Source organism: Ammospiza caudacuta, chromosome 2, assembly GCF_027887145.1.
Source record: "Ammospiza caudacuta isolate bAmmCau1 chromosome 2, bAmmCau1.pri, whole genome shotgun sequence".
Taxonomy (NCBI): Eukaryota; Metazoa; Chordata; class Aves; order Passeriformes; family Passerellidae; genus Ammospiza; species Ammospiza caudacuta.
Genome location: NC_080594.1, coordinates 2,014,151 through 2,085,851, shown reverse-complemented (window position 1 = coordinate 2,085,851; position 71,701 = coordinate 2,014,151). Strand labels below are relative to the sequence as shown.

General features: G+C 43.5%; 1 protein-coding gene across 1 annotated transcript; it reads left to right on the top strand.

Annotated features, from left to right (window-relative positions):
• Window positions 1-20,620: 20,620 nt before the first annotated feature.
• Window positions 20,621-55,402, top strand: ADAMTS5 (ADAM metallopeptidase with thrombospondin type 1 motif 5). The gene is made up of 9 exons (XM_058823269.1): window positions 20,621-20,857; window positions 21,839-22,696; window positions 31,853-31,985; window positions 43,478-43,645; window positions 47,305-47,588; window positions 48,715-48,898; window positions 49,323-49,498; window positions 50,155-50,330; window positions 53,644-55,402. Exons 1-9 carry the CDS (start codon window positions 20,621-20,623, stop codon window positions 54,206-54,208), a joined length of 2,781 nt encoding a protein of 926 aa, XP_058679252.1. The 3' UTR covers window positions 54,209-55,402.
• Window positions 55,403-71,701: the final 16,299 nt, after the last annotated feature.

Genomic DNA, 71,701 nt, shown 5'->3' with positions numbered 1-71,701 from the left:
ACCTATGTAAATGTTATCTTATACAGCGTGGTGCCTACATTAGATGATTTGGTGACATTTTTTCTCCCAAAAAAAGCTCAGGGAGGTAATTTCCAAGTCAGATTAAGTGTCAGGACTTATTCTTTGGTCTTGAACAATCTCCGGCAAGGACAACAGATTTGTTTGCAAGCAACTGGAAATTTGAAAGGTAAAGCTGAGCATGATAAACACCATGTCTGCTTCCATTTAAATGTGAAGATTTCTTCTTTCTGTGCTTGTATTACCTCTAGTTTGTATTTCTGTGCTTGCTCCTGCCCAGAGCTGCAACACCAAGGGGTTCTCCTGTCTGCAGATGTCAGGAGTGCCTTGAACTATCGGGATATTTGTGATGTTCATCTGGAAAGGGCTGGATTCCAGCACTCTCCCAGCACCTCAAGCAGTGTCATGGCTGTGCAGGTTCTGGAAATCACGTGCTTGGCAGGGACCATGCGCAGAATCCCAGAAGGGGCCGAGCACTCTCCTTTATTGCCTTCCGGGAGTTTCGGGTCACCGAGGACCAGGCAGAGCTGAACCCTTTAGCAGATGTAACAATGATTTTTTTATTTTTTTTTTTTAATTATGGAGTCAAAAGAAGTAGCAACACATGTGCTGGCTCCAATATTTCCATTTCAATCCAGCTGAGCTTCTGAGGGTGTTGAGAGCGTGGCCTCTTTTGGACCTTGGAATTAAAAAGAGTATCCGAATAAAACTTCCTTTTATTAGAGAAGAGAAGCATTCTTTTGAAAGGGTCTCAAATATCATCCTTGGCTGCCAGCACATTTTGGGAAAGACAGGTGAGAAGTGAAACACATTCCTTCCATTATGCCTTTTGCTGCAGCGTCCAGCTTTATCATCTGGGCAATTACAAGTCTTTGAAAAAAGAGCTCAAATGCCATTACACTTCTGACTTAAACCAAGAGAGGAGGGGGAAAAAAAAAATAGAAAAGGTATTTTAAGCTGCACTTTGATAGGACCAGAATAGTATTAAAGGAAAGCAGCAGATATTTTATCACTATTTGTGGCCTGAGTTTCTTTTAGATGATCCTTAACACGCCACAATTTCAGTACAAGAGGGTGAGAGAGGGGAGGAATTCCTGGGGTCTGTTTCAAGTGCAAATAGTTACTTTCAACTGGGTTTTGCACATCAAAGATGTGCAATTATTTTCTCTAATTATTAAAAGCATGAGATGGGTACATGTGAAAAAAACATGGCATTGGAACATGCTTTGGGAGGAGTCTTAGGGACACAAAATTCCAGTGCTGGAGATAGAGGGAACCTTGAAGAGCATTAGGATCACTCCTGCTATTCTAATCCACATTTTTGAGTGGTTTTTTTTACTGTTTGCAAGGTTTCACTGTCCCACCGTCCCATGGGTATTTGCACAGCCCAGTGCATGTTTCAGTGGTGTTTTTTATGGTTCTCATGCTGTTCCTGGTGCTCAGTGCCCCAGCAGGGATTACCAGGCTCTTCAGGAGGGAGTTCCTGTAAGGGGAGAAGACCTAGGACTGTTCCATGCTGGATGAACAATGCTTACATTGCATACCAGCTGTTCCTCAGGCTTTGCAAGGAGCTTAGACCCATCTTAAACCCCACTTTAGCCCTACGATGATTTTTTTGCCTGAAAACTGACAGTGACATCTCTGTGCAGGAGCTGGTCACTTTATCTGAGAAATGCTAATATCTGTGTATTAGGGACCTGCTTTTTTAAAGGTTTGTGGTAGAAATGTAATAACCTCAGGACTCTTAAAATGCTCTCCTTTACTGTTACTTAAACCAGTCCTCCCTCCACTTAATTTTGCTGTTCTCCTGCTTATGTTACATAGATAACAAGTTCCTGTCTGCATTCTTCTTAATTACCACCTCATAGCACCACCAGTCTTGTCTCCTGTGGGGAAAGTTTCTTCTCAGATGAAAAATGAGTCTGTGGCATGGAGTATCTGCTACTTTTATAGCCTGCCCTTGAGAGCTGTCCCTGCATTGCTTGCAAAACCAAAGCCTTGAACTGGGGAACCACCTGGCAGTGAAGCCAACAGAAGAAAAGTAGGATGAGTGATTATAGTTTTCCTAGCAAAATCCAGCTACTGAGTGGCAGTAGCCTATACTTTTCATTTTCAAGACAAATATCAAGAGTTTTTAAAGCTGTGGCTGTGCCAAGCCCATGCTGTCTTTTCACAATCTCTCCTCTCTCATCCCCAGGAGATGGAGATGAAAGCAAAGGGGATGAGAGGCTTATGGCAGGTTGAGGCTGTTGGCCTTTTTTCATTTTAGTAGATTGGAGTTTTATAGTTTTATCTACATTTACACTTATTCAGAAAAGCAATTACATTTAGGACTGTTTCTCAATTTAGAACTTAAAAAATGTAATATCCTTTCAGTTCATAAATAGCTGTGTCTTCTTTAACCAAACTTTACCAAAGTTTCTGTGAAGTTTCTGTGGATCATTTTCGAGGCGCATACCTTTGGTCTGTAGGATTTCTCCTGATTGTTGACAGATATTCCTGGTACAGTGTAACAATATCTGCAAGAATTTTCAAACCTCCACCTCCTTATGTCTGTCAACAAACAGCTTGTGCACCAAAGCCCTTTGGCACATGCAGCCCAGGAACGAGGCAGGGAGCTTGGATGCCTGACTTTCAGTCATGCCTGCATGTGCAGCTGTGTTCATTCTGTCCATAAACAACACAGGGAAAACCTGGGGGAAAATTGCCATAAAAGGGGAAAAAGATTCCCTGACAGATTCAATTGAAGTTGAGAAGGAATAAGAACAGAAGTCTGTGTTAGCTGTGCAGGAGTTATTCTTGCCATTGGAATAAAGAGTGACAAAAAGATAGGGGAGAGATAAGAATGACTGCTGGGTCAAGTATGATGTTGATATTTCTCATTAATTCACTGTGTGAATTCCTGTCATGGAATCCCAGCATGGTTTGGGTTGGAAGGGACTTAAAGATTCTCCAGTTCCAGCCCTGTGCCATGGGCAGGAACACCTTCCACTATCCCAGGGTGCTCAGAGCTCTCTCCAAGCTGCCTTTAAACAATTCCAGAGATGGGGAATCCAAGAACTCCGGGCACCCTGTGCCAGGGCCTCCCCACCCTCACAGGGAGGAATTTCTTCCCAACATCCCATCTAAACCCACTCTCTTTCAGTTTGGAGCCATTCCCCCTCATCCTGTCACTCCTTTCCTTGTAAATTGTCTCTCTCCATTCTTCTTGTAGCTCCTGTAGGCACTGGAAGGCCACAATTAAGTCACTGCAAAGCTTCTCTTCTCCAGGCTGACCAGTCCCAAAGTGAAGCACACAGGTGTGTATACCTTGGATATAGAATAACTTGTGAGATGTGGCTATAAAAAGAAAACTAGCATGACATTTTCTGCAGGACATTCCCAGTTAACATTCCTTTAATTTTATTTTTTCTTGGTAGTCATATGGTTTAGTTTTAGGCAGTCCTGTGTTGGACTCTGCGATGGGTCCCTTCCAGCTTGAGATATTCTATGAATTTATGGTTCCGTGCCAGGCTGGATACAAAGAGAGAGAGGTTTTTTCTCCAAAGCACAGCCACAGAGCTGCAGCAGATAAGTAGTAGGCAGATAACAGAGCAGAGGGGAAGTGCAGGTTCCCAATTACTTCTAGTACAATTAACTGGAAGGAGAAAATTCTCCTGTGCATGCCTAAGGTTTTTTTACACAGAAGGAGAATTCTCTTGAAGAGGCTTTGCTGGGAGGAGTTGATGTGGGCTCCCAGTGGAGCTGAAAGCTGTTCCACCTGCTCCCTGGCAGAAAGGCAACGTGCATAATTAAAAGCAGACATTTCAAAGGCTAGGAATATCCAGCAGGGTTTGGAATACTGAGAGTAGTGAGGGGTTCTACCTCATCTACACACTGTTTCCACCATTTAAGGACTCTGGAGAAATTAACTAGCCATGTTTGGTTATTATTAATCCTTTTTACAATGGAAAGAGCATCTCAAGAAAGGTCTGGTGCCAAGAATCTGTTGTTTCAAGCAGCCTCAGACACTGCAAGCCCTCCCCAGTTAAAATTTTGAGGGTTTAATTTATTCCAGAGTCTGGATCAGCACGGGTGGGAAGGTGAAAATCCTGTGTTTCAGTATTCACTTGAGTGGAGTGAGACTCTGTTTTTCTTTCCAGGCTCAGAAGAGAAGCTGATTGCCACAGAATTAGCTCTTCCTTGGGAACAGGGTTTTATTGGTATCAGAGACAAATTTGTGCTTAAGGTTACTAATTCCAAATTACTTCTTCTTCAACAAAGCCATATTATTAGATTTATGGTTATTTCATCCCAAATGTAATCTGTGCTGGCTCATAAATTACCTGCTTAGAAGAGCTGATAACATTTCTGTGTGAGGGAGTCTAACTTTTTTAATAAAATAAGGGGAAGCAATCAAAAATAAATGAATATACAATTGCCCACCCACTCTAAGTTTTCTGTACTGGGATTACCAGTCGACAGGAATTATCCTTATTCAGAAATGGAAAGATATTTTAAAAGAAATATATTTAAAGAAATCATATGCTGATGACATCCTTTATCAAACACCTAGTGACAGACCTGTCCTTTTCTCCTAAAAATGTGAGAACTAATCACCAACTAGTAAAGTGTGGTTTATGTTAATTTAATTAATTAACACCAGACAAAGTTCTTCTCTCATTGTTTCTCCTCTCAAGCCAGTCCTCTACAGAGACATGGAACAGATGAGAACTCCACATCTCTCCAAGGCTCTGTTTTATGCATCTAAATTAAAGTGAGCATTTTTTGGACATTTTTCCTCTCCATGTAGAAAAATTATACAAAATATGCTTTCCCCATGTGAGAGAAATTAATATTGAACTTCCCATTAGGTCATTTGAGCATAAGGAACACTTTGCTTGTTTGTCTGCAAACAATACCATCTTTTCCTCAGAAGGTCTCATTCTGAAACGTGTATAACATGGAGTAAAAGATACTGATTTGAAACAGTTATTAATGTGAATATCTGTATTTCCCTGTGAATAGGGCTGTAGGATCAGGCCAGAACCATGCAAGTCACCACGGAAGGCTGGATTATAGGATTGGAGAGGGATAACTGCAGGAACTTGCAAACCCCATTGTATTCTTGATTGCATTTTGAATCACCTTTTGTATTAAAGGTTTACAAGTTATAGACACCCTATGAGAATTGCCAGACCGTGCTTTAATAAACAGATATCCTGCTTGAGCAGCCCTTCTACCCAGGCATAAACCCAACTCATTTCCTCTGGGGTCTGATTTCAGCTGAAGTTGGAACCTGTTAGGACAAGGAACAAGACAACCAGGACAGGAGCAATGAAGCAGAGCTGAGAGCTGAGATACTCATGAATAAATGAAGTATACAGGTAATGGATTAAGTGGGTGGCATTCCAGAATGGGGCTTCCCTACTTGCTCCTTTTTCTCTCCACCATCCTGAGTGACTGCTAAAGGCATGTTTGTCTCCATAGTGCCAAACTGAAAATCACACATGTCTGGATACTGCCCAAAGGGCAGCACAGCTTTAGAGCTTGCAGTGATTCACAGAGTGCTGGAGCTCACCCCGTCCAGCTCCCCTGCTAAAGCAGCTTCACCCAGAGCAGCTCACACAGATCCAGGCAGGTTTGGAAATTCTCCAGAGGAGCAGACTCCGGTTTCTCTGGGCAGCCTGTTCCAAGTGCTCTGTCACCCTCACAGTAAAGATTTTCCCCATAATCAGGTGAAACCTTCTGCGTTTCAGTTTGTGCCTTCTGGATAAATTCTCCTCTCTCCATCACTCTTATCTAGGTCCAAAGCAGAGAGGAGTTTTCTGTAGCTGCACAAGTGGGGAGAGCACTGATGTTTCTTTCATGGAGCGCTCTAAATGCTGGGACTTATTGCAAAAGTGTTCTTTGGATTTAAATACATCAATAGCAGGGTTCATTTTTTTGTAAATAGCAGGCAAAAATAGGTGGCTGGCTAAGGGGAGTCTTCCTGAGTTTTATGGGATCAATAAAAGTTGTTGTGCAGAGCACTTGGCTTTGTCCAGTGCTCTCTTACAACAGGTTTCATCAGGTTTCTCCCTGCACCAGGATGCACTATGAGTTTGCTTGGCAGCTGTTCCACAAAATCCACTCAATATCCAGGCTTCCCACTGGAGTGAACAGAGCTTATGGATGCACTTGAGTGCTTTGCTGAAGCAGGGCCAGCCTGGTTGAAAACATCTCACCCAGGAGCCAGTCTCACCTTCTCTGGAGATATTTTCAAGGTATGAGATTTGTATTTTCCTATCAAATGTTGTTTGGTTTGTTTATTTTTTGAGGTTGGGTTGGTTTGGGTTGGGTTTTGCTTGTTGCTTTTTTGGGGGATTTGGGGGTTTTTTTTGGTTTTTTTTTTCAATCAAGAATGATCGCCCCAGAATGAAAATATATTATATACTCTTGTATATGAAAAATTATATAAATAAGAACAGATGCTTCCAGTGCAGAGGCCTGAGAAAGGCATTTCTTTTGAAAAGAGCAGTCAGAGGCTCTTCATAACTCTCCCCTTTTTGGCTGGAGATACGGTTGAGCATGGAGACCTGGGCTGGGAAGCCCCACTAGGCAGTTCCTTCCTCTATAAAACAGACACAGAAGAGGAATTTGATCCAGATCCCTCCTGCACATTCCACCACACACCTTGGGTCTGAGCTCCAAACCACTGAGGGCAGCTGGATGACTCCACTGCAGTTCAGGTAATTTCCTACCTGGGGTAGGCTTGGAAAATGTCAGAGCAGCATTCCTGGCTTTGCTAAGGATGTGGGCTGCTCCCATTTGTCAAGGCCTTAGAAACAGACAATCAGGGCTGCATTTACACTAAAAATGTAGAGGAAAAATAGGAAAGAAGATGAGGATAAATAATGGGCCCATGTGTATTTAGGTCCCATTCTTCACATCACCAAAATAGAAAGCAGAGCCTAGAAGGAAACAAGATTTATTGCTGGCTTCCTTCTAACAAAGCTAGGACTAATGGCATCCTACCTTTTGATCCTATTTCTTTAAACCAAGACTGAAATGAGGGAAAAGGAGGAAAGAATCCTTCCAAAGAGAGGTCCCTTGTGCTGATGGGCTCTTAGGCAGCGAGCACACTGAATGCCTCCCTCACTCCTGTGCCTCCAGTTCCCTGCTGCTCCCGGTTCACGCAAAGACTGCTGCACCCTCTGGCATCTTTGGACTGAGGGGATTGCATTTTTCCACTCTTTGGGAACCTGGATACAACTCCACACCTCCTGCAAAACACAGAAAACCCTCATAAACCTGATCATACAACCCTGCTCATACAGCATTTGAATTGGTTGGAGTTGATGGGTAGCAACATTTACTGCATTATAAAATAAAGCCTAGCTCAAGGCTGATTGTAGCAAATTACCCTCCCTTCCACCAAAACTAAAACTTACATTTTGATGTATGTAGAATTCTTTTAAATTGTAATTGACCTTTTCAATTACCTCATTCAGCTGGGTAAAAACTGTTTGAGTGGAAACCCTGGTTTAGGTGAGTCAGTAAATATTTGTCCAACTAACAGCAGTAAAGGAAAAACTAGGCAAGTTTGCTTTTGTTTAGGCAAACAGAATGATAAAAATAAAATTGTGTCATGTAGGATTAATGGTTGGTGAAATCTTACTTCAAGGTGAGGCAGCAGATCTGTCAGCACTGTCCTAATATCAAATGCATGAAAGAGAACATTTCAGTATCAGAGCAATAATATTAATAGGTTCAAGATGCTTTCAGACTTTTCGTTTGATCTGCAAGAAAACTCTTCTTGAATGGCTCAGGCACGAAAGTGTTCTTTTGTTCCAAGATTTGGAACAAATTGAGGCAGAGATGCGGGAGAAGATAAAATGTGATAGCTGAGATCTTCCAGGACAACAAAACAGACTCTCCTTTTCACAGGTTTGCCATAGTTGTCTCTAATTTGTAATGATAAATCCCCATTGCTGGGATTTTCCAAAGCATGCCATTTCAAGGGATTACCAAACCTGTTCCTAAATTATTTAGGAGTTATACAAAACTCCACAGCCATTTGTCAGTGACTTCCAAGGGCATTTAGGATTTAGGAATGGCCTCAGGCACTTCTCTGGAATGCAAGTGTGGAACCTGTGGGGATGGTTTTGCTGCCATTTCACAATTCCTGGAGGTCATTTGTAGGTGCTCCAGCTCCCTGCAAGTTTGGATGCTAATGGCATTTGGATGAGGATCTGCCATATCCAGCTCATCCAGAATAAGCCCAAACCCCAAATTTTTCTGTACATACAAGAGACACTGGACATTTCATGACCACTTTGCTGTGTGACTTCAGCTTGGAGACTTGGCTGGTTTTCCAGAAAATCATCAAGAGTTTCACTCTTTTAAATTTATGTAAGCAGCAGTGAATCTTTTCAGGTACCAAATCTGTATTTATTTTTAACTGACAAACTTTTATTGCTGTCGTGCTAAAAAGCAAGAAAAAGAACCAGCCCTTAAAAAACCCGAACCAAACAACCAACCCACCAAACAAACAAAAAGCCTAGAAATCACAACGGTAGACATTAAGCTGAAGGCAATTTATTTATTTTTGTGAAATTATTGTTCAGTAATTGGTCTCCTGCTTTCCAACAATCAGCAATTCTTGCTCCTGGAGGTAGAAAAGCTGGAAAGGGCAGAGCACAACAAATTCACTCAGCCCATTAGCAAAAACTTTGCAAAACTATCTCCCAGCTTTTCAGGAGCTTTTCAGCCTTTAGTGAAGGGAGTCAGAGACAAAACAGAAAGCAAAGCAAATACAGGTTGAACATTCACAGTCACTAAATAGTGTTAACAATCATTAAGCATTGCTGTCTGAGTCAGTAAAATACCAGTTGTCTCAGATTAAAACTCTGCTTAACAGCCTTTTGGAGGACATCCTTTAACAGAATAGGGGCTTCATTCCTTATGGTTTCATTTTTGAATGGTTTCTTTTGACAGTATCAACATGATGAGAAAGACACGGTCAACCGTGGGCCTTAATTTTCAGAGAAAAAAAAAAACAAGCAGAGAGGTTGTCCTGCACAGGGCTTTAAATCCAACATTTTCATAACTATTCAGCAAACCTCCCATGGAAAGACTTCCCACCACCACCTTCCTCCTACTCCCATCAAAGTGTTGTGAAAAAAGCTGGTAAATGATGACTTTAAATCATATCCCAGCAAAGAAAGTAGGCTGCCAACAACAAGGAGTTTTACATAAAGTTATCTTTCTGAGCCTCAAACAAAACAAAGCCTATCTTATCTCCACATCCATTTACATGCTGTAATCTGGAGTGGTTTCACGTTGTATTTTGTTTGAAGAAGCAGGAAGAAAAAAAAACAAAACCAAAAACGTTTTGCAGGAATTTCCCTTATTTGAAAACGACCTGATTAGTCCCCAAGTTTGCATAGATTTCAGCCCAAAACTCAGGTGCAGCGAGGCAGGGCCGTCCTTTGCTTTGTTTGCCCATCTGTTTCTGTGCACGGGGGAATCGTGGCAGAACTGTTTAAATGCAAATGGTGCCGAGAATATGGAACAAGTTACCCGAGCCGGGAGCCAGCGCTCAGCGGACATGTGTTCAAATTACCGGAGATTTGTTCCTCTGCTAGGCAGGATTGAGGGATGAAAATGCAAAACCATGGGATTCAGCTAAGCTAAACAAAGGAATCCATGCTACGTTTTGGGCCAGATGCCTTTTTCCTGAAAAGATTTTTGCTTCCAAAGGGTTCAGGTGCAAACTTGTTGTCTGCTGGGATGGAGAGCCAAGAACCCTTGGTTTTGGTTTGGGTGTGACACGTCACTGCAGGCAGGGGGGTTCTGCCTGGGTTTCTTCTGATTCAAGTTATTTTATTTATTTTTTTTTAATCTGCAAAGCATGTGCACTAAGCAAGGAGTCCTATAGGCTGTGGCTGAGGCCTGAGTGGGTGCAAAGCAAGGCAGAGAGAGCTGGTGGAGGTTGTTAAAAACCTGCTTCGTGTTCAGCTGTAGCCTCTGTAGAAAAATGTGCTGGGCCTAATCAATGGGTATGGCATAGCAGAAAGCAGAAAAAAACCCTCTCCCCTGTGTGCTTTTATTCTGAGACAAAATTCCTCTGACATCCACCTAGGAACAAAACCTTGGATCACCTGAGGACTGAGCTTTACCTACCAGGCATCATCTCAAGGCAGATGATTGCAAGAGCTTTGATACTTTAGCTGAAGCACAGAACTGAGCTAACATGTCTGCAGGACTTCTAAATTAGAGCTGGCTGGTTTCCAGGCACTTGCAAGCAGGAGCAGAGGAGCCTCAGGTCTGTCTGAAATGTCCTCTAGATGGATTCTCAGATAGGATGCTCTGAAGTGTTGCCTCTTGTGGTTGCAGTTGTCTGTGTGGGTGGCTGAGCTCTCTGAATCACATCTTGTGCAAACAGCGCCTTGACAGTCCCATTAACAATACAGAGAGTTCTGGGTTCAGTATGAAAACCCCTCTTTTCACATCTGAGGGATGGTTTGGAGGGGGAAAAAATAATCTGATTCAGACCTTGAAAGGAATTCATGTCTTTGCCACAACATTTATTACTGGGAAACATTACTAACTTTTACTCTAAGAGGTATTGACCAATAACTCTCCCAGTGTTTTCCTGGTAGCACAGCAAGTAAAGGAGAAGGAGAGTGTTTTGCTTTCCAACATTAAAAAATGAAATAAAATCCCCCCCCTTACTTGCTCACAGAGTGCCCTCAAATCTGCAGAAAGAGCCTGAAACTCAAACTAAGGGCAGAGCTTGCTAGAATCCATAAAGCCATGTGAATTCAGGGCACTCACACCACAACATAATGAAAACCATCAGAAAACCAACTTCATGTGGCTTTCAGGGACCCACAGCATCTGCTGGCTTTGTTTTGGAATTCTGCCTGTGCCCCATTGGAGTCACTGTGTCAAGAGAAGAATGTGAGGGAGTCCTGTGGGCCTGCAGTGCAGGAACAGCAGGAACATCCCAGCTGAAGCATTCCAGGTGCTTGTTAAAGCAGGGTGAGGCAAACGAGGGAGGAGAGAGGGCCACAGGGGTTACACTGCAGGCAGCAGACAGTCTGATGGGCCTTGCATTTGCTGCAGCCATTCATTTCCATATGTGCATGAGTGCTGCATTCTTGCAGCATTCCTTGGCAGCTTGGAATGGGGACTACTCCTTATCTCTGTAAATGAGTACACAGATCAAAAAAACACCAAAAGCAATCAAATATTGCACCTCACTCAGCATTTGCTTCCAAGGACAAGTACAGCTTGTGCACAGTGATGAGCAGTGAGGTTTTTGTCAAGGACTTGCAGATTTTCCTCACCCACTAAATGTTTTCTCCTTGTGCTGGTTTCAGCTGGGGTAGAGGTAATTTTTCCCCAGTGGCTGAAGTGGGGCTGTGTTTTGGGTCCGATCATACAGAAATGGATTTGTTGTTGCTGAGCAGGGCTCACACAGAGCCAAGGCCTTTCCTGCTTTTCGTGCTCCTGGGAGGAGGTTGGGGGTGCAGGGGACACAGCCAGGACAGGTGACCCCAGCTGACCAAAGGGACATCCCAGTGACATCCTGCTAAGGATATAAAGGGTAGGGAAGAAGGAGGAAGAGGGGACATTTGGAGTGATGGGGTTTGTGTTCTCAAATCACTGTTAGGTGTGATGGGGATCCCTGCTCTCCTGGGGATGCTGAGCACCTGCCCATGGGAAAAAGGGAATTAATTCCTTGTTTTGCTCTGCTTGTGTGCAGCCTTTGCTTTCCCCATTGAAGTGACCCATGAGTTTTCCAGCTTTTATTCTTCCAATTCTCTCCTTGATCCTGCTGACTGGGGAGTGAGGATGTGAGACTGCTACAATGCTCTTGACTACAAAATTGCTCTGACCTCATCTACACAAAACTGCAGACAGGCTGCTCTAAGTAAGACAAAAAACCCTGCAATTAGAATTTACCAAAATGAGCTCTTCAGAAGATGCAAACAGGAAAGGACAGAAGGATAGGGGCTTTTTATGTCTCTGTGAAGTGCAGGAGGGAGCCCTATAAGTGGAAACGTGTCCAAGCAGCCAAAACAGGGCTGCAGTGAGGTCATGTCTTTGTCAGTGGCACTCAGGAAGGCTGACTTCACTCTGAGGGACCCCTAATCCACGTCCTACACAGCAGCCCTGGGCCCGGGAGGCAAAGGCTGCAGCTCACAGGGGATGGGGAGGAAGTGACTGTACAACCAAAAACTCTTATTCACCCTCATTACGCTGTGGTTGCTCAGGGTTGTCCATGTGGATTGCCTGAGGAGCAGAAAATATGCAGCAAATGTTGAGTGGATTGGAAACTGGGAGACCTCAATGTGTGATTGTGAAGAGACAGCATCAAGCAGGGCTTTCCTTCTCTATAGCAAAATACACAATTCTCAGCACAACACAGTTTAATCATTTTATCAGTAGCCTGCAAATAGACAGAGAATCATGGAGTCATAAAAAGACCTTGGTTGGAAGGGACCTTAGAAATCATCTAGATCGAGCCTCACTGTGGTGGATAGGGACATCTTGCACTATCCCAGGTTTCTCAGAGTTTCATCCAAGCTGGCCTTGGACACTTCTTCCATGTGCCAGGGCCTCCCCACCTTCTCAGGGCAGAATTCCTTCCTTTTATCTATTCTGTCCCAATACAGGGCCCTGAGGGACACCACTGGTGACTGAAGAATAAAATCAGAGTCACATAAATTATAAAATCAGCTTTGGAGGCAATCTAAGCTTTACAATGGGCTGGACACTGGCATGAAGAATTTAGGATCCTGATGATGAAGTCTGGAGCAGAGCAGTGCCTCTGGAAACAAAGGCTGTAAACCACGACCTTAGAAGAGGAACATTCTCTCCAGAGAAGCAGGGGCTGTGCAAAAGCAAAGGGAGGAGCTGCTGCTGTTGCTCAGGTAATGAGTTCCTGGTGTGGTCTCTGCCCAACAGAGTTATGGAAGCCAAGCTGCAGCAATAAAAAAATAGCTTTGTCCAGCAGCAATATCCACAGCTTAGAGATATTTTTGATTAGCTGAAGCAGGCCAAAACATGGATTGAAATATTAAAAAACTGTTCTTTGCATAAGCACAGGGTCCTTACTTAAGGATTCCTTACCTTGTGCTTAAGCCTTGCAAAGAAAGGGTCAGAGTGTGAGCTCTTATCTATAATTTGACTAACTAGGAAAAAAGAAGTAGCAGACTCTTCAGCTTGGCAGGAAAATGTTTAATAAGGTGTGATGTCTGGGCCCTGCAGCTGAAAGGATTTCAGATGGATGCCATTTTTTACCAGTTAAGGTTAATAAGCATTGGAACACCTTTCCAAAAGCTCTCATTTCTTCCCTGAAAATACCAAGTTTTAATGAGTCAAGTGGCTCAGTCTGAGTGTTTTGGGTGTGAACACATGGCACAAACATAGTGGCAACACTCATCTTCCTCTCACCACAGCAGCTGGCACCTTGTGGGACACCAGGTGCCTTACTGGATGGAGTTCCAGCATGGGGAGGGGAGGTTTCTGTTGGGAAAGGTCATGGGTGGGACATTGCTTGGTTATGTTTTCTCTTAAAACATGTCACCATATGGTTTCCATGTTTGGAAGTGGTTGAACTCCTGCTCTGAGCAGAGGAGAATGGTTCTGCTGCACTGGGGATGGGTGAGTTTTTATGAACCATGGAAAGTCGTGCTGTTCACTGGCAAGGGCTTGAGTACACACATTTTTCAGTTCATATTGGAGCACATAAACCCCAGTAAACATCAGGAAGGAAATAAGGTTGCTGGTGTGGTTATGATCTAGACCATGACATGAACGTTGCAAAATGTTCCCCTGGGACAAAAAAAATCTGAAAATATTGCAGGCAAGAGAGCAGAGAAGAGAGAGAATAGGTGATTTGGGAAACAGCCTTGAGGCTATGATGAAATCCCTGCAGTTCAGACTATGAAGGAGAGCAAAAGTTTGGTTTGGGTGGAAAGTTTCTTGCCTTGTTTGAACGCCCTGAAAGGTGGGCTGGCTGTTTTTATATTCCTTTGTAAATCCATTTCAGGCCACAAGAGGTTTTGTAGCATGATGTAGAGTGGAAGAGTGTTTTAGTTCAATGGACCTCAATTTTTTCTCCTGCTGAAGGTCAGGATAGATGGATTTTGAAAGGACCAGCTGTTCACATCCACTCAAGATCAATCTGTTCTGTGCTCTGCCCACATACCATATCTGTTAAACACTGCATTTATTTATTTCTTTTTTCATTTCTTTGCATCATAGCTGCTGCAGATTTCCAGGACTCATACCTGATGATATTCTGGGTGTCCAGTAAGGAAGGAAATAATTTCCTGTAGCAGGAATGCTTCCACTGCAGTATCAGGTAAAAGAGCTCCCCCATCCCTTTCAAACACACACCCTCCCGGAACAATGGTGAAAAAGGAGTCGTGATATTTATCAATTTCCACCTTTTAACTTCCTGAAATGGAAACCCTAATGACAGCCCATGCAGGCTGTATGGTCAGGAAAACCAGACAAAGTCTCCCATTGTACCGCTCTGGTTGTTACGGGAGAGGATCTGCCTGCTTTGGTGTAACAGGATGTACTGCATATTTTGTATTTTTGCCCAGTGCTCCAATCCCTGTGGGCTAAACCTTCTCAACAGCAGCAATAAAAGAAGAAAAAGACTGAGGCCCTTCTCTTATACCACTTTTCTTTTCGGGGGATATTAAATACAAAGAGTTTCACTCTCGGTGGAAGTTGTCCAACTGACTCCAGGATACTGTGTAATCATTAGGAACTGGAAAAACTCAAACTGCCTGTCTGTAGTGGCTTGGATAAGACCTGCTGGGAGCCTTCCAGAAATGAATATTGCAGCTGTGATGGGACTTGTGTTTGGGCTTTTCTTTCGGGGTGAATCGCGCCCTTACGCCCAGGGCCAGCCTGAGCCTAATGCATCATTTGAGACCCATTAAAGCCCTTAAAATAAGACTAAAATAGCATTTAAATGTCACAAGGACCTCCCAGCCCTTCTGAGGGAAGTGAGTGTGCTGCAGGGTCCTGTGCTAATCATTAAATGGATGCTCTCCACTGCTAGAGACAGGAAAATATATCCCAAAACCTGCATCCCTCTCTTACAGATGGAACATGTCTAAAACCTTTGAAAAGGAACCTTGTGCAGGGCTCAGCTGACACTGTTCCTCTGAAGTAGCAGGACTGAGTGCTCCAGGAAGGAGATCTGGACATGGAAGAGCTGGCTCAGGACGTGGCACCCACTCAGTACCCCTTTGGGAGGATTTATTTGGTCCAGCTCTCTCTGTTCCCTGTGTGCTCTGGGCCAGGCAGTGGTGCCACCTGAGAGCATTCCCCCCTTCCTCACAGGACCTGCAAAGCCCTTCCTTCCTTCCCCCAGCTTCAGGCAACCAGGACTGAGATGGAAAAATCTGTGCACAAAGCAACCAGAACTCGATCTCTGAAGTGGTGCAGCGTGTGTGTTAATGCCAGGTGAGATCAGGCAAGGGAATGTTTGTTTTAAATTTCCCTTTAATCACTCTTACAGTTTCAACTTTGAAGTCTAGGCAAGTACATTTTCTGGTTTATGCCTCAGATGACATGGAAAAAGATATTCCACCTCCACTCCTGGAATATCATTTATAGATGTGCAAATTCATAAAGCTATGCCTCTAACAATTTGCCCACATGGAACCATCCCAATTTGCAGCAACTGAGAACTTGACTGAAAAAGAAAATAATTTAAAAAAATAAAATATTTGAGGCATTTATTTTATTATAATTGCCCCAGAATTTCAGATCTGGCTAGTTCAGAATATAGGATCTATATCCAGGCTATGTGCGAAAGAAGGGCTGGGAGGACAGGGAGAAGCTGAACATACACATATTTGGAAAAATATTTAAAGAAATAATGACAACAAGTGCTAAGGTTTGGAGGGGTGCAGGAGAATGCAGGTTTTTTTAAGCTCTGTTTTTCTACTACAGATGTTCTGCTAACTAGAGCAGAGATGTTCAGAGACCACATATTGGCTGTAAAATTCTAAGACTGAGATTAATTAAATGTCTGCTGCTCCTCATATAAATGACACTCGAGAGTGTTTCAGGCCTTCTACTCCTCTGAAGGAACAGCTGTAGAATACATCACATGCATTTCTTGCACCCTTAAAATGTATTTTTATAACAAGTGTCATTTTTTTTACAAGCAAAGTTTAACATTTTACCCTTCCTCTGATTATCTTGCTGCTGTTCAGAAAATAAAAAAGGAGAAGGGTATGAAGCTTACTCTGCTAACATGTGATACTTCCTGCAGAGCACCGCCTCCACCCAGCACGTGTTTTTAAACAAAATTCATGGTAGGTTCAATGGTCACAATTATTCACTTGTGTTATGGCTTGTGTGAGTCCATTTCTTGCAGCAGTTCTTGGAAGGTGAGGACCTCATTCCAGCCTATTTTCCAGGTTAGTGCCTGAAAATGTAAGGAATACAATTTGTCATTTGCACCTCCTTCTCCTGCTGACTGGACAGTCCCACTGCTTCTTTTGAGCCATCAGCTCACCCCTCCCCTGGATACCTGTAAGATATGTACTTTTATTACATGGTATATTTTAATTCGTGTCTAATCTTGCAGAAATCTCTTTTTCTCCTTCATGATACCTCAACAATTTGATTTCTAGCCAGGCCTCAGACAATTTCCTATTTTAATTTGATACTGTACCCACAAATACAGCAGTTTAAAAGTGCCCAACCCATTTTAACTCTAAACTCCACTTGGAAATGGCAGCTGTGGAAATGGGAGAGGGCAAGGATGCAGAAGTTACCTCAGTCTCCAGGAAGCACCTGGATCCCAACCCATTTGGCAGCAAGGATGCACCAATAATGGTGGTGTTTTCCTATTTATCGACCACAAATCCATTTCAGTATCAACAAGCAAGCTGAAGTCCCTCAAAGCAGCTGCCAGGAGGTTTCCATCTGAGTGGGCTTTCACAGCATCCAAGCCACAGAAAGATACATGGTCCAAAAAAGGGGCAGTGTTGCATATGTTGCTATCCTAGGGTGAGGGTTAAAGGCTGTATAACTTATTCCAAATGCTGGAATATCTAGTTCTTTCCAGAAGACTAGCCTAAAATATTAATCTTTAGGAATTCTTTGCAAAATTACTTATAATGAGTATTTTATTTACTAGTGAGCCATTTAGAAATAGCTTTCTTCGGTGGTTGTGATGCATCACTGAAGGGAAGCTTTAAGATGAGCAGACTTGAGCACTGTAATTATTAAAACTTCTGACAAGATCAACAAACCATGGCCCTGGGCAATTCCAGGGATGAAGCAACCACAGTTTCTCTGGCAACCTGCTCAAGTGCCCTGCCACTCTCAGAATATTTTTTCCCCCCTAATATCTAATCTAAACATCCTCACTTCTGATTTGAAGTTGTTCACTGTTGTCCTGTAGTTACAGGCTCTTACAGATAATCTTACTCCATCTTTCCTCTAAGTTCCCTTCAGGGACTGGAAGGCTGCACTAGGGCACTCCAAAGTCTTTTCTCTCCAGGCTGCACAATCCCAGCTTTCTCAGCCTTTCCTTGTTAGCACAGCTGCTCCATCCCTCTGATCATCATCATCATCTTAAAATTTTCTATAAGTTAACAGAAGAGACAATATCAGGAAGGACAAAGCTGTCCTATGTTAAGAATTATGTTCCTACAGGTAGATTTTCGAATAGGGCCTTACCCAAACCTGGGTCCATTCCCAGCTATAGCCCTATGTTGATCACAAGTCTATCAAATGCTGATTTTTTGGTATTTAGAACGTGTTGGGCAGGCCAATTTCTTGGGTTTGATTCGGCCTTCTTGTAATTTTACAGAACAAATGTTACTTCCCACAGTAATTGCCATCTTCCCTGTGCAGTGACTTAGAAATGCCAGACAGTCCTAACACCAGAACAAGGAGAACTGAACAGAATTATTTTAATTTCCAAGAAGGAGTAGTTACAATTAATGGTGAAGGACAGGTGCTGCTGGGTGGGACATCCCTGCTAGGCCTTGACTGACTGCTTGTCAGGGGGCTGTAGGCAGATCTTGGATTCATGGTTTTCTAACCCCTTCTAATGTGCCTGAGCACTGGAAATGAGGTGATGTAAAACAGATCCTTTATATATATAAATAACTGCATGGACACCTGGATAAAATAATTAACAAATTTTCCAGTATCTCCACATCTCTCAAGTTGCTCCTTCATGTGAGTGTTTGTAATGCTTAGAACAAAGTTTCTTTATGTGACTAAAACACTCTAGGATCAGGAATCCCCTGCTACCCAGGCTGTTATCTGCAGGATCCTGAAGGGTTTCACAGACAAACCCAGGGGGTGGAACACAACTTTAATGACAGCAGCTTGTAGCTCCCAGAGACTCCAGAGGATTGCATCTTCTTTCATCAGGATTGAATTTGATCCAAAGTGTACAAGAGTTGTGTTGTGCCTCAAAGCTAATTGAGGATTTGTGGCTCTCTATCTCTCAGTTGGGAAAGGTCAGCCTTGAAATTTCCAGGTCAGAGCTGCTTGACAAGGATTTAGTGTCATCCACAACTTGGGACATGCTAACAGGATTTCTTGTTTAAAGGCAGTGCTCTAACTGTAAGAAGAGGCTAAGAGGGCAAATCTGCAAGGAAAGAGATGATTCATTCCAGTGATTTATCCTTGCACTTCCAGGCTCTCAGACTCAAAGATGTTCCCTCTCCTTGCACGAGGCATGACTGACCCATCTTTCCATTACTGCACTGCTGTGCTGACTTATTGCAGTTCAGGGATGTAAACAGGACAGATTTCCTAATCTGTGGGGTTATTTGCACAAAATAATTTGTACCTTCCTGGAAAGCCTGGATCCTTGCTTGGTGTAACAGGGCAGCCCAGCCAACTGCTTTGGTCACTTGGGAAATCAAAGACAACTGCAGAGATGAGCAGTGGGACACACCATTTAATTATCACCAGCCTTTCTAAGCATTCCTGTTTTTCCAAGGTTATATGGCCGGACAGTTGGAATTGGGCTGCAGCCTGGGAGAACATTACACTGGCCTCTTGTGCACCATATCCCTTTTCATTGACAAACTAACACTTCTTTAATGAGATGTGCTGAGGTTGTTATCCAAAATACATTCCTTATCCCAGATGTCATCTCTAGCACCTCTCCCAGGGGTATCTGGGTGTTTGGACCCAGACATGTTTGCAAATCCAGGGCTTGATCAGGTCCCAGTGAAGTCAATAAAAATATTGTTGGTGCTGAGCAGACATGCATTAGGCTCAAAGGAAAAGTAAAACCCATCCAAGAAAATTACAGGTTCTTTTTTCAATCAAAATATGTCTTCTCTCTCTCTCTTTAATTTTTTTCTGCTGTTTTAACTTCATAATGAGTTTGAGTAACTGAGAAAATGTTTAAATTTTAGAATGTTGAATAGTCCTGGCCCAGTGCCCAAAAAGTTAATGTGACCTTCCTAATACATATCTCTTATTAATTTTGAACCTTACTGACTCCAGTGAAGAATTTTTGGGGATGACAGAGCACTGAAATGTGGAAAAAGAAATACCAGGAGGCTGAGAAGTGAACTGTGGTTCACAGGCATCACCATTTCCGGGAAAATGGAAAAAGAAGAATGAACACTTGCAAAACTTTGGTGAGTTAAACATTTCATAAGCACAACCTCAGGGTCATGTTAATGCAGTCATTTACACGGGAATATTAATTCTTCAGGCTTTTGTGGCTTCAGTTAAGCTGTTCCTTAGAAAAATGGTGGAGTTGCAAAGCAGTCCCTGGAAGCCACAGGGGCGTCTGTCTGTGCATCCCACCACCCATCCTGACCCTGCCAAGCATTACAGGTGTGCACATCATTTTCTTCCGGAGGGGTCAGAGGTTTATTTGCTGCTTGCAGGTGAGCATGAGGCTGGAAATCTGCATCCCTGCAGAGTCCTGCAGGCAGAGAGCACCTGTTCGTGGCACTGTCCTGGGACGTGCAGAGGAAACACGGGGTAAATAGGCACTTTTGTTTGTCGCTGTGGGGTCTGGACCTCAGCAGGGGGAAATCAGTCAGAATCCTCAGGGGACTCCTTGCTGTCACCTTCCCAGAGCCGTTCCAGCCCAGGGAACGGGGCATTTGCCGTCTCCACCTATTCCATTGGCAGGGCTGAGGCGCAAAGGTGACTGCGGTCCCCTGTCCCTGCCGGAGCCCCGAGCAGGGGGCGAGGGTGGCACACGAGGGGACGGGGTCGGCGGCTCTGTGCGGCAGCGGGGGATGACCCAAGGGTCCGAAGTGATCCCGAAGGTCAGAGCCAGCATGGCCCCCTCCCCGCCCACTGTGCCGCCGGCTCGGGGGAGCCCAGCCCGCCCCGGAGGGTGACAGCTTGCGGCACTGATGACAGCCGGGGCGCACACAAAGACGGGAGGGAAGTTCGGCGCTGCCCGGGGCCGAGCGGGGACACGGCGGGACCCGGGGGCTCCACCAGCCCGGCAGAGCTCCCCCGCTGGCTCCGGAGCCAGGCACAGACCTCTCCTCCTCCTCCTCCTCTTCTTCCTCCTCCTGGTGCTCCCCGAGCCCTGCGAGCCGCAGCCCCGGCAGGACGCGAGGTAAGCGCGGCTCCGGCCGGGCACATGCCGAGCCCCTTGCTGCGGCTGCCGGCGGTGCGGGGCAGCTCGCGTTTCTCACACACACAACTCATACACACACAAACGTCTCTCTCCCGCCGGTCTGTCTCCGTGCCGCGGCCCCGCTCCCTCCGGCTCCTCTCCTCTCCCGCTTCCCTCTCTCCCGCTCACTCTCGCTGGTTTCTCCTCCCCCCGAAGCCGCCCCCCCTCCCCCTTTCCGCCTCCCCTCAAGTTTCTCCTTCTGTCTGATTAAATGAGAAGGAAGTGTGGGAGTGGTGGTTTTGAAGCTCTCCCTTTAAGAGGCAGCCTGCAGTGACGAATTGTTGAAATTGCCATTGCAGGATGGCATTCCGCTATAAATTCATTGTTCCACCTCCTCTCATCTTCACATTTCTCTCCCTTCTCCTCTTGTTCACATCGACAGACTGGGGATAACAACAACAACAACAGGAAAGATACAGGGAGGGGGCTTTTACAGAAGTCCAGGACGTTTTACGCTTCTTGGGCTTTTTTTTTTCTCCCTTTTTTTTTTTTTTTTTTTTCTTTTTAACCATCTCACCGGAGACCATCGAGGCGGTTTTGGGTGTCTGAATTTCTTCTCTCCCCTTCTCCTCCTCCTCTTCAAAACAAAAGAGGGCAAAAGAAGGAAAGGAGCCCACCGGAGCCCGAGAAAGTGCCGAGTCGCAGTAGACCTGCTGCTGCTACTGGTGATGATTCGGTGACTACAGCAGAGAAGTGGAAGGGGAGTGGGAAGTGCTCAAACTTCTCTACTTGCCGGCTCCGAGCCGTCTCTCCTCCTTTTCCTCTCTCCTCACTTTGCCTCCCCGGCAGCAGTGATTTGGGATTTTTTTTTTTTTTTTTTTTGCCTCTCTCTCTCTCCCTCCCTCTCTCTCTCTCTCTCTCTCTCCCTCTCTCTCCCTTTCCATGTGCTCCCGGCTCTTCCCTGCAGAGAAACACAAAGTTCACACGCGAGCGGCTTTTGTTGACATTTTTTTCTCTCCCACTCACACTTCGGGAGGGAGAACTTGAGAACTTTTTTTATTTCCTTTTTTTTTTCTCGTCCTTCCTTTTTTTTTTTTTTTTTTTTTTTTTCCCTTTCCCGCACCTCTCCTTTTCTCCCCATCCCTTAACCCCGCTGCCGCGCTCCGCCGGCGGGCTCCCGTTATTCCCATCACCATCGCCACCACAATCACCACTCCCGCCGCCGCGCTGCCCCGCGCCGAGGCGAGGATGCTGCCGGCGCTGCTGTGGTTGCTGCTGGCCGCCCGTGCCGGCCGCGCCGCGCCGCCGCCGCCCGCACCTGCCGAGCCCGGCGCGCCGCCCGCCCGGCCCCCCGCCCCCGGGCCGCCCCGCGGGGCCGTGCGGCGCCTCGACCCGACCTACGCGGGGGGCGGCAGGGCGGGCTACGTGCTCTACGCCGGGGGACAGCGCTTCCTGCTCGACCTGGAGCGCGACGGGCCGCGCTGCCACTACCGCGGCACGGTGGACGGCAGCCCGCGCTCGCTCGCCGTCTTCAACCTCTGCGGCGGCCTCGACGGCTTCTTCGCCGTGGGCAGCTCCCGCTACACCGTGCGCCCGGCGCGCCGCGCTCCGCACGCAGAGGCCGCGGCGCGGATCTACGGCGAGGGCCCGGCCCGCGCCCCCCACGTCTTCCGCAGGGAGAGCTTCAGCTTCGAGACGGTGCCGGCCCGCACCAGCTGCGAGACCCGGGACCCCGCCAGCCCGGCGGGCGGGGACGGGCGGCGGCGGCGGCGGCGGCGCTCCGTGTCCCGGGCCCGGCAGGTGGAGCTGCTGCTGGTGGCCGACGCCTCCATGGTGCGCAAGTACGGCAAGGGGCTGCAGCACTACCTGCTCACGCTGGCCTCCATCGCCTCCCGGCTCTACGCGCACGCCAGCCTGGAGAACCACGTGCGGCTGGCCGTGGTGAAGGTGGTGGCGCTGGGCGACAAGGAGAAGGGGCTGGAGGTCACCAGGAACGCCGCCACCACGCTCAAGAACTTCTGCAAGTGGCAGCACCAGCACAACCGCCTCGACGACGACCACGAGGACCACTACGACGCCGCCATCCTCTTCACCCGCGAGGTAGGCACGGCCCCGGCCGTGGGCATGGCCATGGCAGCGAAAGGTGTCCCTCGGGCCTGGGGTGGCCGGGCTGCCGGGCCTCCGGCCACCCTGCTCGGCTTTGCCCAGTGGTTGCCTCCCCACTCGTGGATCCGGCTTGTCCATCGGGCAGTGCAGCATCTCAGGGACTGGCACCCACTACTGGGCATGGCAGGGGGATTGAGATCTGTGTGTGTCCCTTGCCCTGTGCTGTCACCCCGCCGTGGGTTCACCAGTGCAGTGCTGGGACCCCAGCCCGGTGGAGAGGTGGGAGCTTTGGTCGTGGGACTCAGCCTGACGTCCTTTTGCTTCAGACTTTGTCCTGTCTGTCCATGTGAGATATTTAACACTCTCTGCAGAGGTGGTCCAGTCGGGAAGGGCTGATAGCGCTTCCTAGCCTAAATTAGTCCCCAAACAAACCTGCTAGGGAAGGTGGTGGAGAGCACCTTAAGAACACAGACGTCGTGCTTGTGGAGCACATCGGGACGCTCTTTGCAGCAGGGATAGCTGCACCGCGCTGGAAGCCAGCAGCGCTTGTGGTTCAGGTGTAGGACGTAAGTGCAGCCCGCAGGTAAACAGGGCTGCACAGGCTGGCTGACTTGGGCTGCGTGGTGGCAGGGGCTGCGGTCCCTGTCCTGCCCCCCAAGCGGGTGCCCCCATCAGCTGTGGCTTGGATCTGCTCGTGTTGCCCATGCAGAGCCGTGCCTTGCTGCTCCACGCTGGGTTGTTGATTAATTACATTGCCAGAGGTCGTTAAGGGACATTGCTCTGGTAGACATGTGGCCGAGTTTATGCAATGAAGTTCTGTAAGAATATCCCTTCAGCGGTTTGGGTTTGGTGTTTTCTTTTTTTCCCTTTCCCCAAGTACGAAAAAAATAACTGCATGACTTTCCGTTCATTTGAGTTCTCCGGCTTTGCTACATGGTAGGAGCCTGCCAAAAAGGATGCTTTGGATGGTTTGTGGAAGGAGTTGCTCCAGAAGGGAGAAAAAAAGCGCCTGGCTTGCTTTTATAGCTGTAAATAGTTGAAACATTAGGTTCTGTGTCAGGCATCACTTGTACAACAGGAGCCCTTTTTAGCAGGTTAAAGCCCATCAGTGCAATTTGCAAGCTTTCAATTTTTTATCGCTATAACATGAATGAAAGCAGGCTACCTAGACTGGGTCAGAGTGTCTTTGGGTTTGCTGTAAACATCTTTTCCAATGGCTTATTAAGCCTGGGCCAGAATCCATCACTTCTCTCTGAAGAGTGTTTCTCTCTGCCACTATTCCCACTTATTTCCCTGGGCTATATGACAATTCTGAAACACTTAGGGTGGCGACTGTGAACCTTCAAGTCGATTATTAAGAGATAGGATGTGACTTTAAAGTGCAGTTGCTTTACAGCTGCTTAGCTGTAATTCTTTGCATGGACACCCTCCTGCCAGAATAAGAGGGTGCTGCTAATCAGTAATCCGCTTTCAAAGACTCGCGAGCAATGCATAGAATCACCTCTCTGGGCTGTAAGTAGTGCATAGAATAAACAAATCACCACGGTTCCTGTGCTCTCCTTGCACTCTTGAGATGCAAATGTTGCTTGCACTGCTGCTCAGGGCTGCTTCATGAGAAGAAAAGCACAGGCTTGTGTGTTCTTGGTTTACATTTTAACAGCTTTAACTCTGGGATTAGCTGCTCGATGCAGTTCAGGACAACTTAATCTGCTTTAATGCTTTGCTCTGTGCACACGGACATTGTTTGGCAGTGTTTGACTGAATTAAGAACCAGACTGGAGTTTCTTGCTACATGTGTTCATGATGTTCTTTGCAGAGAGTGTGTGTGAGCCCACACGATTTTTATATGCTTACCCTTGAAATGTCAACATGAATCTATTTGCTCCCCGCGGAATGTAAACACGAAAAGGGTTAAAGGATGAAAAAGCAGTAGAGATGTTTCCTGGAGAAAACAGCCCCGCTTTGAACTACAGGAGAGATTTTTTCCAGTTTAGCTTTTCAATGAGAGTGGCAGCAGTTGGCAGGAGAGCGCCACTTTTACAACTCTGTTTTGGATGGATGAAGTTGGTTGCTAAGCTACAAGACGCCGAGCCGTAGCTGCGTGTTTTGATGGGCTCTGAATATCGTCATGCTGATTTTTGAGCATCCAGATGTCTCTTTCTAAGTGCCTTGGCTTTCAGGCACTGGGCAAACGTGTGAGGTACATTTTCCATCCTTGTTTACTGACTGAGGCCACCTTGAGCTTCGTGTTGTCAACAGAATAATATTTGCAGATCGTTTGTCAGCTGAATGCGTGGCCTCAGCTGTATGGAATTGGCTTTGTGTAGATAGAATCTGCATTGTGCATGGCTGATGCCATACAACTCCCTCAATAATAATTATCTTTGTTCTGGAGTGACATTTGATTGGATGGTATTTTTTTACACCAAAACAGGGCTTTATTTGAGTTCCTATATGAAGGAAGAATCCCGACAGAATTCAACAGTGTTACTTCATTCTCTTTGCTTGTTTTTACTTCTTTAAAGATAAATTAGTAACCATTGGTAGCCTGAGAGTGCATTGGCAGCTCTCCTTTTTTATTAAATTAGCAGTGGTTCACATTATAGAAGTTAAAATTATGGTTGTTGTCATCATCATCATCATCATTCATACTAGGAAGTACTTCCTATGTAAAAAAATTTAGAAGGAAATTCACTGATTCTGAGTTAAAGCCGGCACTTCTTCTGGTCATAGTCTGTATTTAATTGGATAAGGGCCTTAAAGTAATTATTCTGCAGATCACAGTAAATCAATATAAGCATGAATTCAGTTTGGGGTGATATAGGCAACATCTTAAAGCTGGTTTTAGGCTTTGTGTTGCTTATCAGTGATGGCAAGGGTCCATTAGCTGCAGTGGGTCCTCTGTTTACTCTGTAAATGCAAGGATAACTAGAGTTACATGTCTGGCCATTGTGAAAAACTTAAGTGGATGCAGAAATCATCTGTCACTAAATATTGCAGAAATTTAGTTGGGTTCCACAGTGATTTTTTAAATCTGATAATGAGAAGTGTATTTTCCCAGTGGTTACAATCTGTAATTTTGACCCATGAGGAGCAGGATGAAGCATGGCAGAGGTCTGACTTGACAGTAAGCAAACGTGATAATTTTCTGATATTTCTAAATTTCCTCAAGGCAGCTTGACCATAAGAGCCTTAGAGAGCACATGAGTCCCCTGCTGTTGGATTACTTTGTGGTTAATCCTTGGCAGCAGCTGTAAATCTTTGGGCCTCATGAATCCTGGAGCATCCTCCATGGAATATGGTGGTGCAAGGATGCAATTCTGGTGGCCAGGTGAGTCTCCTCAACTCACCTGAGAAGTGGCTTTTTAGTGGGGAGGAGGAAGAGCTTGCTACGCCCTCTTTCTCTGGAGATTACATCACTTGTTGTCCATGGCAGTGAAGTCAACAGCAAATTTAGAATTTAGTGTTTCATCAGTTGTTCTCAGTGGCAGTGAAGTCAAGAGCAAATTTAGAGTTTATTCTGTTTCAGCCCTTTTTATAGTGAACAGTTTGCAGGAGCTGGAAGCAGATCATCTTCAGATTTTTATGGGTGCAACAAAACACTTGCCGGATTATTTGCCACAGTAGCAAAACAGATTAGATGGGACTGCAGTTGAACTCACAGTGTTCTTTTTCTGTGGTCCAGCCTGCTCAGCAATTATCCTCTAGGATCCATCCAGTCTATTTCATTAGTGGCTCTTAGTTAAATTTCAAGTGAACTATTGAATGCATTTGGACAAAATCCAGCTCTCTTCCTTCTCCCCCCGTTCTGAATCATCCTAAGATTAAAATAGATGTTTCTCACAGTAGATACAGACATTAGGAGCAAGGAAAAAATCTTTTCTTAAGTGCTTGTTAGCATCATCTGTGATACTACCATCATGCCTGGCTCGAGCAGAGGGTTCATGCTAGAGCCAAAGGCCACTGTCCTGCCTTTTTCTACACAGTAATTATATGGGGCTGGTGTGTTTGATTTAGTTTAACTGTCCATCTGGCAGTGCAGTGAAATTTAACAGCAAGCTTTGTATTATCTCAGCTCTGTAGATTATAATTTCACTGCATGGAGCACATGCTTTCTTTGGCTCTACTTCTTTCTTCTTCTTTTTTTTTCTCTTTTCTCTGTTATCATCTTCCAACAATTATTATCCCCTAGCAGTAAAACAAGTCACTGTACTAATGGTCAGTAGAATAGATTTCACTGTTAAATTAATACTCTGAAGAAATTGTAGTGTGATGTGTAGACCAGTTTCATAGTGTTTTCACCAACTTTGTTGCACATTTAAATAATGTCCCTAGGGAAAACAAAGTGGGACATAACTGATAGAGGAGAAGTTTGATTCACCCTGGTCTGGAGAGATGGTGTGGAGTTTCCCCTCAAAGGAACTGTGGCTTAGGCAGGTTAAATCACACATTTTTACTTGGTCATCACTCACCAGTTTCATAACTGAAACTTCTCCCCATGCAGATCCCAAATGCTTTATTTGCATTTTGTCAGTATTTTAAAATAACCCATAGTTTGTATCACTCTGCTGTTTGTTTGTCCTTTTTTTTTTTTCTTAATGCTCAAGCCCCAGGCTCATATTTATGATATGAACCCCAGAAACAAATTAACTCAATTTTTAAGCTGAACTGCTGGGGAAATACATTTGGGTTTGGCAGTTATCACCATTGTGGTTTTCCTCAGAAGGTAACCAGGCTCTGGCCACCCTCTCAAAATGTGGCCAAGGGAGGACAGAGCAGTAACCCAGCGAGCCTTTCCTCACCCAGGATCCTTTCTGCTCATGTGAACATTGCATTTGAAACCCCGTGTGCCGTTCCAGGCTGCTGTGACATCAGTGAAAGGTCACCCACTTTGCAGAGGGGCTGAAGGAGGGTGGATGTGTGTGTTCCCAACACCACCTGACCCCACCCTCCTGCCCAGCCTGCGGTGGGAAGGCTGCTGCTGCAGGAAATTGGAAAGTCGTGCCTAATTCCTTCCTCTGCTGCAGGGATTTTAGGTCCGTATCGCCCACCTCCCGGGAGAGGTCCTTAACCAGGAGGTCGTAAGCTGTTCCAGGTGTTAAGGAAACTTTCCACCCCTCTGACCAAAGGTCTGTCACTGTTTAGTGAGTAATTCATATGGTGAGAACGAGGGGAATCGTGACCTGAAGCCGCTGAGTGGAGCGCAGCGCCTGGAGCAAGGTGGTCTGGGTTCCTCAAGCATGGAGAGGAACTGTTTCTGTGATTTACCACAGGCTGTTCAGTGGGAAGGAGGAAGGATGAGCAATAGGGACCAAAAATTAGGTCCCTTCACTGACTGCATTTCAGGGAAACCTTGGGCTCAGGGGCTGCTCCAGGAGGAGCCACAGCTCCCTGTGTGCTTGGCAGGAGCCTGATGTAGACCATAAAGTGCTCTCCGGAAAAAGATGCTTCTAGTTGGCCTCGTCCCTGGAAGGAATTTGTAGCTGTATCGTGTTCTTAGTGGGAAAAGGCTTGAGCTGATGAGCTGCTGCAAAAGGACCAGTGAGCAGAACTGTAAAGGTTTTAGCTGTGCTTTACAAGAAGGTGATGTGAAGCTTGGCCTGCACAAAGCCTCATCCTGTGGGTTCTTCTCATCCTGATCTGAGAAGCTCTGTGGGCTCGGCCTCCCTCAGGGCCAAAGGTGGAGAAACATCTGAATGAAACATCTGAACCTCAGTAAGCAAAGTGCCCAGCTGTTCCAGCCTGTGGAACTGTGGCACTTTAGGGCCCACAGGATCCCAAACTGCAAGCCCTGTGAGGGGTAGATAACTCAGAAGACCTGAGGACATGTTCTTCTGCCCTTAAATCCCACCAAAGTGTCCATGTTAGTGCTCACATCATGTTTTGGATCTGGTCAGCGGGCTCTGACCTAATCCCAGGTTTCACTAAACAGTTTATTCTTGTCTTGAAACCTACTATAGAACACATTTCAGGTGAAATGAACTCCCTGCTCCAGTCAGGACATGGTGACAGTTACCTCCCTTCACAACAAGGCCATGTACACATGGCAGCCAGCCAGCTGCTCCTGATGGATTTGGGATGCCAAGAAAACTTGGCCTCTAATGAGCTGTCTAATTAACTACTAGACTTGTGACGTACAGCTTAGTTTTACTAAGCCATTCCTTTGCCAAAGCTTAGCATCACTTGCCTCCTGCATAGCAAATGCATTGCCTTGTCATTCTTCTGTTTTGAAACTACTGTAAAGCAGATCAAGTGCCATGCTCCTTTCCTTCTTTAGAAATAGCAAAAAACATTCTTTAACTCTTCTGCCACTGTTTCAAGGCAATTGAGCATCCAGATCTGAGTAGCTGATTAACTTTCTAGTAGAAGCAAAAAAAAAGCAGAGTGAAATAATCATTGGAAACCGGTTTTATGGATCACGAGTCCCCTCTTTCCTCGTGCTATAGCTGGAGTATGAAAAGTTGAGGCTACCTACACAGATTTTTTGAGATTGCATCATTACATTGAAGCCTGTTTTTAACACAAAGTTAAAATATTTTCCAGGGAATTTAAACCTTCTACTGTACTCCCAGAAAGTTTACTTTATGACTGCTTTCCAGGACTGCCCAGGAAAGCAAAAAACAAATCTAACTATTGATTCTGGTAATGAATAATCCATAGTCAGTGTTTGATGGCTAAGCAGGCATGATTTTCAGTAACATCACTTGCAGTCAAGCTGTTTGGAAGCTGGTATTGGTGAATTGACCCAAAAGCAAATTTTTCAGAATATTTGTCTCAGAGATGCCATTTGATAGGCTGCAGTTCTAGTGACAGAAATATATTCCAGTTCAAATTACGCAGAGGCAGGAGAAGTAAAGTGAATGAGATAATAACAACCTAGAGGAGCCCTCAGTAATTTGCCTAAATGATTATTGATAATGTCAGCCTTAGCTGCATATGAGCATCCTCAGGCAGCCACCAAGGGCTGGAATTGGCAGGGAAGCTGTTGTGGGGATGTCTGTGGGCTGCCCATCTGCTGCTAGAGCAGGGCATGCCATGGCTGTGCTTTGGGCAGGGCATGGATTGAGCATCCTGGTTTTCCCTGCCAATTCCAGCTGAGGTGAGATTTTGCTAACATCTCTGCCCTAATATTCCATGTTCCACACATCCTGTCAGAATTAGCTCTGTGGAAGTTTACAAGATTGTCTGCTTAGAAAAAAATATATTTTTTAGTTATATTTGAGGCATCAAACCTGGTGAATCATTGTGAAGTCTGGCTGTGGTTGCTGGTGTAAATTCCCAGTGTAGCTGCTTCTTGTGTGCAGATGGGAGTAAATCCTGAGGGGCATGAGGCATCTGGGTGCTGATACCATTGTGCCACACTGGGAGCAACACTGATGTCAGTGCCTGTGCAATAATGACACCCAAATACCAGAAAAGACTGAGTGACATAGAATCAGCATGCAGAGACAAAGCCTGAATTAATGCAGTTTATACTATTTTGGCACTCCCAACCTGTCTAGCCCTCCTCCAGTAAGCTGCTTTCTGTCTGATTTATGTGCTTTTTGGTGCTTCTGTAAGAATTTCAGTTCAGCTGCTTGTGTGGATTCAGGGGTCATTGCTCCATCACAGAATGATAGGATAAATATTGTTGGAAATGACCTCTGATATCATTGAGTCCAACCTTGTGCTAGACCATGGCGCTGAGTGCCACATCCAGCCTTTCCTTAAACACCTCCAGCCCCTCTGGGCAGCCCCTTCCAATATCTCATCACCCTCTCTGTGAGGAAATTCTTCCTAAATGTCCAACCTAAACATCGAGCTCTTGTCCCACTGATAGTTTCCTGGAAGCCAGAACTTAGCCTAAAATTTCTTCTCCATATATGTAATACTGCTTTGTATTTTTAGCTTGAAAATTTTCTTTGTTGGGAAAAAACCCACCTTTTTTTCTTTCTTGGTTATTTTTTGTGTGTGTGTGTTTGTAAAGAGATGCTCTGTCACAGTATCTGTGCACTAGGTGTGGTTTTCTTTGACTTCAATGGGGTTTGAATCCTTTGCTTTTCCAGGTTTGCCTAACCTGTCATAATCAGTGAGCACTGCTGCTCTGAAGCCTCCTATAAGGTGTCTGTTATTCAGGTGGATTAATTATGAAAGACTCCATAAAAGGATGTCCTTGTAGAAAGAGATCTGAAGGGAAGAACAGAATCTTGAAAATGAAGGGAAAAAAGTGCTCTTTGATCATTTTGATAATAACATTTGTCATGGCTTAAAAATGACAATTTCATTCAACCACAATGAAATGAAGTGTTCCAAATAGCATGGCTCCTACTTCTCCTTCTCATCTAAAAATATGTATATGTGCACATGCACCCTAATATTCTTCCCTCTGCTTCAACAGAAGCATGGAGAAATTGCTGCTGGTGATAAAAACACAATGTCTGACCAAAGTTGAAAGACAAAACCTGCATGGTTTTTGGAGACATCCCATATCTACATGTGGGAGGAGTGGTTAAGTGGTTGGGATTTTGCACTTTCTCTGACTCTCAGCAATCTCTGAGAATTGCTTAATACTTGGTATATTATTGGGTAAGACACTAGTAATTGTACTGCTTGACAGAGGCGGAATGAGGTTTCACATGTAGCCAATCTCATTTCTGTTAAATGAAAATATAGAATTGGTTTCAGAAGAGCAAGGTGATCTCTGGTTCAAGGACTGATCAGGAAGCTGAAGCTTTCTCTGTGCGTTGATTTACCTTCTGTAAATAAAGAGAAATTTCTGGCTTTATTGTCAATGAGGAAATGCTTCCACAGAATATTTTCAGCACCTACCTCAATGCAAGTGTGAGCATCGCAGAGATACAAATTTCGCTAATACAAATTCAAATTTACCTAACAACAATTAGCTGCAGCAACTAGCACCAATTAGCTGCAGAATGTATCCAAAACCTGTTAAAGTCCATGGAAATATTCCCACTAACCTTACCAGGGATTGCCTTGCTGTGCTTTTAACATCTTTAGCTGTAACTTACACTGATATTTTCATCCAGGACCTGCCATTGGCAAAGGCGCCTTTAAGTGGTTGTTACTGCTGGGTGTAAAAATTCATTGTAACGATATTTTTTTTCTTTTTTTTTTTTTTTTTTTTACTTTTCTTTTCCCCTTGCCGGGCAGGATTTATGTGGGCATCATTCCTGTGATACCCTGGGAATGGCAGACGTTGGGACCATCTGCTCCCCCGAGCGCAGCTGCGCGGTGATTGAAGACGACGGCCTCCACGCAGCCTTTACGGTGGCTCACGAAATTGGTATGCAGTGCCTTTTCTGTTCCCCTGCCAAGGCAAACACTCCCAACAGCTGCATTAGGAACCAAAATACCCCGCAATTAATTCCAGATTTCCCCCGGCCGAGCCCCGCCTGGGGATTAGGGCTGTGTACATATGCACTTCAGGGTTAACTAATAAGGGATCAGAAGGCAGGGGAAGGCGCACAGTAGGTGTTTCCTCCCTGACAGTGGCCTTGCTAAGCAGCAGTTGAAGTGAAAATTCAAAGGCTGCTGCTACTGCCCAGAGATGTCAGTGCATGGCCCTCCTGAGAAAGCTTTTGGCCCGTCTGTTGTAATTTGCATGCCCTTATTTATTGGAAAATAAGCCACATTTTTCAACTTGTTGCATGTGCTGTTGTTAGGAAGCTTTTTTCCTTGTATTACCAGCACAGAAAAGCTTTTGTGGCAAAACCCAACATAATTCCAGTATCTCTGTAAGTGTTCAGAAATTGGTTTTAAATCCTGTAATAAGTGAAATTTAATTATTTAGGTGGTAAAGGTTTGGTCACAAAACCTGCTTAGCTTTGTTTCAATTTCTACTTCAGAGGACAGCAATTAAATTAGAAGCCTTGCCTGTACCCTTCAGGAGGGTTTAAGATAGAACTAGTGACAGAAGAAAGTTTGTGTTCTGGGATATGAGTTATTATTATGTCATGATATAACCCTTCCAGAGAGATGCTGCCATCTTGATAATGTTTTATTTGCTGATATTTTGTGAACTGTGTTCACTGGAAATACATTTGCTATAAGACTGTTCACTTTATGGAGTGAACAGCAGTTTGAAAGTGGAGAAGGTTTTTTTTTTTTCTTCTTTTTTTTATAAAATATTCTTGGAAAGAAATAACAAGTAAAGGAGAACTTTCAGAGAGAGCCAGCTGCTGAATTGCCTTGTACCTCGTGCCAAACCAAAGTAAAGTTTGCTTTGGGAGTATCATTGCAGTGGTTCCATTTTCAAGGAGCTTGCAGGTAGAGCCTGAGATCTGGGTGCCTTATACATATGGCTGAGGAAACAGAGGTCACCAAGGATGGAAAATGGCCTGACTTTTCAGTGACAAGTGAGCCTATCCCTTCTCCTCTTATGGCTCTGCAAAGGAATTGCATCAGTGGTGGCTGGAGAAAGGATCAGGCATTGCATGAAAACATGAAATACTGTGGCAGGATGAGTCCCCAAAGCAGAAATTTTATTTTAGTAAGCAATAATCTCACAACAAAAGAAAAAGTCCTCTGGAATCAGTAATTCAGTGCATTTAGAGAGAGCTACAGCAGTGTAGAAAGAAAGATTCACATGGGATGTGGATGCTGTGAGTGAGCCATCACAAACCTGGGATGGGTTAAATGGCAAACTTAGCCTGTCATTCACAGCCAGAGTGCTGAGGACACTGCTTGTGTCCCTTGCACCTAGAAGGGATGTCTCTGCTGAGGGTCATGGATAGGGTTGGGTGAGGAGCCCTCTTGTTGGTGGATCTGATGTGTGAAGAGGAGAGCATTGTCTCTCCTGCCATTTTATCAGCAATAAATATACTTTTAGGTAGACTAAAAATGAAAGAACACAGATCAGTAAAGATAGGGGTGAGCAGCAAACGTTCACATTGTTACCTTGAATTCCACACAGAGAAAATATAAGCAAAAGTGAATTATTTTTAGTGATCTAGAAGCACATTTTGGAGAAAGGCCATTTACATACCTAGGCATTTACAGGAATCTCTAAAAACTATAATTTTCAATGTAAAAAAGGCATGAATTGAAATGAATAAATAAGAACTCTAATGGACATAAAACCTCTAGTTTGAGGCTGTTTAAAATAACATCCTCTTTTTTTTCCCCTCCTCACCAGAAGTTTTTAAGAAAGGAGGGGTGTCAAGTCACAGAATGATCTTTGTGTGTGTGGCCTGAAGTGGGAGAAGCTGAGAAGAAAACACAGCTAAAATTGCTTGAGTACTTAAATTAAATCAAAGGTCAAGAAAGGATGAAAAACAAAAGTGTGGCATGGATACCCTTTAGTTAAGCACTTTGGGGAAACCTTGCTGTATTTTATTTGGAGACCAGATTTCTTCCTGCAATCCAGAAATCTCCAAGTTCCCCCTGTCCTGTGGGCAGGGTGTAACTTTAATTTTACAGTGGCTCAGTTCCTCAGTCAGAGGGAATGCTCTGAGCCTGAGATGTTATTTTCTTTCCCTTGGAAGGTCAAGGTGAGCCCCTGGCTGAAGCAGAGTCACTCTCAGGGATTTTTGTGCATGGGGAGCAGATGCAGCATCTGTAGCATGGACTTGGTCCTCAGAGTGTCCTCAGTGTGACTTCCAGGGGATCTGAATGCTCTTTCTTCCCCCCTGAAGGATACAAGAGCATTTTCCAGGCTCAGATTCTTTCTCTGGAAGGCAACCAAAGTAAATTGAACTGCAGCTCAACCCGACAGGAGGATGCACAGCCCGGGGCTCAGGTTGGATTGGTCACAGGAAGGCAAAAAGCAGCTTTGCTGCAGAACAAACCTGCTGCTTCTGCTCCCGGGGTTCTGCCACATCACGTGGGAGATGTTTGTTTTATTTCTTCCAGATAAAATAGGTGGATTTTGACCCGTGGTTTTTGAGGGGGAGTGAACGAATGAGCAGCAATAGGCAAAACCTCCACAGGCTTGTGAAGGAGAGCACAGGGAGGAATAGATGTAAATTCTTGGTATAAATGATTAGCTGGCAATAAGAGGTGGAGATCTTTATATAAAGTTTGATAAGGTAGGACCTAAATCTTGTCCTACTTGTATGTAGGAAAATCAGTAATAGCTTGTCTCCAATGTCAAATGGAAAAAAGGAGGATAATGCAAAAAAAAAAAAACTGGAAAGAAACCTTGTAACTTTGAATGCGGTAATCCAGTTTCTCCTCAGAATACAGGGGAGCAGCGCTAATACCTAAATGTTATTTTGCAATCTCAGCCTGCCAAGACATCCAGCCACCAACAGCAAATCCATATCTGGTTATTTTCTAGCAGGGGGCATGCTGCTGTCAGTGGGACAGCAGTAGCTTCATTTTCTCAGAAATAATCCCCTGGATTCTTGCCTGAAGTCATCACCCTGTTGTGGCATATGGATGTTTTTTTTTATTTCTAGCAACTCCTTCAACCAGACCTCCAGAGCTCTGCAGACCTGTCTGAGCTTGGGCACAGTACATAGGCATTCTCCAAACCTTTGTTATCAGCAGCCTATTGTCTGCATAAAATGATGTTTCCTTGCTTCATGAACTTCCCTGCCGCTTGGGGACATGTGGAGGAGAGCAGTAAAGAACCCAAGATTGCTCATAACCTCAGCAGTTATTTAATGTTTTTCATAGGGCAGCACTACATTGCTTCTCCATTGTCCCTTATTAAAATAACCATCAGGAAGCAAAACCAATGAGATTGGCACTGGACTTTTGGATCAGAGATTTGTTACTTTGACAGTGCTGAATTACAAACAAGTGAAGATCAGCATGATCCAGCACCAGCCACAGGCACAGTCAGTCAGCTGGAATTACATTTGACATATTTTGTGATGGGATGTTTCCATGTTTTGCAGCTGGTGCTGTGTTTGAGGTACAGTCATGGTCAGAGGTTTGTGCTGGAGTCCTACTGGGTTTGGCACAGCCTTACCACCATCCTAAACAGTTTGCCATCTACAAAAGCAAAATGAGAAGAGTTCAAGGGGATCTAAGTGGAGCTAGTGCTTTTTTTAGCTATAGGAAATTTCCCCAAATCACAAAGGGAATCCCAGGGAAAGCCAAGAATTAAACCTGGGTTTTGATCTAGTCTCCTGAGTTTTGATCTGGTCCTTAAGTACAAAAGCATCCGTCCTGCAGCCTTCAAGCAGGCAAAGCTCCAGTTCAGCTCAGTGGGAGTTACATGGGTCTAACATTTTAAATTATATTTATCTCTGTTCTTTCCATCAATCTTAAGAAACTTAATTTTTTAAAAAGAGGCAATACAGCCTTTTTTTTCTCAGTGATAATGTTCATTTGACCTTTTGCAACGTTCCTACTCCTCTGTTACACAAACACTCTGGCATGCAGTTACTCCTTCTGTCCTCCTGAGTAATATGGTTTACTGATGTTCTTTCCAAGTCTTTTATTTTTAGGCTATAGCTTTAGCATTGCTGCGTGGAACTAATTAAACCTTTGTTCATTAGTTGCCTTTTATCTTTCACATGTGACTTTTGGGGGAGGCAAGGCCAAAGGGTGGGATAAAAGCAGCCTTCAAATATGTTAAAAAAATTGCTGCAAAAATTTGCATAATAAATCATTCCCCATGTCCACCTGGGACAGCACAAGGGGTAATGGCCTGAAATGCAGCAGGGGAGATTTGCTCTAAGCATTAGCCAAAATCATGTGAGCAGGACAGCTGCGGGCAGGAGTGAAGGTCTTGGGGAGGCTCCGGTTCTGGAGGTTCTCAGGAGCCATCTGGCTGAGGCAGCTGTGGCTCAGGGGATGCTGATCCCACCCCAGGGCACAGGGATGCACAGGATGCCTTTCCAGGGTCTCTGCTCAGCATCGTTTTCTGTGGTTATGAGGAGTTATCACAACATCCTCCACAGCTGGGCTGTGTAATGCCTGAAACCAAGGGGCTGCACAGAAACTAAAACTCAAAAATCATGGAATGGTTTGGGTTGGAGGGGGCTTTAAATATTACCCAGTTTCACCCCCTGCCATGGCCAGGGACATCTTCCACTATTCCAGGTTGCTTCAAGCTGGCCATGGACACTTCCAGGGATGGGGCAACCACAGCTTTTCTGTGCCAGGGCCTCACTGCCCTCACAGCCAAGAATTTTCTTCATATATTAAATAATGGGTTTGATAGCAAATCATTTCTAGCATGACATCATTCTGTGGCCTCTGTCACCACTGGGGATACAAGTGTTGTGAGCACCGTCAGCAAAATGTGTTAGAGAGCATAATTTTCTGTAAAAAAGGCATTTTAGAAGTGAGGTATTGCTCCTGGCATCTCTGCTCAGGTGGTTCACTAAAATCCATCAGAATACCATGAACTGTGAGTAGGTTGGAGCTGTTCATTCAGAGCCTGAGCTGTGTTTGAGCTGCAGGCCACTGAGGAAGGAATACCATGTTTAACTTTTACAGCAAACTCTGATTCTGATTCCTTCAATAACAAATGAACCTGAGAACAACGTGTGTGATACTTAAAGGAGTCTTTTGATGTCCGTAGAAGAGTCAAAAAATCCTCCCACTCCTTGTTTTGCCACATGTGCTCATTTTGTGTACACTCAAAAGTAACTAAAGACAGCAATCTTTCCTTTGCCATGTTGTGCTGAACATGCAGCCCTTTGATTTCCAGGCTGTCAAGATAAAGCAGATAAAGACAAGCTTCAGACCTGACAGCTACAAATCTCCTGGAGCCTTTCATTTCAAGGGGGATACATTGCCAAGGGCACAGAGTCTCACAGCCACATGAGAAAAACTGTGGAGGTTGAGTCTCATATTAGGTTTCCTTCATGACAGATGAAATTTAGGCAAATATCCAGGTAATCACAATTAGGCAGATTTGCTTTCTTAAAACAACAAAAGAAAAACAAAGAGTACACTCATTTAACTATTCTCTGCTGACATACATCAGGAAAATTGCTTGATTCCTCCTCTTTGAACCTTTTTTTTCAATGTTCTGTCTTAATTTCTGCTTGCAAAAGCTCTCAAATTAAGCCTTCATAAACATACTCCTTTTGATTAAGAGTAAAAGGTGGGCAGACAAAACTAAGCCTTCACAAGAGCTGAAGGTGGGGCAGAAAATTAAGCTGATATCTCAAAAAGCAAACATCAGCTGTCTAAAAGGTTGCTGGTTAAAATTTTGAATAAAAATTCTTGACTTGCCCAGCAATGTTTTATTGCCTTATAATGTTATATAAAATATATCATTGCTCCACCTGCAGCCGACATGGTGCTTAAAGCAAGCTGTAAAACTGTTTTGCCTAATATTTCACAGCTGTCATTATCAAAAAATGTGTTATGGACGTGGTTTAGTGGTGCATTTGGCAGTGTTAGGTTTATGGTTGTGCTCAATGTTTTTTCCAACCAGCCTAAGTGATCTCTGATGTTATGATCCTATAAGAAGTTCAGTGTTCAGCCTGGGCCTCCAGACTGCAGGATAGAGTAGGGATTGCTTTCCTCCTTGGCAGGTAGATAATACCAATCCAATAATGTAGGTTTTGTGGAGGGAGGCCTCTGGTGCAGCAGACAATGCAATTTTTACATTCTTGCTCTGTGTACTCCCACAGATCCATTCATTTACCCTGAGCTGCTGTGAATTGTGTTCTTTCCAAGCTGCTCTGAGTTGAACAGGTGTGAAATAGGTGTCACCAGCTCCTGCTTCTTCACTAAAATGAATATTTCTCTTCTGCATGCCCCATTAATTAGTGCAGTGTGGCCCTCCAAGGCCACATCTTGTTAATGATTATTTAAGTCTGTGTGGACACAGTGGTCTCTGATTGCCTGGAAATTGCCTGTCTGACAGGGCTGATGGGTCTGTGATCTCCCTCAAGTCTGTTACAACAAGCCAGCTCAGCACAGGTTTGTTTTGTGTAAAGTCTGCAGCACTGGTGGGTAAATGTCTGATTGGGGCTTTTTTTTTTAATGTCTGCTCCTGAGAAGAAGCTGCACTCCAGACTATTGTTTCATTGAGTCTGAAGAACTCTTTTAAGCCAGAAATATTAAAAACTGCCTCTGGGCTGGAGATTTAAAAGAGAGAGTGATTTTTTAAATCCTTTTTCTTTCATAAGTGGCTGGTAGCAGTCAAAGAAAAGAAAACTGGAAGTAAAGTTCAAGAATAAAAAAAAGAGGAATGTCTAGTTTTATATTCTATGCTTTTTTTTGTAAGTTTGTGTAATTCAAATCACTTCTGTTTATTAAAAAAACCACCAGCTTTATTAATTGTTATTGCTTAGGCCCATCATGACTTCAAGAGGATTCCTGAGTGATAGCAGCATGAAGTTCTTAAGAAGGAGTCAGAAACTCACAGGAGTTAGGAAAACAGCCCATGCCAGAAGAAATGGTTTTGTTTTGGCAGAGTTCCCATGTGCAATCGTTGTTCAGCCAAGGGGAGAGCAGGAGGCTGATGTAGAGGTCTGGGCTGGTGATTGTTAGCCCAAGGAATGTTGAGCCAGGAGCTTCCTGAGCCCTGATCCCACGAGAGCCAGGGACTCACAGGGGAACCTGGGGCAAATCTCTTGACCTTCTTTTGCTCCCCAGTTGTCCCAGCTGGAAATGAGGTGAAAGGCACGACCTCACTGGCAAACACGTGCTTCATCCCAGCTGAGCTCCTCTGAGAAAACAAATTACAATGCCTGCAGCATTTCCAGCCTGCTGTGTCACCTTACATGTCTCCTGTGGTCAAAGGGAGTGCAAGGGCTGCTTTTTGCCATTCTGTCCAAGTTCTTGTCCATAAGCAGGTGGCTTTTTTCCAGGAGACCCAGCTTGGTTTGTGCTTTAGCAAAGCTTTGAGTTGGCTTGCTGTATGTTGTGGATATTTTCTGTTTTCTTGTTTCTAATGCTTGAAATGCCAGTGAGAAATGTATGAGAGTAATTTTGCATGGTGTTCACTCAGAGAACCTCTGCAGATAGTCTAGAACTGTATATTAAGAAATATCCAGGCTCCAAGAAGTGTTTGGACAATGCTCCCGGGCACAGGGTGGGATTCTTGGGGCTGTCCTGGGCAGGGCCAGGAGCTGGACTTGGATGATGCTTGTGGGTTCCTTGCAGCTCAGGATATTCTGTGGTTCTGGTTTGTTTCTCAGTGTTCCTGGGAATAAGAGATCTACTTCACCACACATGCAGCACAGCTCTGGCGCACTCCTGATTTCCCTGCTGGGCTCTTGTGTCCTGATCCTCAGAGAGGATGAAAGTTTTAACTGGCTCTGAAACATCCCCACCTTGTGTTAGGGATATACCCCCCATTCCTGCAAGGTGTAGGGATCATTTTGGAACCCTTTGCAGGTATTATTTCCTGCTGGGTGTAGCACGTGTTGGCCTTCAGCAGGGAAAGCTGTGAGGGGAGGATGTCAGTCACTCCATTTGGGTTGTTGGTCTTTTTGGAGTTGGAGATGAATTTACAAGCAGGCCATCTCCTCCTTGTTGGCTACAAGAGGGCAAACCCTGCCTCCCCTCCATCTGTTTCCTTCACCATTTTGTGCATTCCTACAGCATAACTTAACTAAACACCATCCTGCTGGTAAAATTGTATTATGTCATTTTCACTCAGTGGGAAATGTCAGCACCAGTAAGATGCTTCATTAAGTAGAAAACAGCAGATAATCTACAAACCCATTCCCAATCAGTCATCGTTTTACACAGCTGCTGGGAGCCTTTTCTTTTTCTTCAATAGCTCAGTTTGACATTTGTACTGGTACAGAATGGGATGGGGCTAAAATTGGCATTGTTTTCAAAAGTCTTCTGTGTAAGATTTGTTTTCACAGAGTCTTGACTTCTGACCAGAGCTTTCTCCAGAGCTCTGCTTCCATGCAGGGTCACTTGAAGGATCGGCCTTTCCAATTTGGAAGGGAAGCCACCCCACCAGAAAATGCCAGAAACCCCCCTAATGTCATGTAATAACATAGCAGGGTTATGCATGTGAGGGGTGGTGGGAAGAGACTTCTTGAAGTAGGAAGGAAAGTGTCCCTCCCTTAATTTTTGGATGCAGAAGGATGAAGGGTACAGGTGTTAAAGGACACTGCTGTTCTCACTTCTGTGCTAAAAGGAGCAAACCTTAGCTAGGCTGTATTTAGAGATTACACAGTTCTGTGACATTTTGAATTTTGATTCTTTTTAATGAAATGCAAAACCAGATTGCAGCATCATTGGGAGTATGTCATATGCTTTAATCACTTCTAAGTCTGGTCAGAGTGCCTTAAAAGGCAAAGTTAGAACAGGGAGAAATTTAGGTTGTGGTAAGAATTAGGAATTCTAGCTCCATAAAATCCTTTGAGAGTTGCATTCACAGTGTTTGTAAGTGAATGTAAGTGTTTGTCACCCCAGGACACATGCATACAAAATGAACTGGCAAATCAGTATGGAGAGCTAAAATCCATATATTTAATGGTATTATCCTCACTAACATCACAGGGGGCTAATTTAGAAGCCCAGACACTGACAATCAGAATTATGTTTTTTAGAAATTATTCACTACTTACTGCTTCTTTCCTTGTCATGATGGATTTTTAAAATTATTTTTGAAAATTTTAAACATAACGAGGGAGATTCACAAATACTTTTAGAAGCTTCTCTTCCAGGAGGCTGAAGACTGCCAAGTGACTTGGTTCTTGTCATGCACTGGGACAATGGCCTGATTTAATATGACAAAGTAAAGGCTGCTAATGAGGTGTGTCCTCAGCTCACCCCATTTATCACTGTAAAGCAGAGAAGTTATGCTGCTCTCTCATTAAAGGTGAATTCAGTAGCCTGACACTTTCCAGGAGATGACCCTGTTTCAGATTCCTCTGCTTTTGCCAAAGTATTTGGGATGAAATGTTCTGTGCTGAACAGTGGTCTGAGAAGCATTTCATTTTATTTATTTACTCTGAAATTCTCCATTGAGGCTGTCCAGGCTTTTTCTGAGGAGGGAGGCTAAACTGCGGCAGTGTTAGGAAGAAATCCTCAGTCTCTCTGCTCAAAGTGAAGAGCTTGACATTTACCTGCAAGCTTCCTCATATCCAAAGGCTATTTTTTATTTGTCTCTAGGAAGGAGAAAAAAAGAAAGAGAAAATCAAGAGCAGCCCAAGCTGCAGGAGCATTAACAGGCTGTGAATATGGACATTGTTTAGTTATTCCATGGGATGTCCTTAGCAGAAAATGAACAGTCCTGAAGAGTGAAGTACAGTTATGCAATAAAGGGTTTTGTCTGGAGAACAAAACTGCATCTTACTTGGGTGAAGTGCTGCAGAGTGCTGTGGGAAATGAATTTGTAGAGAATTTTGGAAGTCTGACAGAAGGTGGAAACTGTCTTCTGACAGAAGATGGAAATGGAACTAGAAACAAGTTTCAAAGGATGGCCTTACAAATAAGACCAGATACTTTAGAGAAACAGAATTATAAAAGATGCATTGTAATAAGATTCACAAGGGGTAATTGTAGATGACTGGTTTTAAGGCATTTACAGCATGGTGTGGCAAAAGCTGATAGGCCAAGAAACACTTACAGTGTATTGGAATTAGGAAATAGTTGGCTGCTGATTGTGATAGTGTGAATTTTAACATCTATTGTCCCACCCTTCACATGAGACTGAACATGGAATCAAAGTTTTTAAAACATCACTAGGTCAGAAAAATGCCGAATGGATAGAGTGGTACCAGAGGCTGTGACAAACTTCAGTTCTGGCCTGCAGGACTGAAAGCTCCATGTCACAGAGCTCTGGGTAGTTCTGAATGGTGCTATAAAATGCTGAGCACTCTGAAAAATTACATCCTGGAGTTGCTGGTGTGCACCCAACTATCATTCATATCCCACGCTGAACCAGTGTTGAGTGCCATGGGATGTTACTGAGCCAAACTCTTTGGATCAATGCTCCAGCTTTTTTTATTCACCCAGGGCTGCTTAGTTTCAAGGCAAAGACTTAAAAATTAAACTCCTTTTCCACTGAGAGACCCTCATTGCCTTATTTCACAAACATTCTGCAGTGAGGTAATTTCTACAACTGTGAGCAATCTTGGATCAGTAAATACAGTGTAAATACAATGTATTAAATGCTCAACTCACTTCCAGAGAGTTTGTTCTTTAGATTAGAAGTGGTGCACTGATTTTTTGGTTACTCTGTCAGAGGAATCTGTCAGTTTGAAATAATAATCTTAGCAGTGAATTATTTTGCTCAACAGCAGCATTTGTCTGGAATGAAACAAAGCTGTTGTCATCTCTTCAGAGCAAGTCTTTGTATGTAGTGCTGTATCAGATTGAAACTTGACGTGTACCTCCTGATATTCAGTGTCTCAGTGCAGCATAAAAACAGCTTTATCTGGCCTTATATAGGAAGTATTGCCAAACAAAAATGGTTTCACTTACCTGAAAAAAAGAAAAGGCCAAATCTTGCAGAAGGAGTCCCTTTCAGAGCATCAGACTTTTTTCTGCAGTGGCTTTGATGGGAGGTCTTGTCCTTATTGTTAAAGCACTCTTGGTTTAGCCCTGCATATCTTATTAATCAACTTCTGGCTTAAGCTGAACATTTTGAGCAATAAGTTCAGGCTTCAGCTCTTTGCAGCTTTATTCCCATTCATTCTTCTACCCTTTGTTTAGTTGCATCATAAATCATTTTATTTTTAGCTATTCAAAAAGATGTAGCTCCTTTCTAGACAGTTGCAGAACATTTTCACAAAGTTTTTCTTGCTGAAGGTGATTTGTAAAAATAGTAAGAAATCGATTGTTGATAAATATAAATGAGTACAGTTCCCTTCCCTCACATGACTGTTAGCTCCAGCTGGTAAACTCTGGATAGTCATGTAATTGTATTTATTTGTTTCATTTCCACAGGGCACTTGCTTGGGCTTTCCCATGATGACTCCAAGTTCTGTGAGGAGAACTTTGGCTCCATGGAGGACAAGCGCCTGATGTCCTCCATTCTGACCAGCATTGATGCCTCAAAACCCTGGTCCAAGTGCACTTCAGCAACTATCACAGAGTTCTTTGATGATGGCCATGGTATGTGTTATCACTCCCTGTGTCACCTACATGCTACTTCTTACTGTCAGTCTGTATTTTTTAATAGGAACACTTTATGGCAGCTTATTTGCTAAATATGACATTTACCCCTCTGGGAATAAGGACAAAAATTTCATTTTCCAAAAGTAGAAATGAAAAAACATAGTCTTCAACTTCACTCTTTAATGAATTTTAAAGTCTTTACTGTGCTCCCAAAGCAACTGCAGTTATTAAACAAACCACTCAAATTCCAAAATGCTGAGATAAAAATGACATAATTGAGTGAATGGATCAAGTTGTTATGGTAACCAAAATGCTTATGGATAAATGTATGGTGTGTCTGCTGAATGTAAAGATTCGCTCTTAAATATTTTGTTGGCTGATTTCAGTGCTCTCTGAAATATTTTTCTCTGCATGACTTAATTTTTTCTCTCAATTTTATGAGATCTATTAATCTGTACTATCCTGTTTTATGGTCCATATTGCTCTGGCATTGATTTAATATTACCAAATTAATTTCCACAAATGAAGAGAACTTTCCCTTTTGAGTTACTGAGGTAACTCTTCCACCATCCATGAATGACCTCTCAGAGTGTAAGGAACTGTTTTCTCCTCAGTTCATGAGTAGCTATCATTTAGGTTTGTGGTCTTCAAGAGTTATTGCTATGATGAAATTATTCATAGCAAATTTGAACCTCTCATCATGTAGGTCCATAAACCTCTGAGAATTAATTGTATTGCTGATGCTATTGTTGTGATTTCAAATGCATATTTAAGGAATCTCCTTTTCTTGATGGATCAGCCATTCAGAGACCTTTTCTAAGTAACAATCTTCTTTTCTGTAGAAATTTTTAATTTCCCAGTTATTTTTTTAAAATCAGAGATCTGTCCTAACAGAATACAAACTTCCACCAGGTTGAAGTGGAAGTCAGTAATTTGACTGCAATTTATTTGAAAACTTGATCTGACAATCAGTGGCCTTAGCAGCACTGGGGACATGAGTGGTGCTGAATGACACCACAAACTGATTTTGCTAGGCAGTGAAACACCTGACAGCTGAGTGCACTGCGGACACCAGCAGTACATGAAGCCAGCTGAGTAAATCCCAATGGAAATGTCTGGTCCAAGGTCAGCCAGGGGGCTGGGGAGGATCAAGGTGCTGATTCCCTGTCTCCTGGGGCCTGCTCTGAGTACAATAAACAGCTCTGTCATGGTATCACCATTTTTTTTACACTCATGATATGACCCCAGACAACAGTTTGACATTTAGGAAGAAAAGGCTCGGTTCCTGTCCAGAGGAGAGTGACATTTATATCCATCTGCTTTTAGCAAAGCCTTTCCAAAGGTACTAATTGCCTTTATTGTCATGCCAACCAACAGGCTGTGGGATGGTTGCTTGGGATTTGGTGTGTTCAGTCCCAGCTCTGTGCAACCTGGAACAAGGACTGTTTGTATTTTAATTAATTTATATCCTGCTTATCTGCTTCCTGCACAGATCTTGTTCCGCCGCCTTTTTTTCTCCCAAGATATATTACATACAGCATTGAGAGAGATAATGAGATGGCTTAATTAGCACTGTCATCATCCAACAATGTTGCTCTATTCCAGGGCACAAAGATGTTCTTTGGTGCCCAGGACAAAAAAAAAAAAGGAATAGCAGTTATGTATATGCTCTGGATGTTGAAATGTAATGGAGAATTGAAGCCCCCTCTGCCCTCCCACCAGGGGCCATGACAAGCAGGAGGTTGGACCAGCTGGTGGCAAAAACACCTGCAGCTCACTGCACCCTGTCCAAACACAGACACTGCTGCAGTCTACCCGTATAAAGATGTTTTTTTTCCTGTGGGAAATCCTATGGGGCCTTCCCTATCTTCAGTTTTGAATTTATCGTGTGAGATCAGCTGGAGCACCTGGCTTTGTAGAGATTGCACAACTTCCCTCAGTTAAGGAGAAGTTTGGAACTCATTGCCCTGTGTTCTGGAGGGGAAAAAATGCTACATTTGCTGTGTGAGCCTGTGAGACTGAAATGACTGATAGATGGGTTTATGCAAGGGGAGACTTTCCTTTTTCTCTAAATTTGTATTTCCAATCAAAGTGTTATTGTGGTGTTTTAAAATACTGAAAAATAGCTCTGCTTGGGAGTTTGATAAACTTAGGCATAGGTACAAAAGCAGTGTATAATACTGAATATTGACATGCTACAGCCTTCCCATCACTGCCCTCACATTTCAGTGGATTCCTCCCTCCTCACAAGGTATATGAAGGAGGATTTCCACTGCTGTTAACTTTTGCAAAGTGTATTTTTGCCAAAACTTCAGGAAATTATGTCCAGATAGTCCAGGAAAAACCTTACTCCTCATCACATCACTAATATTTTACACTATAACAACCCAGGGTATTTTTAATTATCTTTATGTCATGACAGCTAGCATTGGCACACCTTGTCTGCATTAAAATTTCAACATAATCCAGATGAAATAGAAGGCTAGGATAAATCAGGGTCAGCAAATAGAACAGGTTTTACAAGACAGTTTTTGGTTATAAGTCATCACACAGAAAGAATTTCTAATTTGGCTAATTGGCATTAGTCTTTAGAAGGGCAGAACAGTTGCACTAAGTGTGTGTGTTTTGGAAGGAAAAGACAAGCTATTGAGAAATGGGATATTTAGTTTGCTTAAACTCCCTGCCATAGCTTGAAATTCTATTCCATTTTGTGTAAATAGTGAGGGTTTTATAGATAGGCTTTTTTCAGCCATGATGCAAGTGAAGAACACTGGTGTGGGTTCCAAAGTGAGGTAAATTGTGGTGAGTTATTTTGGCTGAGGATGAGTGAAGCCTGCCCAGACCACATATCCCTTTCATGAAGTGTAAAAGAGGTTACACTGAATAAATAGTTCTGCATGTCAACAACTGAGGTTTTCAACAGTAAAAAAACCCCAGCTATCAGAAGATACCTAGAACATAAATTTGAATTCTCATTTTTAGAATGTGGCAGACAAATCTTGACCACTGCAGACCTTAAAACACTAATACAAATCTCTACATTAATGCAATTTTTTTCTTCCTGCTATTTGTGGGTTTTTGTATAAAATGGATAACCCTTTTCAAACTAGTTCCATAAGCAGCCAAGTATCACTCCTTACAGGGAAAGTGCAGTCCAGCTTTAGTGGCAACAGTTTTGATACCCAGCTTATATTTTTCCTTTAGCCTGGTAGAAATTTTGATTTTTCGATCTGTTTTGTTTGGGTTTTTGGCCTCATTGGCTACAAGTCTGTGCTTTTTTATTTTTCTGCCATCCTGATTTAAAACTCAAATTACAACTGTGCTTGCTTTGAGTCTTGCTTACATGAGTCCAGCTCACTCCTTAAATTGCAGACCGATAAATAGCACGGAATGTGTTCCGAGTCTTGTGTAAAGGATTGAAAGGCCAAAAGGACCTGAGGAAAACTCATTTACACCTCAGGCTGGGAACAGGCAGCTCAGCAGTGGGGTTGGAACACAGTGGCAGCAGTTTGACCTTGTGAAAACCTGATGCCACCTCAGAATTTTCACATCACCATCCCTTGAAGGAGGCTCGCTGTTGCAAGACAATATTGCAGCACTGCAGGGAGTAGAACAGTAAAAAAGCGAGTAAAGATCACCTTGCCTTGCTCCTGCAGGGAACTGCCTGCTGGACCAGCCCAGGAAGCACATCGTGGGCCCCGAGGAGCTGCCGGGACAGACGTACGACGCCATCCGGCAGTGCAAGCTGGCATTCGGCGCCGAGTACACTGTGTGCCCCGGCATGGACGTGTGCTCACGCCTCTGGTGCGCCGTGGTGCGCCAGGGACAGATGGTCTGCCTCACCAAGAAGCTGCCCGCCGTCGAGGGAACCCCCTGTGGCAAGGGGAGGATCTGCCTCCAAGGGAAATGCGTGGACAAAACCAAGAAGAAGTACTACTCGGTGAGGTACCCCGGGGGGAATTGGAAAAGGTGATCCCTCGGAGGGGCTGGTTTTTGTGAGAGTCAGACTGAAACCTGCCATGTTTTTTAGCATGTGATTGGGGTGTTGTTGGTGAGGGATGTAGGAAAATAGCTGCTGAGGTTCTGGAAGTGTATTTTCTTCCTTAAGGAAAGCCTTCGTTCCTGGAAAACTGGATATAGTGGTTTTCCCATTCAGTAAATCATGACTTTCTGACCTGGCACAGAAAACAAGATAAATCTCATCTTCACATTTAACTTACAGCCCTTATCTGAAAGGCCCCAGGTCCCTAATTCTAATGAAGAAAAGGGCAGATGAAATTAGTCCAGAATATAAATTCTGGATGAAGAAAAACTTGTGCTTCCAGTGACAGAGAACTCCTGTCTACTTTATGTATCTGAAGAATTCCCAGGCTCATGAGAGCTGTCAGCTACACAGTTCAGATACTTCTAAATTCTCTGTGTAGACAGTGGCCCCTTCTGTTACACCCACAGAAGAGATGAGGACTTGTAGATCTTTGAGAAAATATTTGCAAACTATGGGAGCCATTCAAATCAAGATACAGCATTCCTAACACTTTTTGAATTGATTTCTTTACCCTTTTTATGGATTTCTGTGCTTCTACATGATATTGCAATACTATAGCCAATGTAGCAAAGTTAACAACTCCATCTCTTGCCAGTAATTCCAAGCAATACCTGCACATCACAACAGTTGGATTAAAATAATCTCAGATTAGCAGTATGAGTATATTCTGGGAGTTGGACCCATTGGAGCCAGTTTAAGCGGCCTTTTTGGTAGGAATAGCAAAAATAAGAGAGCAGCCCATGAAATCGTGGGTGTGTTCTGTGAAGAGGCTGAAGGTGGCTGTGTGGAACAAGGCCCAGCATTGGCTTTGCACCCACAGTGCAAATGAGATATCATTGTGCAAAAGAAGATAGAAATTAACTTTGCTGGGAGAAGGAGGTTTCCTAAGACCTGCTTTCCCTGAATGGCCAGCTGAAGGAGTTGCCTTCAGTTGAGGAAAGCATTAGCAGTGACTTTGAGGTAACAGCTCCATTCATGCTTGGATGACGAACTCACCTCCTGCTGTTCCTTGTGTTTTCAGGCCTCAAGCCATGGCAACTGGGGATCCTGGGGCCCCTGGGGACAGTGCTCCCGTACCTGTGGGGGAGGAGTGCAGTTTGCCTATCGGCACTGCAACAACCCAGCCCCCAGGAACAACGGGAGGTACTGCACAGGCAAGCGGGCCATCTACCGCTCCTGCAACGTCACCCCCTGTCCTGCCAACGGTGAGTGCCCCCTGCTCCAGCCCTGCCTCCCTTCACAGACACTGAACACTGAGTATCTGCCCTGACACCACACAGCAGGGGCTCACTGTGGCCTCCCCAGGTTGTGTTTATCAAGGCAAGACGTTCAGCATCACTACAATATCCTAATTCTTCACCCACGCCTCGCCCTGGGTGCTGTAGAGAAAGCTAAAAAAGTCAGTCCTCTAAAATTAATCATGCAAACTTTAGGCCTTTACTGTTTGTTATGCCATTGGGAGATTTCCAAGCTAAAACAGTAGAGGGATTTGGAAGGCCAGTTCTAAGTAAAGAAGTGGTGTGACATAACTTAAAAATTATGTAGGAAAGAAATGGGAATAATAGATGGACATAATGATATTTGCAGCATGGTCTGAAATAGCCACTAATGATGTGAATAATTCCACAGCTAAATCCTTCCGACAAGAGCAGTGTGAAGCAAGGAATGGCTATCAGTCTGATGCAAAGGGGGTCAAGACTTTTGTGGAATGGGTCCCCAAGTATGCTGGAGTACTGCCTGGAGACGTCTGCAAGCTCACCTGCCGAGCCAAAGGAACCGGTTATTATGTGGTATTTTCTCAGAAGGTAATGGCAGCTCCAGTCAGGGTTTCATGCTCCAGCTTAGAAGTGTCCCATATATTTTAGAAATCTTTCTCTACAACCAGGGAAAAGGAGTTAATCATGTGATGCAAATATTTAACAGTGTGATCAGATTTAATGGGTTGATCCAGTGGTTGTACCTTAGGGCCAGAAAATGAGATAAGTTTTTCCATATCTCAGTATGTGAATGCATAAAAATTATGGGCCTCTGCACTAGTTTGTTTTCAGTAGTGGATAAAGGGCTTTCTGCTTGGAGTTTTCTGTCATTATGGGGTGGGGTTTTCTGGAGGAAAAAGTATTAGGAGAAAAGAGTAGGTCTAACCCTGAACTATGTTTAAGAAGTCCAGAGTAACTCCTAAAGAACCAATTAGCATAGGATAGTTAGTGGCACAGATGTGACTTGTGGTCAGTTTGTTCTATCAGATGCAATCCAGACTGAAAGTTAGTTGTCCTTGCTTTTGTCCTTGTGCTACATTGGATCTGCTTTTTTACCATCAATATTAGAGAAGCTCAGTGTGGTCTGTCAGGGGAGGCGACCTGCTCTGAGCTGGTGACTTCAGTAAGGAACTGGGTTTTGCCAGGTGGATCCAAACCCACAAATCTCTGTGGCAGTTTGAAGCAAGTTTTATTTGCTTGCCCAGGTCACCGATGGCACCGAGTGTCGGCCCTACAGCAACTCGGTCTGCGTGCGAGGGAAGTGCGTCCGAACGGGCTGCGATGGCATCATCGGATCCAAGCTCCAGTATGACAAGTGTGGGGTGTGTGGAGGAGACAACTCCAGCTGCACAAAAGTCATGGGAACCTTCACCAAAAAGAGGTACTGATCTCAACAGCAAGTGCATCTTGTTGTGCAAGTCGTTACTCTGCCATGTGCTGCTTGCTTTATGTCTCTAAAGGCAATTTGCTTTCAAATGGGGGAAAAACCACACTGCCTGTAGCTTATTGCAGTTTCCAGATGTGCACAGCTGGCTCCTAGCATTATCCTGAAATTGGCTAAGCATCAACTGGCAAAACACTGCACCCTGCTCATTTCTGACACAAAGTGCCAGTGAAGCAGGAATAGCAAGTCATGGCACTTGCAATCTTGCTGTGTCAGATGATTGTGGTTCCTAGAGGACAGAGGAAAAGGAAGAGAGAGGTGAATCAGAAAGTTGTTGGGATCAGAATTATCTGCATCTCTCTGAAATCTTGCATTTCTCACTTGTTGCTGCATTAGCAAGCTACACCCTGAGAGTGCTTTTTCATCTCGTCTATTTTGAGTGGCAGCGAGGACATCCCACCTGATTTTGTGACACACATTCCTTGTATTAGAAGTGCAGAGAAGCAGAGAGCTGTAAACACCTCCCTTAACAGCTGAGAGAGATTATACCCAAAAATTCTCTTTTCCCACTGCTGAGTATGTGTGGAGTTCAGGTAAACAGATGAGATATCAGAAATATCATAGGCTTACTCATGACTATATCCCTTCATGTCCATTGGCATATTATCAATCTCCAGATGGATTTTTTAAAGTCAAAATATTTATGGCATTTATCCACAAGCCATTTTTCTCTCACAGTTCACATTCTAACTGTAATAAAGCTTAATATAAATAAAATAAAAGGAACTCCTGCCATGGTTTTCCCTCACCACTCTGGGGCCAGTACTGATAGACCAATCTCAAGGAAGTCCTTTCTGTCAACTGATTTTTTTTCCTTCTTCCATTCTTAAAATTCATAGAAAAAATTGGATTTTTAATCATCATGTATACATATTCCAAAATCTCAAAGGACTGATCTACACACAGAAACTTTTAGTGGACAGTTTCTATTCAAAATCAGTGACTCTGTTAAGCATCTTTGATACATGAACTCGATTTTTTAACTTCCAAATTCTTACATAGCATGTTGAAAGCTACCAGAAGTTGAAATCTGACTCCTGAAATGATCTTTTATTTCTATACATTTCAACAGACTGATTAATAGCAGTCAAAAAATGGCTTGGAGAGTGAATTTATTCTAAAAATAAACATAACTAATCTTCTTCTTGGTAAACCAATGATTGCTCACCTAACGATGCCAAAACATCTCTGCCAAAAAAAATGGCTTTCCAACCAAATTAGTAATTATATAAACCAAATCTTTTCCAATTTGTAAATACTGTGATGTCTGGGAATGTCTAAGTGAAGTTGACAGTGGGAGATATAGTTCATGTGATTTGGCAATAATCAAGGCCAGGAAAAGTGTTAGAGGGGCTCCATGAATTTCAGGGAGGCCAGATTTGCACCACAGATACACTTGGAAATGGAGAGATTTATTATAATTATCCCTGTGAAGTTACCATCTTATTTCTCAAATCATGTTTTTAAGTGTCATGAGACTGGCCAGAGGGTAAATTTATGTTCTAATATGATTTTGATTGGATTTGAGACTGCAGATTTATTTTTACTGGAAAAGTTGTTTGGGGCAATTCTTCTCTACGAGTAATTGGCGTTAAAATAAACCCCTGATTAAAATAATGAAATCTTAATTGTCTGTAAACTGTTTTTGCAGTTTTGTTTGAAAGGGCAGTGCTGGTAGGAAAATCATCTTTCCTCCACTGAAAAGTGACAGCTCCCTTGTTGCTGTTCACTATAAACGTCAACAATCTGTACATGGAATGTATAGGGAAATTTAAATGTACAGGGCAAAACTAATGTTTGTCATTGTAGACAGTTGCCATGACAACATTTGTTTGTGCTTTTTGTTTTTCTTTTAAAGCAGGCAAAACAGAATCTTCTGGGAAATTTGCTTCCTAGGATTTTTGTTTAAAAAGCTGTAAAGCCAAATTATCAGAAGTTGGGAAAGAGGGGAATTAATCTGCACATGCTTCTCTGTGCACATGGAGCATTAGAGCTCTTTGTGCAGAAAACTTGAATTCTCCAGGACTGATTGTAGGTTTTGAATAAGTGATTTTGTAACTTTAATGACATGCTTGAACTTAGTTATTCTGGCAACTCTCATGTAAAAATATTTGTGCAGTGCTGTAGAGCAGAGTCCCCAGCCTGGAATTCACACCATACTGCTCCAGCTTTATGGAGGTGCTAAATCAATGGAGTCTTAAGTCATTGTCCCATAATTGCTGGAAATAGCAGGGGATCAGCACAAATGTTTCATTTGTAATATCTGCAGTCTCTACTTGTGCAGCCAAAAATTCTCAAAATTAGCAGTCTGTTCTTTAAACAATCCCAAAGGAGATGCCATCACTTTTATGTATTTTTCATGTATTTTCTCATGAAACCTTTTAGATATGAGGTACTTTCAGGATGGCTTTGTCACGGGTTTAGGAATGAAAACACATCTCTAGTGTCCAGCTGGTAGCTTACAGCTATGTAAATCCTTTAAATTGTTTTCTATATATCAGTAAAGTTAAAATAACATACTTGAGATACTGATAAATTCCAGTACACTTGCAAGTTTTGAATGCTTGTCGCTTTTGGTAAAAGAGTTTAATCTCTTTTTCTAAATCCCAGTTGAGATAGTTCATAACTAATAGAGAATTCCATGGTGGCACAAAAGAAGCCTTTGGGTGCCCCTCTTATTAGACATTTGACAATTAATCTTTGGCTTTATAAATTTCAAAGTAAACAAATTTTTCCTTGGTGATCAAGACTATTTTTAAATGTTCCCAAGGTACCTCTTCCCAGCTGTTCCTCTGTTTGTGCTTTCCTTAATCATCATTATAGCAAAGACAGCAAGAAACAGCTGTAACCAATGCATATCTCATTATCTTTTCCTTGGCAGGCAGCACGTGCATCGTATTTCATATCTCCCACCCTTTGCTGAAATCTATAAGCTATCTGTTATTTTTCATTCCTCTGTTATCTGACCCACGTCAAACTGTCCCTAAAGCTAAAGATTAGGCAATCTGCAAGAAGTGCAGTAGAAACTTCTTGGGGAACGTGAAGAACAACACAGCAGGCCAAGAGTGGAACCTGGTTAAATTAATCTTAGGGAAAATCCAGGTGGCCTGAACTGAAATGAAGCAAGATGTTCTTGTCTGTAAGGTGACTGAAAGATCTGTTCCAGCCTGCTTGGTGCTGTGATTCTGTGTCATGCCAGTGACTTTGTGAGGCGTTGCAGTGAGACTCTTCCTTGTTTCCCTTCCTCCAGCAAAGGCTACACAGACGTGGTGAAGATCCCTGAAGGAGCAACCCACATCAAGGTGCGGCAGTTCAAGAGCAAGGACCAGAGCAGGTTCACGGCCTACCTGGCGCTGAAGAAGAAGAACGGGGAGTACCTGGTCAACGGCAAGTACATGATCTCCACCTCGGAAACCATCATCGACATCAACGGCACCGTCATGAACTACAGCGGCTGGAGCCACAAGGACGACTTCCTGCATGCCATGGGCCACTCGGCCACCAAGGAGATCCTGATCGTGCAGATCCTGGCCACCGACCCCACGCAGCCCGTGGACGTGCGCTACAGCTTCTTCGTGCCAAAGAAACAGGCCCAGCTGCCAAACTCCGTCCCCGGCGGCGGCGGCAAAGCGCCGGTGCCGGCGGCGCAGCCCCGCTGGGTGACGGGGCCCTGGCTCTCCTGCTCTCGAACGTGCGACACGGGCTGGCACACCAGGACTGTGCAGTGCAAGGATGGGCACGGGAAACTGGCCAAGGGATGTCTGCTCTCCCAGAGACCCTCAGCCTTCAAACAGTGCTTGCTGAAAAAGTGCTAACCTGTGGTGCTGCTGAGCTGCTCTCCAGGAGGTTTGAGTAAGCCACTGTTGGCGTGCTGGTGTCAGGTCTGCCCACACAGACAGGAGCAAAGGCTTCAAAGTACTTGTGTTCAGTCTCTAGTTATGGGCAGAATCTGCCTGTTTGGACCAAATGAAGATGTGCACTGCTTTAAATAATGGTAGGGTGTTCTAAATACGTCAAAGAAAGTAAGGTTAAAGTTGTTATAAGCCCTCTGTGTCTGCAAAAACGTAAAATAAAATAATGCAAAAGAAGAAAAACTAGTGAATGGAGGATCCTGGGATATTTGAAGGTTACAGAATCATCTCCCCTTTTTTCACCTACCTCTACTACAGTATGTCCTTAGGAAACATCACATGTCCCCATGATCCCACAGTAGCTTATTTTATACTGTTTTGTAAATAATTTTCAGTTGGTATATCACTTTATATCACTTCCTTCTATTAAAGAAATCAAAAGACAAACTACATAAGCAAAATGATTGACCAAAGTATATCTGCAGCCCTTGTGGACTTGGTCCATCCTTCAGAAAGGGCCACAGATGTTTTACTGGAAAATGAAGAGCTTGCTGCTGGTTTTAAAAAGTGATACCTTTTGGTTTTGACAAAAGGAAATACGTTTTCACGGTAGGAATTTCCTGACAGTATATCATTCATGTCTGACAAACCCTGTGTTTCCACCCCAAAATTCTCAGGAGGAGCCTTGCAGCTGCTTGCAGAGCAGGGAGCCCCCATTGCTCCAGCAGCAGGAGCATCAGCAGCTCCTCCTCGAGTTGTGTCAGGCATGCAGCAGAGGAGGAGCTGGCTGCAGCAGGAGTTTGTGTATGTACTCTGTGCTTGTAAAACTCCCTGGTTCCAGCTGTGTCACAGCCTGGCTCCTTGTTGTCACTGAGCAAGAGCTGCTCGAGCTGCTCCTCTCCATCAAACAAAGGCATACTGTGCTTTGCAGAAAACTAGTTAGAGAACCCAAACTTAGAGGTGAGATAATCAAGTGTCTTCTAACTCAGATATTCTGAGGCTGTGTTCATATGCTTTCTCTGGTATTTTCTCTATGGCTTCTGCCATGAATTTAACAATGTGTAATGTACCTACATCTTTTCAAGAGGCTCTCAAGGTCAAAAAAAACACCACAGCAAGCAGTTAATATTTTATCACTGTTTTGTCCATTGTGTCTAACTCTGGTATTCATCTTACCAGCAAAAGTTTGTAACTGCTTGTCTTTTTTTTTTTTTTTTTTTTTTTTTTTTTTTTTTTTTTTTTTTTTTTTTTTTTTTTTTTATTGTTTTGTGTGTGTTTGGGGGTTTTTTAAAGCTATAGAAGGCATTCATGTTTTGTATATCTACATTTGGGAGGAAGAGGGGTCACTAGAAGTCAAACCACATCAGGATGTGGAGGACTCGTCCAATATCAATAAGACTGTTTCCACAGCACAGGCAGTAGCTGGTGACAGTTTTCCTTGGCAGCAATTCCTGAATCCTTTTATTGTCTTGTAGAAGTTCTGTCACTGAGGCTGGGCATTTCACCTTGTGCAGGTGGAGGCCTGAGAGCAACCTTGGTAAAATTACTCTCTAATATCAGCAGGCTTTGAGTTAGACCATAAGATAACAGGTACCAAAAGAAATGGTAAAAAAACCACTGATGAACGTAGAACCCCACCTTTTACTCCTTTGTTCATCCACACAGGAGAGCAGGAGACTGCAGGAGGATTTTCAGACAAGCCTCAGCTGTAAGTCAATGGTACTTGAGCACTGAAACACCTCAGGCTCTTCTGAAAATCCCAGGCATGAAATCAGCAGGGAAAACTCACTGTAGTGTGGAGCAAGAAGGGCAGGTCTGACTCCAGGCTGACACAAACATGTTTTTGCAACTGTGGCATGTTTGTGTGAACTCTAAAAAATCATGTGATGATTTCAAAACAGCATAGAGTTGCTACATCTACAACTGTGAAATCTGGAGAAGGATCTGGTTTTTTACCCTGTTTTAAATAAACAGTACCAAGGGCAGGGCCTCCTCCTCTGTTAAATGGATTGCCAACAAATGTTATTAATCAGCTTTCAGAAATGGTGTGGCCTTCTGTTGAGAAGTAGATCCTGTGCAAAACTATGCATCTTGATGAATACTCCCCATTTATTCCTGATCCCAATCTAAGAACTGAGATCAAGGCCCAGATGATTTGCAGAGTGTTAAAAAGTAAACATGTATGCCTCCTCTGCCTGTTAAAATAAGATCACTTTGAAATGCCTTTTTTTTCCTTCTAAGCAATCTAATTTTGATGCTTATATATGTATTACACATGTTGTAGAACCTCTCCAAAAAGTCCATAACAAATAGAAACCATCATGAGAGCAAAAAGATCAGGAGATTGAATGTGTCTCAGCATAGACAACATTTGTCTCAGCATACAGCTGCTGCATTAAGTGGTGTTTGTGTTCTGTCATAATAGAGACAGAATGTGCAAGTATTTGTGTTTGCATCATGGTAATAATTTATTATATATTCAGCAGGCTGAGTAAAGCTTTTGGATGCTCTCTAGGCATGCCATATGCGGGTGTGAATTCAGAGCATCCGTAGATCAGGAGTATCTTTTAAAAATGAAAGAGTTTATTTAGAAATAAATACGAGAACAAACCACTGCAGTGATTTTCACCAGTGTGGCAATGAAACAAATTCACACAAGCAAAGATGTGAGGAGGCAAAGGGGACAGACCAAGGCAGGACCTGAAAAATGTAAGATAAAGGGTAAGCCAACACTTGCTTTTTCAGGTGCTCCTAAATCAGAGTCCAGTTCCAAACCTTGCCTGTGGCAGTCATGGCTGTCCCATGTACCTGATGGATGAGGAATTGGTGCAAGGTCTGTTCTCAGCTGAATCCCATGTCACTCACACTGTGACATCATTGTTTACATTTCTGCCCAGTGTTGCACAGCTGGATTCAGAAAATGCACCGAGGGGATGGAAACCTGGAATTCTGCTCTTGGCACAGCCAGGAACCATCTCAGTGTTAAATTCGCTCTGACTTCGGGACACACTTCCAGTGTCCATAGGTGAATTTGGACCCCTGAGCATCAGTGGGGTTTTCAGCATCTGCTTTTCAGGTAGGATATTCTCATTAGGAAAAAGCCTGGCATCTTTGGTTTGACTGTGTACAAGAAATTAAGTTTAGCTGCCCTCCTGTGGAAACAGTTTTATCACAAGGGGAAGAGGGAATAATCTTGTGGATTAATAACAACTGTTTAAAAAAAAAAGCAACACAGCACTGAAAAAAATAAAATAATTTATTGTTTTTACAACTGGTATGTGAATGGATGTAATGAATTTATTTATTCTTATTTAACAGAGTACCAATTGTGCAAATTCTATATTTAAAATGTTTTGCTATCATCTCTGTCTCTCTTTCTGGCTCTCTTTTAATTTATGCTTCGGGTTTGTGTTGAAAGTACACCTTGTGAGTTTACATAATATATGGCACTGGTCATTTTTTTGTATGACTTTATTTAGAAGACTTTCTGCATGGAACAGGAGTATATGTGTATACACACATGTGTAGATGTATATTCTTTTTGCTGCCACCTTTTCCTTCAAGAAATTGTAACTTTTTAATTTCATGACACCTCGTGCTCCAAGCTCCTTGTTACACTTTAAAAAGCTCCCAACAAGCAAGTCCCAAAGGTCTGCAGACCAAAAAAGCCCTGAGTGGCTCCTGAAGAGTTCACAAAACAGATTGGTGTCTCAAAGGCACGAGCAGGTCATGCTGGAGGCCTCAGTGATTGACCCCCAAAGCTGATCCTACCCCTCGCTTTAATTGTAGCAGAATTTCAGTAACTGGGAGTTGTCTCCATGGGAGTGAAGTTCCTCTGAGTTGCCAGCACTTTTCACTCATGCAGCTTCTTAGGTTTAATTGACAACACTGAAGAGAAAACTCCTGGGTGTCTCTATAAAATAGCTTGACAAACATATGGTTTATGAGGACTGAACCATTAAAAAAGCTGTTTTTTCTATGTTATCACTGTTTATATACATATATAAATATGTGTATATGGCTATAAAAAGTCAAAAGCCCAAATTGGAAGGTTTGCAATGTTTTACTTAATTGTATTTCAGCTCTTTGCACCACATCAGGCAAAATTAGATTTTAAAAAACCAGCAAAGCATGTTTCCATGAGAATAATACCTGTTTTTCTTCCAGTTCAGCTAGTGCAGACCTCAAGGGAACTAGAATTGTGTGCAGTGTGAGGGGAAAAATGTGATGTGGACAAACCTCCAGCTTTTCTGCAGTAAGTTCATTGACCAACACAAATGACTCTGCAAGGGCAGTACCACAGCCTGCACATAAGCACTTCCACACTGCTGGAAGTCACCTTGCTCCGGTGTTCTCCTGAATTAAATTCCAGTTCAGCCTCTCTTCTGCCACCCAGGCACTCCCCAAGGCCAGTCAGCCACGAGGCTTTGGAGGAACTAGGGAAGGCCCAATCCAAAATACAAGCCTGGGCTTTGATTATTTTAAGGGCTGGCTTTGAACAGGGTTTATCATTAATTGTGGGCTTTCAGCAGTAAGTTCAGATGAATGTTTCTCCTCATGCCATGCTGTTGTCACTGAGGAAGTGGAGCCTATAGCAAGAGGCAAAATTGGATTCTCTGGGCATAGGCTGGAATTTTCAGGAAAAAAGAAAGTTACATGGTTTGGAGGATTTTTCCCCTATTTTTCATGAAGTCATTTGATTTTTATAGAGCTGCCAGAGTGCCTCACTGTATTCATACTTACCATGTTCAACATTTTCAAGGGCTTTTTTCCTATGGGTGCCCTTATATTAACTTATGTAGTTAATATATAGTTCAATTACATAGTTCAATTCTTGTTTCAAACAACATTGCAAATGCAGATACTTCTGGTTCATTACATGCACCAGAAATGTCTTTTAATGTAAGAGAGATAATTGGGTCCTCAGCTGGCACCCCAAAACGGGCTTTGGGGCTTAGAAGGTTTAACCACAAGCACAAGTTTTCAGTGATAAAGTTTGAAAAGCCCTAAACACAGGTGAGTGGTGTAAGTGCTCCTCTCCACACCACACCAAACACCCCAACACCATCCCGCTGCTCTGCACTCTGTGAGTCACAGGTCAAAACTCACAGCATCTTTTGCCATGGAAGTTGTGTGTGGAGCTTAGAGTCAGTGTAAGGACAGTAAAATTCTCTCCACAAACACCAGTCTGGCACAGATCGTGTTCAGGCACCCGTGGCTAAGTGCAGGTGCATATTTTGTGTGTGTGCTTGTCTGTGTGAGTGCTTGGGTTTCCATAGCTCCCACTCCCAGGGGGAAAAAAGTTACACTGGGTTTAGTAATACCTACATAAATTTAGAGTTACTTCATGGCATCATTTGGCTTTGCTAGAGGTGCTTCAGACTTACACCACTGTGACAGCATAGTTTTTTCTTTATTTATAGTAGCTGGTTTACACAATTTATCATGTGAACTGTGAAATCTGCAAATAGGTTATCTTATGAAATATAGTGACAGGCATACAGGCATTGTTAAAATCCCATCAGATACAGGAAATATGCTGAATTAAGTAAGTTGGAGACGGTATAATTCTGTAGAGCAATAAATTTAACTTCTATTGCCAGGTCATCTGCTTAGCATCAGATAAGAGAAAATGAACAAGGTATTGCAGGCAAGACTAAGGGGAAAGCACAAAGTTTGGGTTTGCTTAGGTTGCTTCATGTGCCTCTGTGCAGTGTCGATATCAGCATATTGTGGGAAGTCACTTTGTCACCTGGCTGAAATACCAGTACCCTTTCAGAAACCAACATGTGTCACAAAACTTATTTTACATCCTAGTCTGTGTCTAATCAGATGGAGTTAATATTTTTAGAGCACCACTGTGTCAGCCAGTTTACAACATAAAAATATGTTGCACAAACTATAAATTCCTTTGAACTGAACTGTGCAAGGTCTACACTGTACAATGACACACAGAAGGCAAATATTTTGTTTTGTAAACTATTACATATGTATAATTTACCAGTTGTAATCTTAAAACACTTGACTCTGTGATTTCAGTAAAAGTAATAAATACAAACTGTATCATAGGTCCAAAAGATTTGTTTATATGGTATATATTTGGGGGCCTCTATTTGCTCTTTGTGCCCCACTGCAGGCAGATGAGCATAAAGATCTTGAGCATAAATTTAAGACATATTCTTTCTATATGTGAACACTGCATTTTAGTTGTGGTGGGGTGGAGTTCTAAAGTGTTTTGGGGAGTTGTGAAACAGCAGGAAAGTATAGAAGGTGGAGTTTCTCATAATTATCCATCTAAAGCAACCTCAGAGCAATAAAGACCTGCCAGAAAGGGATGGTGTTGGTGCACTCTGCATGCTAAGGTGGTAGCACAGAAAGGTGAGAGGTTTTTTGGGGAGACAGAGCTGCAGATACTCCAGTTGAAGTGTGGCTCTTCAAAGGCACTGTTACAAAGATTTACTTTTCTAATAGAACCTTATAATTCATTTTCCATGCTGATTTCTCGCTTATCCTTTCCACATTCCACAGCACTATGCTGGGAGCTTTTCTTGTTCCCAAAAATGGTGCTTTCCAAAAAGATACTCTTCCCAAAAGTAAAACCAAACTCATCTTGTCTAAATCTTACCCCATGTGTGTGGCTAATCTATTGATTGCTGGTATTTTTAGGAATTTTGGATTTTGACTTTTATTAACTTACAGATTTTGCTTTCTTGTGTTTTACAAATTGTGAATGAAATTGGTTTTTATACACAGAAACAGTTTATATATGCCCATGAACATCTTTCCTTCCTAGGCTGTTAAATAATGGCAGTGCAGCTTTACAGAGCTGTCAGTACCTACAGAGGTGCCCAAGCTTTTTACAAAAAGTCCTGTCACCACAGGGATACATCCGTGCCTCCTCCCCAGCTTTGCATAACAAGCTGCAATGTCACTGTGATCATGGCAGGTCCTGTCTCCCCAAAATTCCATTTTCATTTCCCACTTCAGAGTTTGCAGTAGCTCAGAGAAAGCCATTACTGGCAAGGGAAATCCATTGGTGTACAAATCAAATGGAGCAAACGCAGCATTACAGACTTCCCCAACTGTCCAGCGCTGCCATAATCCAATTACTGTGCAGGGACTGTTCTATATCAGGCAGATGAACTCATTCTCTCTTAATGCATTTTCCATCTCATCATATGGTGACATTTCACCTCTTCAGAAACTATCTGTAATTACATGTGAGGAGGGAGATCTTTATTCCCAAGATGCTTAACTTGTAGATCCAAATCTCAGTTTTAGGTGGGGATGCAAGATGGATTTGATCCAATTTCAGTACTCAAACCAATCCTTTTTTTTTTTAAGAAAAAAAAATTTGGAAACCTCCAAGTACATCCAGTAATCAAACTAAAAAATGTACAAGTCTTTCCACATTGCTTATGCTGTTACCTCATTCTCCAGTACTCTGTGAGGTTTAAAGCAATAAATCCATCATACTTAGACCACTCACCATTCTAAGCTGACCCAAGGACAGGGTTGAAGAGTTAGAGCATGGGAAAAATAATTTAACAAAAGCCAAGGAAGACAGACTCTTTTCCACGCTCGGAGGGCCAGGGCGGCAATCTCTTTGCTTTCTCCTGATTATTCTGGGGAAAAAACCCACATCTAAGAGAAAAGTCACAGATGTTTTCTTAAGAAGCTGCTCAAGAGGGCTTTGTTGTAGCAGTCTGAGGCTGAGATTATTAAAACAGCCATTTTGGCCATTGCCACCGTAGTGACTGCTCCAAGTGTTGCTAAAGAAGTACAGTGAGACAAGGAAGTTGGAAGAAATTCTGGAACACGTAGGTGTGGGAGAAAGAGGGATGAAGAGCCCTTACTCCTTCTGAGCTTTAAGCTGCTGGGTAGCAGGTGCTGTGCCCTCTCCCATTGGGATGCCTCCCATGCCTGTGGAACATTTTGCTTATAATCAAAGGCCAAATGCCCTGGTGAGGTTTGCAGATGTGAATTCTGCCCTACTACCCACATAAGGGCCATACATATATGTTAGTGCACATAAACTACATTTGGGGGGAGAAAAAAGTGCAAATTGCACCTGACTGGCCATGCAGTTGGGAGGCCCATTGGAAAGCAGCCCTGTAAAGCCATGGAGGGACCAGAGAGGAACATCACAGTGAACACCAGTGATGCTTTGAGTTTCAGCTTTCATATTTTCCAGACTCTGTACCACATTGGTATATAATTCTGAACTTCATACAAAGTGCTAGTAAGCTCTCCTCCCAGTTCAGTCAGACAAAATAATCCTTTTCCAGGCCCAGAACCAAGGACACCATTACAGCTTCAGGCCCAAAAAGTGCAAACAACAGTGAACTGAGGAGAGCAAATCTGGGAGGATGGGACTGCATAACCTGGAGCTGTAATTGGACAGTTAACCCCAATATGGAAATGGACCAAAACTTATAAAAGTGTAAACACTTGTGACAAGCCGTCCATCTTAGGTCCATCTTGGGTAGAGCCACGACCAGGCTCTTGTACTGCCCAAAGTGCATCCTGTGAAGGCTTTTTTAATAAATATCTACTTTATTCCTTTAACACTGTCCAGCCTCAGTTCCAGGTAGCCTCTTGAGGCATCACCATGACGGTCCTGTCGTGCCCCAGAGCACCGATCGGGGGGCTTACATCTTGAAATAGTTGAGAAATAGTTGAGAGCTGGCAGCAGGCCACCCATGCAAGGGCTGAGATGGCAGCTGCCCAACAAACAGGCCTAGTTACCTACTAAAGGTGGTCTGTAACTACAGGGGAGCAGAAATTCCACTGGAAACTTTCCGAGAGCACTTTAAAGTGGTTGATCTGGGGCCGGCCCTGCCCACTGGAACTGGGCCTTCGGCGAAGGCCTCGCTGCGCTAGGCCGGGTTTAGTCCAGAACAAACAGCGCTGGGCGCATTCTGTGTGGGCTGGGAGGAATGTTTTCTCACTGATATTTATGTGGCATGCTAAGATCTGACAGCCATCCAGAGAGGGGTTTGGGGCCAATTTTTCATTTTAAATACAGGCTGCACACGGAGGAAGGAAAGCAACTTGCAATGGCATTGCTTGTGAGGGGTGATGGGAGCGGCAGAGCCGAGACGGGCTCCGTATGGCCGAGCAGAGATAGAGGTTGTTTCGACAGGAATTTGAGCTATGAAAGGATTTAAGGGGAAATTACCAACCAGTCTGGCATTCAGATGCCAAAATACACAGGCAGACTTGGCTGCACAGGCACGCTGTAATGCTCCTCAGCTTGGTTTCAAAGGGAGAAGGGAAGCGGCAGGACCTGGTGTGGAAACCTCAGCCTCTCCATGCACACAGGGAATAAAAAATCTCCATTACGACACCACCCCTTTGTTGGGATCAAATCAAACTCTAAAGAATTCTACATGAACAACTTTTCCTTCAGAGAACAGAAGAAAGAAGCAAAGAATACTTTGCTTCCCACTCCATCAGAGTATTTCATATTTTGGGATGAGTTTGTTGTGCATTTTTGGCTATTTTTTCCCCCAAAATAGGCCAGGTAGAGATGAAGCCAGAACCTAAGGCAAGTTGTGATGTTGCTGTGGAACAGCTTTGCCTCCAGAAGGTCTCTGCCTGCCTCAGCCTGCTCAAGGCTTTCCCAGCATGGCCCCAAACTCAAGCTCCTCTTCCCCAGAGCCCACATCTTCTACCCCTGGAGCCATTTCCTTTGGCTGCATTCATAATGTGTATTTAAATCATCACCTGGTTTGCTTTCAGAGCTGGTCAGGTTTCTAGAAATATGGAAAAGAGGATGTCTAATACCAAGTAGATTAGGGGGAAAAAAACCACATCAGAAAAAAAAAAAAAAGAATTTGGGAGGTGTAGTTACTTTCATTTACAACTACAAAAGAGAAAAAGAAGGGGAAAGCTCCAAGAAGAAACAGTATCTATGAACTGTATCTCTTCTCTCTTGAATCTGATGTAAGCCATAACAAGGCAGTATCCAAAACCTTTGGAAAACTCAAGGAGTTAATTTAGATCTCACAGAACTCAATATCTTGGGCTAAGCTTTAAAATATAAAGCAGAACAGCTAAAATAAGAGAATAGAGCAGCAACAGAGGAAAAAAAAACTTTAATTTTCAATTAGATACAGCAAGGAGGGAAAATTAACTATGAAGGGAGCCCAGATGGTTTGAGATCATTTCATACAAGGCTAAATGTAACAGATAAATATAAGGAAAAAAATTATTCCAAAAGGATAAATATGGATTTCCATTAGAAGCAGTAGCTGAAGAGTTCATAGCTCATTTTTTATGAGAACATGGATATTGTTACTAAAAACCTGCAGCCCAGACAGGTCTAATATTTTAAGCCTTTTTAAAGCCCAGTTCATTTATTTAATTAGATATCCCAGGAGGCTCCTGCTCCTGCATGGAAGCAATGGTAGCTGCTGTATACATTACAATCCTGAAGGGATGGGAGTGAGTCAGTCACTCCTGATGTACCTCTTTATGTAACAGTGGCTTTCAGAGCAAAGGGTTAGCAGGGAAAAATAGAATTTCATTGTACACCTGCTCAGGCCAGGAAGATGCACCTCAGAGACACAGGATTCAGGCATCAGCTTGATTAACAAGATTAACCCAAGGGTTAAAAGAAAAAGCCGGGGGTGAGGCTCCCTGCTGGAGGTTCATGGCCAAGGGTTGCAAAGGGCTCCTTGAGGGACAATTTCTGTGCTGACCCCAGAAATTTGTGAGGATGAAGGGATAAATCCTGCCTGGGAGCCAGTTCTTGAGCAGGGCTGTGAGGCCAATTCACCTGACTTGGTCCTGTGAGTAAATCATTTGGGACACAGCTCAAAGCACTGCAGGGAAATAGCTGGAGGACCACAAAAACTACATTGGTGTCTATATGGCAACAGACAGAGGTTATTTTAGCAGTGTGAAATGTTTTCAGATTCCAACAGCATGCAAATAGTGCCAGAGTAATTTGCCAGTGACAATAATGTGTGGTGTAATCCTGAGGATGAAAAGGCTTCAGCTGGGTTTGACCCAGTATAAACCATCCCTGGGTTCTACTCCATTTGTTTGTAGTGTTTATCAACTATATCTGGGCTTTTTATCTGGGTAGTATCCATAACTTGAATAGAGATAAATATTAAATTATGTCTACAATTAGATTGACACTTAAAAATGTAACTTTTATTTCTAAATCATTCCAGTGAATTTGTAAATCCCATCCTTAAAGCTTTTGAAAAACATACTCTTTTTTCACTCTGCTATTTAACACCAGAGTGTGGCTCCAGCCAAAACCTGAAATCCCACGCAAGGCAGATTATGTTCAGCTCTCTGGCTGTCTGTGTATTTTCCTCTCCTATGTACCTTACAAGCCAAAGCCTGAATTTAGCCCTAAAAGCATATCCTGAGCATACACTCAGGAGACCACATTCAGGATCCTGCCACCCATCATACTGAACTGATGGATTCTACCATGATTGGTAGTAAAACCATCATTTCAAAACAGGCTCTTTACTTAAAGACTTTTTTTCTTTTTCTTTTTTTTTTTGTTTTAATGGTATAGTAGTTATGGCAACTGCTTCCTGCCACCTCTGCTGCCAAAAGCCACAATCCATCCATGAAAAAGAGCTCCTCCATCCAAACACATTTTTCAGTGGACAGCAGCATTCCCTGGCTGGAGCACACTCTTCTCTTCCCTTCTGCCAAACAAAATGTGTAACGAATGTGAGCTAAGAGTGAGGAATTAAGTGAACTCCTTACAAATGACTTTGTGTTTTTACACATACATGCAAGAGACAAGAAATAAGAACACCTCTCAGGGAGGGTTTAGGGGGAGAAAAGGGTAGTGAACCCCCAGGGCTGTTCAATGAAAGAAAATGTTTTCCTTTCTTAGAACACATTTGGAATTCAAACTCTTAAAAGTCTTGGCATAATACTAATTTAAAAATTGGTGGGTTATTTCCCCTTTCCCCTTAGTTTTATTCTACCTCCGAGGTCAGTGGCAGGATTTCTCAAGTCTGGGGTATTTCCTGCACAATGATCAAAGTTTGCTGTATGAATTTGAAAATAAAATGTTCCTATTCTTTGCTAGTCCCATAACTCTGTTTCTGTGGGCAGTTCTTCCTGGTCTTGACACAAATGGTAAGTCTTAAACTTCTTGTTTGACAACATGGTTTTAGAAAAGCTTTACAATTGCTTCTATAAGCTGTATTAATAACGATTATTTTCCCTCCCTAGGTGTAATTCCAATGCAGAGCTATGTGGATTTCGCTTGTCTTTCCCTTGCTTTGTGGGCTGCGACCTTTCACCACTCAGAAAATAATTAGTACATTTTCCAGCAGATAGCTGGATGTTTTCATGCCCTGTTATTATGGGAAAACATTGTAACAGAGCACTGGAGCAAACAGTTCAATGTGCTGTTCTTTCAAGCCCCTGTGCAGCAAATGAATTTCAGTTTACAAGAATGTCAAAAATGAAGGGAATCAAGAATCAGCAGCTGCTTATAAAGCAAGAACTCTCTAATATGGACTGAATTTTGAAGTTTTCTCAAAATGCACCACAACCATCATGATTCAAGTCCCTTGGAGATTTTTGGCTGCCTGTGAGAAGATAAGGCATGGGTTCCAGGTCTAATTAGGCATTGCACGCATTGGGGTCATTAATGATTTCCACCACAGTAGCTCCAGCCTATGAGATATTTTGCAAGCAAATGGCAGAAGCACAGTGTGGGCACCCAAACACACATACAGTACACAAGCTGGAAATCATGGGAAACAGAAGGGAAGGTAACAGCAGAGACACGGGTCCAGTCCAAAATTTGAGGTCAGTATTATCAGCTTTACTTCCAGGTTCAGCAACACATTGCAGCTACAGGAGAACCAGAAGAAATGAGAAGGCAAAGCTCATTCATATGATGCCATGAAATAAATTGATGTTTGCATTTCCAAGGGTTGACTGATTAATTCATTGCTTGGATTTTTTCCCAAGTAAGTTATGCTGGGTTGATCCAGGCCTAGCCTAGGTAAAAGATAGTGCTGCCATTCAAAGATTAATCCTAATGCCATATCCCCAAGTTCCCCTTAACTGTGAAGCTGAGCTGCAAGATTTCACAATTTGTCTAGGCTTGCACAGATCAAATGAAGTGGTGACAAATAGGCACCAGAAGATATTCTTCCCCCTGTTTCCCTGCTGAAGCAACTGGAAGACATAAAAGTCATAATTATCCTGGTTTAAGTCACACAGTGAGCAGAACCACAGCCAGGAATGTACCGTGGGCTTCTAGGCTCCAAAATAGTGATATAAAACAACTGTTCCTCTGTTACCAGGATTTTTTACAGCTGCTTTCAGCATCAGGTTTACATTCACAGTTATTTTTTCATTCCAGCCACCTCTTGCAGCTGCATCCACAGAAGCAGCTCAGCACCGCAGACAGGAGAACTGGCCCTGCCTATAGAACCTTTAATTAGTCAAACCAGGTACCTTTGCTAATTGATAGAGAATCCCAGAATCACGGAGGTGGGAAAAGACCTCCAGGGCCAATGAGTCCAAGCTGTGTCTCATGCCCACCTTGTCCCCAGCCCAGAGCAGAGTGCCTTCCTTGGACACCTCCAGGGATGGGGACTCCAAACATCCCTGGGCAGCCCCTGCCAAGGCCTGACCACCTTTCCATGTGGAAATTCCTGCTGATGTCCAACCTGGCCCAGCCTGAGACCGCTTCCTCTGCTCCTGCCCCTGTTCCCTGGGAGCAGAGCCCGACTGCCCCTGCCTGTCCCCTCCTGTCAGGAGCTGTGCAGAGCCACAAGGGCCCCCCTGAGCCTCCTTTGCTCCAGGCTGAGCCCCTTCCCAGCTCCCTCAGCCTCTCCTGGGGCTCCAGATCCTTCCCAGCTCTGTTCCCTGTTCTGGGCTCCTGCCCCTCCATGTCCTTCTTGCAGTACAGGGCCCAGAACTGCCAAACTTGGTTTCTTCTGCAGCTGACTGAGGCTGCACTCGATCCCCTCATCATGATCATCAATAAAGATATTAAACAGCACTGAAGACATCAAACAGGACTGAAAAGCAGGCAGCTAAGAGGTACAATGCTTGTGGCTTTTGCCCCTGACCTTAGGATCAAATGAACAGTGACCCACAGGCTCTTGCGTCTCCCCAGTGGTCTAGGGCCTTATGGATGGAAAATCTCCCTTTGACCAGACAAATCCATCCCTGGGCTCAGATTGCTCTACAAGCTGCATTATGGAACAATGGCTGACTTTTCTGGGAGTAGATCTGTGAAGACAAACACTGCTGTCATAATTTATTCCAGTGGCATGCTGTCTGCCAAGGCTGCATTACACTGCTCCTCTTATTTATTTATTTTTTAAAGCCTGAATATATAAAATAGTTGCAACTGTTTAATGGACTTTCAAGAGTGTAAAAAAAAATATTTTGACACTGGAGAAGGGATTTCTCCCAGGACTCTTGGATGTGGTTCTGAACAGTGTTTCAGTGTTTATAGGTGCCTTTTGGATTCAGCAGGGAGAGAATGGGAACTTCACTTAGGCTCTTCTTCTCAGCCTGCCCTGGATGTCCATAGTGGGTCAGCTGGACTGCACATTCCAAATGTGTGCTCCTTTCCAGTGACAAAGGGACAGGGGGTTCACATGCAGACAGGCACAGTGCAGATGTCTGAGGCTGAGTGAGATCAATCTCCTTCCAGGTCTCAAAGGGCTCAAAGTGCTTGGGAGCAGTATCCTGTTTCCAAAGAGTTTTCAAGTAAGAACTCAGTTCCAAATGGCCATAATTCTTTCCAAAAATTGACTGGATGAAGGCAGGTTTGTTCTGCAGCATTTTTTTTCACTGAGCTACCATTGTAAGAATTAGTAATGTTCCAATTCAGCCTCTCTCCCTCCCTATCATCCCTCCCCTTGACGTCCTCCAGCTCTTACTTCATTGCAAAGTTATCTTTGAGCCCAAAGTAAGAAACTGTACCTCCTCTCTGCTAAAGAAAATATCTGCAGTGCATTCAAATCCCCTCAGAACGTGAAGGTTGCAATGATGGTCAGAAAAATGCTTTGCTCACCTTCCCCTGCACAAAATATATTCCTGCAGAGTGACTTAATTTTTACACTGTGACTTAATTTCAGATTTTTTTAAAATTAAAATATGAAGCTGTTTAAAATCAAATTAGGAAGGCCTTGGAGAGATGCAAAAGTATTTTCTTCACTTGGCCTTGATACACAACATCAAAATTGTAACTACAGAGCTTTTAGAGTCAATTATTTAATTACATATTTGCAGTGGTTATGAGAACTCAGTATCCCTTTTGCACATCCAATATTGGCAAGCCTTTAGCTTCAAGAAGCTGGGACTGTGAGATCCAAAATGTGGCCATGAAACACACAGAGGCTTTGACTGGTCTGCATTGTGCACAATCTCTCGGTGAGGAACTCTTGTTGCTGTGCTACCAGCACAAAGGGAACCCAGCTCCTCACCCATTCGCTGTGGGTGTATTTCCACTGTCTCTCCTTATTTGCCTTCTTTACTCCATGGTGAATAAATGTAATCGAGCCAGCTGCTGCTTTCATGTCTGTGCAGTTTTTCTGCAGGGGGCACGCACTTCTCTTGAATGTGCTCCAGTTCATTCCCTGAAGAAAACCCCTATACTAGAGGTGGCCTTTGAGTCCTAGTAAAATATCCGTATTGTACTTGAATACCTGTAAGTAAAAGGAAAGGGGGAAATATAGTACTTGAATATCTATGTATAGGTCTTGCCCCAATCCTAGTTGCTCTAAGTGGGCTGCAGCTGTGATGTCCTTCCTTGGGCTGCAGCTGTGGCCAGTGAAGGTAACTGGGATAAAAGGGGGTGGGCTTGGCCACGCAGGGGGAGCCTTGGAGGAGCCCTGATGAGGCAGTACGAGCCCTGCTGCTGTGATGGGCTGCTTGTGAGAAAGCCATTGAGAAGGTATGGGACTCTAGAAATATGATAACAACAAGCCCCAGCATCCAAACTTCTTATTTTGATTATAACCAAATAATTAGGCAGTAAAAAAATGCAGAAGTGAGTGAATTACTGAACTCATGGAGGGGACAAGCTTTGGAGCAAGTGGTGCAAATTTTTGTGTCTGGTTCGTGGGAAGCTTCTTTTCATCCTCCTACTTTAGCTGCAGTTTAACGGGCAACCACATTCAAAAGAGGAGCCTCATAAAGGGGGAGTCAAATATTTGTGGAAGGTGTTGGATCTCTCAACTTCTTTTGCTACCCAAATGATTTCTGCTCCAAGCAAAGGTGGTGCTCAGTGTTCTTTCATTTGTATCATTTATTATTGACATGTATTTGATTAAAATCCTGAAACTGAAGTAATTGTAGAAATTTACTCCCACAGGATGTGAGGATTCCTCCTCTAGCATTTTCTGTGAACACTCATCTTTATGGTTTGGTATAAATTAGAGGCCACTTCTGAGTGTTTAGAGGTTATAAATATGAAAGGGGTGTTTTTTTCCTCCTTGAACTATTACATCATAAAATGAGAAGTGACTAGCAAAAACATGTCTTGTTCTTCCTACTGCAGAAAATAAGCTAATTTAAAAACCAAAATAATCAGCCCTACCCATTCAAGAAGGGAGTGACAATCAGCCCCTTGCTAACACCTGTCATTCCATGTAGCTCCACAGTCTTTGGTGGGATGGCTCCACAAAGCACACACATAAATAAAAATACCTTGGGCCTAATAACCACAGATTTATAAAGGCCAATGTACAGCTTCTAAAGAAACAAATATTTTAAGTGCAGTGCCTAATTCCTGGGTAATTTTAACCCATTTTCACAGCTCACCAAGTGTCACATTGTCATGTTTACAAAGACATGAATGCTTTCATGTGGGCCTAGGGAAGTCATATTTGCAGTGCGAAGTTTAGCTGCTTACGTAAAAGTCTCCCCAGTTTTCCTGTTGGTATAACATAGAATTATCTAAAACGATTCCTACTTTGGCACACAAAATTACAGAATTAAGCTAGCGAGCTATTTCTGAGTACTATTAGCAAATTTTTTGTGTGTGGGTGCCTGTGAGTAGGACTAAAGGTTTTTTGGTGCCATCTTTTGGGTGGTCCTAATACTACAGAACAGCTTAATCAATGCAGTTATAGATTTGCCACCATCTCTGTGCCTAGGAAGCCACGTGTTGCTTGTTTCTAGAGAGAGTGGGGCTGACACAAACCCAGTGGGAGCAGGAATTGGTGAGAGTGTTTCCATGCTGCATAAAGAACCACCCCCTCCAGCCCTTTCTTAGCACACAAATCCCCAAATCCCCAGCAGCAAAATATTTTCCTGTTTAGAAACACTGGGTTTTTTTCCAGCTTTGGCCAATGTTCATGCTATTTTATAAGGTAATTATCCATGTATTCAGTCACACCCTATAGCACCAAGTTTCCTTCTCAACATAAGACTGACAATAAATTCACAAATGTAATTGTTTCTCTTCTGTCTTTATTCAATATTCCTTGC

What these genes read in the sequence shown, in the direction of transcription:
- ADAMTS5 (XM_058823269.1), top strand. Translation starts at nt 20,621, where the DNA reads ATGCCGAGCCCCTTGCTGCGGCTGCCGGCGGTGCGGGGCAGCTCGCGT. An exon ending in CCATCCTCTTCACCCGCGAG is followed by an intron (nt 22,697 to 31,852) that starts GTAGGCACGGCC and finishes CTTGCCGGGCAG; the next exon opens with GATTTATGTGGGCATCATTC. An exon ending in CCAAGAAGAAGTACTACTCG is followed by an intron (nt 47,589 to 48,714) that starts GTGAGGTACCCC and finishes TTGTGTTTTCAG; the next exon opens with GCCTCAAGCCATGGCAACTG.